General features: G+C 53.9%; 1 protein-coding gene and 1 long non-coding RNA gene across 5 annotated transcripts; one reads left to right on the top strand and one right to left on the bottom strand.

Moving 5' to 3' along the window:
• Nucleotides 1-1,123: 1,123 nt before the first annotated feature.
• LOC112912697 (adenylate cyclase type 1-like) lies at nt 1,124-28,550 on the bottom strand. The gene is made up of 4 exons (XM_072764929.1): nt 28,312-28,550; nt 17,776-17,897; nt 12,771-12,870; nt 1,124-1,258 (listed from the first exon to the last, which is right to left on the bottom strand). The coding sequence occupies exons 1-4, from the start codon at nt 28,423-28,425 to the stop codon at nt 1,124-1,126; spliced, it is 471 nt and encodes a 156-aa protein (XP_072621030.1). The 5' UTR covers nt 28,426-28,550.
• A 414-nt stretch (nt 28,551-28,964) lies between these two features.
• On the top strand, nt 28,965-44,240 carry LOC140599796 (uncharacterized). 4 transcript variants are annotated; one of them, XR_012002791.1, is made up of 6 exons: nt 28,965-29,947; nt 30,562-33,630; nt 34,068-35,708; nt 39,356-39,670; nt 40,334-40,462; nt 40,820-44,240. It is a non-coding gene; the product is annotated as an uncharacterized lncRNA (long non-coding RNA). The 4 variants fall into 4 exon arrangements; XR_012002792.1 differs by having other exon boundaries at nt 39,378-39,670; XR_012002790.1 differs by having other exon boundaries at nt 30,562-30,910; nt 32,849-33,630; nt 34,068-39,670.
• The last annotated feature ends 26,654 nt before the right edge of the window (nt 44,241-70,894 follow it).

A 70,894-nucleotide genomic window follows, 5' to 3' on the forward strand; every position in this document is an offset into this window, starting at 1 on the left:
AGGCCTCGGTTCAGGCGGGAGGTGCTGCAGCCGGGCCGGTGGCAGGTGCTACTGACTGGCCTGCCCTGGGGGCACGTGGATGGGTCTTGGGCCCTCCGTACTGAAGAGGTTTACCTCCTCACCCCCCCCCCAACCTCCCCCAGGGGCAACGCAGTGTCCGGGCTCAGCTTCGAGCCCATCATGGTTATCCTGCTGTTCTCGTGCACGCTGGCCCTGCACGCCCGGCAGGTGGACGTCCTGCGGCTGGACTAGCTCTGGACGGCACAGGCAAGAGGCGCTCTGTATGCTCCACGGAGGCTGGGGTGCGGCAAAGGAGCCCCTGGGGAGGGGCCATGCGGGTGGAGGGGCTAGTGCTGGGGCAGGACGGGGACCAGGGGAAGCTGAGCACAGCCGCATGAGCCCCACCTGACAGGCACAGGAGTTTGGTGGCATCCTGAGCAGTGAGCTCCCCATCCCCAGAGGCGTCTGGCAGTAGGGCTGCCACGCAGAGTGGCTCAGCCTTTGCTGTGCTGCACGGGACAGTGGGTCTCCCCAGGGTCATGGGAGTGTACAGAAAACGCTACTCTTGCACAGCCCACCCATGTTAGTAGGTGTGCGGGTGCAGGTATGCGAGCTGTCGGCCCCGAGCCCGGGGAGGGAGGGGATGACTACCGGAGGCGTGGGCTGTGCACCTGCCAGGTGACCAGCACACCGGTGCACGTCTGGGACAGCCGGGCATGCGCGAGGGGCCCCCCTCGTCCCCTGCTGTGTCCCTCGTCTCTGGATGGGGAGGCCTTCCGGCCTGCTGGACAAGTCCACCTGTGCCACTTGCAGACGTCTGGACCCTGGGTGGAGAGCCTCCCTTGGCTTCCCCGGCTAGAAGTGGGCAGGGGGCGCGCCCTAGAACAGAGTCGGTGGATGCGAGCTCTCAGGAGCTTTCTAATCCTGATGTATTACAAAGCCGCTCTCTATCATCCGAGGCATTTAATTGTGTCTGGTCTTCATGGCAGCCCTGCCCAGGGCATGAGCCTGCAGGTGGGGAGCAGGGCAGCGATGTGAGGTGCTCGGGCCCGGGCGGCTGGTACATGGCCCAGCGGGGAGGAGCCGGGGTCTGAGTGGTGTCCGGAGCAGGGGGGCAGTCGCCTCATCCTGGGAGCCCCGTGTCCAGCCTGGGGGCCCACTGGAGGCCAGGATGCAGGGAGAGCCAGTGTTCGATGCCAGACAGGTGGAGCCCAGAGGATTGGGCGGTGAGGTCGCCCTCGCCGAAGAAGACCATGGGCTGCAGAGACCAGCACGGACACCTGGAAGTGATGTTTGGTGGCCGTGTGGGCGCCCTGTGGCCCGGTCCGGGTGACACATAAAACCTTCCAGCCTGGGTGAGGATACAGTGACTAGTTCCCCACCAGGACAGGCTTGGCGGCGGGCCTGGCGCGCAGTAAGCCCTCGGTGCGGCTGGCTGGCCTCCGGACGCCGCCTTGTTCACCTCTTGGGACGCTCCACCCGCAGGAGGCCAGTCTGATACTTCTTCTCTGGTTTTGTTAACCTGGGAAAGACAGGTCCCGGCTAAGGATGTCCGGGCAGGACGCGTGTTCGGGACCATGAAGGGTGATCCTGTTCCTCCGGGTAGACAGAGGAGGGAAGACCCGTGTGCGTGCGCATGTGCGTACCCCAGTACATAGGGGGTCTGCACACACGTCCGTATGCCGGGGAACAACATAGCCTAATTATTCTTTTCTGCGAACCGCACTGAGGTTAAAACCGCTCTCTTCACGCTTCATTCCCAAAAAGTATGCGGCTTGTTCTCCAGGCACCTGCCGTGCGGCCAGCGCCACAGGCAGAGGCTGCGGTGCCCCGTCTGGGTTGGCAGGCGCTCTTCTCGGTGCCCCTTTAGATGTTGTAAGCCCAGTGTTTGGGCCTGCCCTGGGGTTCCCCACTGACAACACCCCGGGCCCCCACCTCTCGGTGAGTTTTCCGGGGAGCTCAGTGGCAGGGAGACCCTCCACGTGTCACTGGGAAGGGGTCCTACATGCGACGCACTGACATATTTTCCCAAGGACGTGTACCGGGAAAGGCCACCTCACCTTCCTGTAAACCCAGCAAAACAAGGACATTTCTCGACTTTGCCCGCTTGCCCTGTGGGTCCCTAAGCCTGTCACGCGGACATCACGGTGTCTCACGCCATTGTGGAACAGTCAGGCCAGGCCTGGGGGCTAATTATTTACGGACCCCGGGTGGTCACAGGAGCCTGCATGCTTGAGCTTCCTCCTCGTCTGTGGCCACCGCAATGCCTGTGTGCCAGAGCCGTGTTTCCTTTGGATTCCGCAGACAATCGGGACGCCGACCTCAGTTTGGATGATAGTAGGGCAACTTGTTCCTGCACAGGGAATGCCTGTCTCGGGAGGGTGATTCCCATCGGTGGTGGCGCCGTAGTGGCGGCGCTCGGAGGGAAGGTGGCCCGGCGTGGGCCTGCCTGTCATGCGGGTACGGTTCTGTGCGTTGTTGGATTCGTTTGGCCAAAACGTGGTAAGGGGATTTGCGTCGGCGCTCATGAATAATGTAGTTCTCTCATTGTCTTTTATTCATTCATTCATTCATTCATTCATTCATTTCTGTAAATTTATTTTTTATTGGTGTTCAGTTTGCCAACATATAGGTTGTTCTCTCATTTTCTAGGCCAGACAAGGCTTTGAGGTCAGAGCGAAGCAGGCCTCACCAGTGGGGACCTGTTCCTTCCTTTGCGGGTTTCTGGAAGAGTTCGTAGAATTGGTACCATTTCTTCCTCAGACGTTTCGGGAAGTGAAGCCCTTCGGCTTGGATTTGTATGTCTGTCTTTAGAGTAGGAAGGTTTTAACTAAAATGAGCTTCTCTAAAGATAAAGGGCCATAAGGCTTTCCTTCTTTTTTTTTTTTTTTTTTTTTTGAGGTAGCTTTGGGAATTTATGTCATTGCCTGAACGTTGATTTTACTATTCCCTTCTTACCCACTTTACCATTTGTAGGATTTGTGGTGACATCTCCTCTCTCCTGATGTAGGATTGTGTAGACTCTTTTTTTTTTTTTAATCAATGTGACTAGAAGTTGATACATTTTATTGATCTCAAGAAATAGCTTTTGGTCTTTTTGCCTTTCTCTGTTATTTTGAGTTTCCAATTTCATTGAATTCTACTCTGATTTTTATTTTCTTCTGATAACTTTGGGGTTAATTTCCTCATGTTCTCTAGTTTCTCAGGATGATTTGTGCTTTCTCTAACTCAGGGGTTTTAGTGTACATTTTCCTCCAAGTCCTGCTTAATTCACAAATTTTGACATTAAATGTCATTTCATTATCCTTTGGCTCAGAGATCTTTGTTGCTGTTGTTATTGTTCTTCTTCTTTCTTCTTTCTTCTTTCTTCTTTCTTCTTCCCAAGAGTTATGAAGACATACATTCTTTTGTTGAAGATTTCCCAGGGATCTTTCTGTTACTCACTTCTCCTTAGTTATACTGTGGTCAGAGATTATGCCTTGAATTCTTTTAGATTTCTTGAGAAAGAGGGGCACGTGGGTGGCTCGGTTAAGCTGCTGAACTGATTCTTGAGAATTCTATCATCCCTGTCCAATTTTGTGGCTGTTGGATGCTGTGGGTTTTTAAAATTTATTTTAATTTTTTAATTTGTTATTTTTTTCGATGGTGTGTTTCATGAATGCCAATGAGGCCACCCTGGCCGAGGATGCTCATAGGTCTTCTATGCCCTAATGGACTTTATGCCCAAATATTCTACCAATTTTTGAGAGAATGAGGTTGAAATCTCCCGTTGTACCCATAGACAGAATTTTGTGCGGTTCTACCAATTTTTCCTTCATGTATTTTGGCAATTCATTATTAGGTGCATAATAAATGTTTAGGATGAGGATGTCCTCTTGGTAAGTTGAAACCTTTGTCCCCTTTATTACTATGGAAAGAGCTGCTTTTCCCAGGTAATGTCCTTGGCTCTGCAGTATACTTTACATGATATTATATAGGTAATCCTGCTCCCTTTATATATTTTTCATCATTTTACTTTTAACTTATTTATATATTTTTACCTAAGGTGGGTTTCTCATAAGCAAAACGCAATTGGACCAATATACAATTGGGCCTTGCCTTCTTATCCAACTTATAAATCTCTGCTTTTTAAATTGAGCTGTTCAGACCATTTATAAGTAATATGATTATTGATGCATTGGATTTTAATCTTTTATCTTGCTCTCTCCTATTTGTCATGTCTGCCCATCTGTTCTTTGTGGTTTTTTCCCTCTTTTTCTGCCTGCTTTGGATTAATTTTTTTGTTATTCTATTAAAATATATAACAGCATTTAATGTTCCATGTATAATGAGTATTGATTACTTTATTAATAGTAGTAATTCATTTGTCTCTCTTTCTCTCCCTCTTTTTTTCCCTTCCTCTTTTTGTTAGCTGCATTCTTTGTTGTATTATTACTTTAGGTTTCAAGTTTTTATATAAATTCGATGGCTAACATATAGCTATTATTACTTTCAAGGGTAGTATTTAGTGATCCATCACTTACACATAATGCTCAGTGCTCATCACAGGTGCCCTCCTTAATACCCACTCCCTCTCTCCCCTCGCCTCAGCAACTGTCAGCGTGTTCTCTGTAGCTAAGAATCTGTTTCCTGGTTTGTGTCTCTCTCTTTTCTCTCCCTGTGTTCATCTCTTTCATTTCTTAAATTCCATACATGAGTGAAATTATATGGTGTTTGTCTTTCTCTGACTGACTTATTTCACTTAGCATAATACGCTCTAGCTCCAACCAGGATGTTGCAAATGGCAAGATTTCATTCTTTTTTGATGGCCAAGTGGTATTCCATTGTATATATAGACCACATCTTTTTTGTTTTTGTTTTTACGTTTGTTTTTATTAAAATTCGATTTTCCACCATATAGTATAACATCCAGTGGTTGTCCAACCAAGTGCCCTCCTCAGTCACCCAGTTACCCCATCCCCCCACCCACCTCCCCTTCTGCAACTCTTTGTTTGTTTCCCAGAGTTAGGAATCTCTCACGGTTTGTCTCCCTCTCTAATTTTTCTCCCTCAGTTCCCCTCCTTTTCCTTATAATCCCTTTCACTATTTCTTATATTCCACATATGAGTGAAACCATATGATGATTGTCTTTCTGCAGTTGACTTTTTCACTCATCATAATACCTTCCAGTTCCTGGAGGGTATTATGCTGAGTGCAGTAAGTCAATCGGAGAAGGACAAACCGTGTATGTCCTCATTCATTTGGGGAATATAAATAATAGTGAAAGGGAATATAAAGAAAGGGAGAAGAAATGTGTGGGAAATATCAGGAAGGGAGACAGAACATAAAGACTCCTAACTCGGGGAACGAACTAGGGGTGGTGGAAGGGGAGGAGTGCGTGGGGTGGGGTGAATGTGTGACGGGCACTGAGGGGGACACTTGACGGGATGAGCACTGGGTGTTATTCTGTATATTGGTAAACTGAACACCAATAAAAATTTATTTAATAAATAATAAAAAAATAAAGGAAAAACATACCTTCCAGTTCCATCCACATCGAAGAAAATGGTGGGTATTTGTCCTTTTTTTCTTTGTATTTGTCCTTTCTGATGGCAGAGTAATATTCCATTGTATACATATACATTCTTTATCCATTCATCTGTTGAAGAACATCTCGGCTCCTTCCACAGTGTGGCTATTGTGGACATTGCTGCTGTAAACATTGGGGTGCAGGTGTCCCAGCGTTTCACCACATCTGTATATTTGGGGTAAATCCCCAGCAGTGCACTTGCTGGGCCGTAGGGTAGCTGTATTTTTAACTTCTTGTGGAGCCTCCACACAGTTTTCCAGAGTGGCTGCACCAGTTCACGTTCCCACCAACAGTGCAGGAGGGTCCCCCTTTCTCCACATCCTCTCCAACGTGTGTTGTTTCCTGTCTTGTTAATTTTCACCATTCTCACTGGGGTGAGAACACATCTTTATCCTTGCACATTGATAAATTTTTAGGCTCTCTTGGTAGTTTGGCTATTGTTGATGATGCTGCTATAAACATCAGGGGGCATATACCCCTTCGAATCAGTATTTTTGTATCTTTTGGGTAAATACCTAGTAGTGCATTTGCTGGATCTTAGGGTAGTTCTATTTTAACTCTTTGTGGAAACTCCATACTGTTTTCCAGAGTGGCTGTACCAGTTTTCATTCGCACCAGCAATGAAAGAGGGTTCTCCTTTCTTTACCTACTCACCGACACTTGGTGCTTCTTGTGTTGTTAATTTTGGCCATTTTGACAGGTGTGAGATGATGTCTCATCATGGTTTGATTTGTATTTCCCTGATGATGAGTGATGTTGAATATCTTGTCATGTGTCTGTTGGCCATCTGTGTGGCTTATTTGGAAAAATGTCTATTCGTGTCTTCTGCCTATTTCCTAGCTGGATTATTTGTGGTTTTGGGTGTTGAGTTTGATAAGTTCTCTATAGATTTTGGATCCTAACCCTTTATCAGATATGTCATTTGTAATCCTCTTGTCCCATTCTGTAGGCTGCCTTTTCGTTTCATTGATTGTTTCCTTCATTGTGCGGAAGATTTTTATCTTGATGAAATCCCAATAGTTCACTTTCAGCTTTGTTTCCCTTTCCTCTGGAGACATGTCTAGGAAGAAATTACTATGGCCAATATCAGGGAGGTTACTCTGTGTGTCTTCTGGGATTTTTATGGTTTCGAATTTCTTTTGAATAAATTAATTGGTCTGTAGTATGTAAGAAAGTGGTCCAGTTTCATTCTTCTGCATGTGGCTGTCCAGTTTTCCTTACACCATTTGTTGAAGAGGCAGTCTTTTTTTTTCCATCGGATATTGTCTCTTGCTTTGTTAAGATTAGTTGACCGTAGAGTTGAGGATCCATTTCTGGGCTCTCAATTCTGTTCCGCTGATCTGTGTGTCTGTTTTTGTGCCAGTACCATAGTGTGTGGATCACAGCTTTGTAATACAGCTTGAAGTCCAGAATCGTGATGCCTCCCACTTTGCTTTCTTTTTCAAGATTGCTTTAGCTATTTGGGCTTTTTTGTGGTTCCATACAAATTTGGGGATTGTTTGTTCTAGCTCTGTGAAAAGGGCTGGAGGCATTTTGATCCGAATTACATGACATGTGTGGATTGCTTTGGGTAGTATAGATATTTTAACCGTATGTGTTCTTCAAATCCATGAGCATGGAATCTTTTCCATTCTTTGGTGTTCGCTTCAATTTCTTACCTGAGCGTTCTATAGCTTTAGGAGTATAGACCTTCTACCTCTTTGGTTAGGTTTATTGCTGGGGGCGGGCCTTCTGTGGCAGGTCTGCGGGGGGCATGGCCGGAGCTTGCCCGGCCCCTGACCCAGAGCGTGACCCGAAGCCCTCAGGGCATGGCGGCAGGAGGAGCTGGGCCTGGATGCTGGACCCGACCCGACCCGACCCAGCTGCCGCCGCAGCCAGCACAGGCAGAGTTTGGGCCTCCCCACGGAGCCCGCATGCGTGTGGAACATGGTCTGCTTCTCCCAGCGGGGCTGCTCTCCCCACATCCAGACAAGAGACCTGTGGTCAGAGCAGATGTAAACATAACATGGCTCAAGCAATAAATACTGTGTCCATCTCGGTCTGCCGGGCACAAGGGTCAATAAACCTCCAGAGACCGTGGAGACCAAGCCAACACGCTCACCCTCGGGTCTCACTGCCACAGGGACCCTGCTAAGGCGGGGTGTGTCTGGGTGACCATGTGCAGGCGCACTCACGGGGCTCCCGCGTCCTGCACACAGACGCGTCTCCTCGGAGCTGGGCTCAAGCGGATGGGACGTAGGTTTTAAACACACCCAACACCCTCGGAGCACTAAAGAACAGAGGGTCGTCATCCTCAGCTGCCTGGCGATGACCTTGACAGGGCGGCTGGCAGTGTGTGGGGGTTCATGCTGAAGTTCCAGAGATGGAAACATAATCTCTGAGACGACGCGGTGCTGGACAGATGGGCGGACAGATGGACAGCAGGTCACACCTCGCCAGTCACCTGGACAGCTCAGCAGCACAAACCATCCGGAATGAAAAAAACGGAAAAAGAGGCCAAAATGAAAAAGGATCATCAGTGAGCTGTGGGACATCAAGATCCACACACGGGTAAACCGGGGTCCCTGAAAGAAGGGGGGATGTGTGAGGAGCATTCGAGGGCTTTCTCCCCCAGATGATCAAACCATAAACCCACCGATGCAGGAAGCCCAAAATCCATGAGGAAAACCTCATGGAGGCACATCAGAGTCGAACTGCTTGAAGCCGGCGATGAAGAGAAAATCTTAAAAGCAGTCAGAGGAAACAGACATCTTCCCCGTTGCGTACGGAGGACCAGAGCGGCGTCCTTGGACAGCACGACCCAGTGACTCACAGGCCTGTAAGGAATGGGTGAAAAGAATTTCCAAAGATAAAGGCAAAATGAAGACCCTTCTCAGAAACTCAGAGACGGAGCGGGTTCCTCGCCGGCTGGCTGCCCTCCTCCCTGCAGAGCACCCACCGCAGACCCGCTGGCGACCCGCACAGGCTGCATCCCACCTTCTCTCTTCTAAAGGGAACAGCTCGTTTGCCCAAACATAAATGGCAACAATGCAGAATAGAGTTTATAACAACAAGTGGAACACACACAGCAGCAACCTCACACAGGCCAGGAAGGGAGGTGCGTGAGGAGCCGCGTCCGCGAGATCCTCGGATGACATCCAGGAACCTGCCGCAGACCCCGGAGCAGCCAGCCCAGTGCCAGAGCCAACGGTGCACACTCATGAGCCAGCAGAGGTGTGAGGACAGAGTCACAGAACGCACCCCCTACACCCACAGAATGGCAGGAAAAGTAAAACCACGACACAGAACAGATGGGACAAACCAAACCTGGGCCGACGGCAAAGCACAGCAAACGCAGACGGTCGGATTCAAGGGAGAAAAGACAAACCCAGCCCGTTAGAGAAAAAGACATGAACCCCTTGGGGGAAAAGAAAGGGGGATGGAAAAGACATGCTTCCCAGCAATAATCAAAGGAAAGCTGGAACGGCTATGCTCACGCAGGACGTTAGGTCTCCAGGGAACGAGGGGCATTTCTTCATGAAAATAGAGCTAATTAGGGGAGCATGGGTGGCTCAGTAGGTTGAGCATCTGACTCTTGGTTTTAGCTCTCCCTCTGCTCCTCTCCGGGCTCACACGCACACACAGGCTCTGTCTCTAAAAAAACAGAATGGGACTGCTGGGTGGCTCAGTGGTTGAGTGCCTGCCTTTGGCCCAGGGCATGATCCTGGAGGCCCAGGATCAAATCCCGCGTTGGGCTCCCTGCAGGGAGCCTGCTTCTCCCTCTGCCTGTGTCTCTGCCTCTCTCTCTCTCTCTGTGTGTCTCTCATGAATGAATATAATCTTTTTTTTAAAAGCCCTGATTTTATAGACATATATATAATAGCCCTATTTTTAAAAACTGAACCTGTACATAAAAACTTCCAGGGGCGCCTGGGCAGCTCAGTCTGTTAAGCGTCTGCCTTCCACTCAGGTCGTGATCTCAGGGTGCTGGGAGGGAGCCCCCAGTTGGGTTCCCCACTCAGTGGGGAGCATGCTTCTCCTTTTCCAGCCTACTTGTGCTCTCTCACGCTCTGTCTCTCTCTTTCTCTCTCTCTCTCTCTCTCTCAAATACATAAATTTTCTTAAGAATTGTTTAAAAGTTTCAGAAAGAAAATCTCCAGAAAGTGGAACAGGAGGAAACATGCCCAAACTCTTCCAGGAGACCAGCCTGACCAAGATTCCACATGAAGACGACATAAGGAAAGAAAGCCATAGAACAGCATCCTTCAGAAACATAACAGGAAGACATCTAAAACAAATTTTAGCCCACATGCACACACTCACACAAGGACGCCTGCACACATATACGTGAACAAGCGTGTCCATATGCACATGTGTATGTGCACAACTGCATACGCACACGGTCTCATGCATGTGTGCAATGCACTCGCAGATATCCATACACACGTGCATGCCCCCCCCCACACACACAGCTACATGGACATGTCCCACCATGTCCCACTGCAGCCGACACAATCACGTGTCCTCATGAAAGAGCCAAGTAGTGAATAAAAAGGGACACATCTTATACACCAGCAAACCTGAGAACCTAGAAGAAATGAATAAATCCCTATGAACACTCAACCTACCAAGACCGAATCATAAAGAAACAGAAAATCTGCAGACATTTCTAGTACAGAGACTGAAGCAGTGATCAAAAGCCCCCGACACAGAAAAGCCCAGGACCGGATGGCTTCACTAGTGACCTCTGCCAAACGTTTGAAGATCACCAATACTTCTTAAGCTCTAAGAAAGCTCCCAAATTCACTCTATGGGGCTAGCATTACCCTGAACCTAAAACCACTGGACCTGACCAGAAAAGACGAGGATCTTTTACTAATACCAATACCCCCAATGATCACAGATGCAGAAATCCCCCCAAACAAACATGAGCAAGCCACTTCCAACAGTACATTAAAGGGATTGGACACCACAACCAAGTGGGATTTGTTCCCAGGATGCTAGGGTGGTTCGATATCCACAAATCGATTGATGTGATGCATCGCTTTAACCGAAGAAAGGGTAGAAATACATGAGCGTCTCAGCAGATGCACAACAAGCATTTGACAGGACGCAACATCCCTTCGGGATAAAAACTCCCCACACGGCAGGTGCAGAGGGCACGTTTCTCGACACAGTGAGGGCCAGGGATGCCAAGCCCACGGCACACATTGGCCCCGACAGTGAGAACAGGAAAGCTTCCCCTGCAGGGTCAGGAGTGGACAGGGAGGCCACTCCCATCCAACAGCATAAGTGCCAGCCTCAGCAACCAGGCACGGAAAGAAAATCACACACTATCTCTCTCTGCAAATGGCTTAATATCTACAGAAAACCCTAAAGATGCCACCAAGAACCTGTCAGAACTAATAACTGAATTCAGCAAATTCAGGATGTGAAATTAACACGCAGAAATCTGTGGTGTTTCTGCACACAAACAATGAATGCTCAGAAAAGCGGAGAAAATAACTGTATTTACAACTGCATCAAAGGGAATAAAATACCCAGGAATAAATTCAATGAACAAAAACAGGAAGGCAAATCTGATGACTTGAGAGGTGTTTGGAACATGTCCTGTCCCCAGAGCAGGCCCAGCAGATGTCCACCACGTGAGCCCCGAGTGGGGTGCCGATGGAAAGGGATGGTGACATCGCAGCTGGGGTGCAAGCCCGGGAGGCCCCGCCTGGGCCCAGGTGAGCCCGATGTATCCTGAGCTGATGAAGAAAGAAGGGGACAGGACAGCGAGCCCCCGCACCACACATTTCATGCCGAGAACAAGACCCAGACCATGCATCCCGGGGACAGCCTCTCTGCCCTCCACCCTGCGGTCAGGGGAGGCCCACATCTGTCGCCCCCACCCCGAGCAGAAGTGGGCCAGCCAGCACACCCCGCCCTCACTCTGAGGTTGCCACGGTCCACACGAGAGGACACTGAGAAGTGGGCTGCACGCAGAGTCACACGCCACGTAAGTAAACTGGCTGAAGCCAGGGAGAAGACATCTGCCAACCGTGTACCCGCGGAAGGACAAGCTAAGACTCTACAGACTCCTGTCACCCGGGGGGCGGGGGCTGTTGTAAGCGACCCAAGCAGGGGCGGGGGTTGGCGGTAGGCTGGTGGCACTGCTGACCACTGAGTCACTGAGGGAACACGTCCCCTCCGGGACCAGGAAAGACAGATCCGGACAGTGGGGGGAGGGCACACCCCTCACATCAGCAGCCTGTCCTCAGAGAGCCCCGGGGGCCAGTGAATCCTCATCCAGAAGCTTCCTCGTAGAGGGGCAGGGGAAAGGCGCAGGCCCCGGAAAGCTCAGAGCAGCACCCAGAAAGCCCCGGGCCACCAGGCACCCCGGCTTCGGACAAAACACACGTTCTGACCCTTATATGGGAGGCCGTGTCCGTGAGCCCCACACGCCACACGGAACTCGTCAGCCTGACTCCTCCATCATGCTTCCCCAAAACCACAGGTGTCAGGTAGGGAGGAGGCCCCGGAGGCCGGCCTCAGCTGCTCCCCAGGGCACAAGGCCAGCACCCCCGCATCCAGGCTGCCAGGGCACCTATGGCCCGGCAGCACCCACAACGGACAGAGAGCCGATCCCCCCTACTTCATCCTCAGGAAAGACCCAGCAGCCTTCCCCACACGGGTCCCGCAGAGCCCCGGCCCGGGACACCAGCGGGTGCCCCAGGAGAAAGGCCTCCAGCACCAGCCCAGTCGGACCAAGCGGTGAACTCCCAACTGGGCATCTCAAGATCCCAACCAGCCTCCAGGACACTCTGGGTGGAGGGCGGGGGGCAGTGTCCAAGGGCCGCATGCCGCCGCCCCCGCGGCCCAGTGCTCTCCTCCTGACTCGGTCCCAAAACTACAGCCAGGCACAGCCCGTGTGACAGCCACCCACTCCAACTGCGGGTCAAGGGCGAATGCTGGCGCCCAGCGCTCTGCAGCCCACAGGATACCCTCCCCCAGCCCTGCACGCACGTGGGACATCCTCAGGACTCCACTGTACAAGGCACGCTGGCCCGGGGACCGCTCCTCCCCCTCCTTCATCACAGGGACATCCGTCCACTCTTTCTACCAAGTTCTTTCCCTGGGTGAAGAGTTCTCAGTCTGCGAACTCCCTCCCCCCAGCCATCTGCCCAGGACCCCTCTGCGTCCAGAGGCAGGCTGGCTGGGCCGGGCGACGGGGCTGTACGTCAAACTTGCTGAAGAGCTCGTTGAGGAGCTTGACCAACTCCTGCGCGGTGCACTGTGACGCCAAGCCCGTGAAGCCCACGATGTCCGCGAAGAGGATGCTGCAAGAGAAACGCACCAGGCTGCCTCCTCCACAGGTATGCGGTTCCCAGAGCGGCCTTGTGAGCACCCCAAAATAAACCTCCCTGGTTATTCCGCGGGCCAGCCAGGGAGGGAAGGGTCTATCCTGTTTGACAGGTGGCAGCAGCAGCGGCTGGGGAAGCAGGGGTGGCCCTCGCCACCACGGGGGGCGTCAGAGCTCCTGCTGACCCCCCAGGACACGGGCAGGGCACAGCTCCACAGCCACCAGACCTGCCCCCAGCCCCAGATGGCCCTCCTCAGCTCTTGCGGCCCCAGCAGGCTGACAGGTGACAGAGGGACAGCCCTGGAGCCCCGCTGCGGACCCCCGCGCCTCGTGGACGGGCCACCTCGGTCCTGCAGCGGGACAGGGCCTCACCTCGCGGGACGGAAGTCTGCCACATGAGCGTCCGCTTACTACGGAACGGGGCGGGTCTAAACAACGGCGCCCGCCACCTGCACAGCCTCCTCCCCGGACGCCACAGTGTGAGGCACACGGCCGCACCGAGCTGCTGTCACCGCCATTTATGCTGGATACCGAATTCCTGCCTGTTTCGTTCCTCCCTGAACACATCACACCAGCCCCCACCTCCACCATCCCCGGTGAAAAATCCCACGCTGGTCTTGCTGGCCATCACTTCTGTCCCACTCCTCTCCTAATCTCTGGCCCTTACGGTTCAACGACCACGTGGGGGGCTTCGTGCGGGTCCTGACACGGCTTCTGCAATGTGTACGTTACTGTTTTCCATGAAATTTCAGACCTTTTGAGTCCTACTTTTTCAAAGACTCTCTCCCTCTCCTCCTTTCCTCTCCTCTGAGACTCATCCTGGGGGTGCTGTCGCAGCAGCCGGCGTCCCTCGAGACCCCCAGCCTCTGTTCTCTCTCCATCCATCAGGCTCCATGATCTCACGTGGCTGTCTTCAAGTTCCCCGAGTCTTTCCACAACCTGCTCAGATCTGCTCAATGTGGAACCCCCACCCCAACCCTCTAGTGAACTTTTTATTTTGGTCACTGTATTTTTCAAAGCTGGAATTTCTGTTTGGTTGGTTTTTTATAATCTCGACCTTTTTATTGGTATGGTCTACTTGACGAGAAGTCTTTCTCATGCTCTCCTTTATTTAGACACAATTTGTTCTTTGAGAGTATTTCAAATAGGTGATTTAGGGGCGCCTGGGGGACTCAGGGGGTCAAGCATCTACCTTCGACTCAGATCATGATCCCGAGATCGTGGGATGGAGCCCTGTGCCCTGGGTCGGGCTCCCTGCTCAGCAGGGGAGTCTGCTTCTCTCTCTCCTTCTGCCCCTCCCGCTGCTCATGTTCTCTCTGTTTCTCTTTCTCAAATAAATAAATAAAATCTTTAAAAATGTATGTATGTGACTTAAAGTTTTGTCTAGAAGTCCAACGTGTGGGCTCCCTCTGGGACTGCATTTTCATTCCCATGTGAGCTATACATTCATGCTTTCTTGCACGCTGCATATATTTTCACAGGAAATCAGATAATACACTGTGGCAACTCTGAAAATCAGAACCCCACCCCCACCCCAGGATTGAAGTTGTTCTTGTTGCTGTTTGTGTTGTTATTTGTTCAGTGACTTTTCTGACAAACTCTGTAAAGTCTGTTTCCCCTCTCATATGGGGCCATTAAAGTCTGTGGTTGGTTAAGCTAGTGGTCAGCTAATGACCAGACAGAAATTTCCTCCCATTCCTCAAGCCAGTAAGTCTCTCAGTCTTTGATGATGGACACTCAGCCAGGCAGATTCCAACTGTCTCAGTCTGCTCTTCCTGCTTGCACACATCCTCAAGGTCAGCCTCAAGACCTAAGGACAGCCCAGGGTCATCATGGTCTTTTCTGAACATGCACGTCACCCGACCTGTGTGCAGGATCTTCTGATTCCCAGAAACATTCCCAGAGCCTTTCAAAGCACCTGACAGACATCTCACTCCCTAGTTTTAAGTTTTTAGTGCCCTACTGCTTGCCTCAGCTGTTACCATTGCCTCTGACAGCTATGATGTTAAACACTTGCCACTGATTGTTCTTAACAAATGTCCCAGGGCAAAAGCTGTTCCAACTGAGTGTTGAGTCAGGTCAAATAAAGACAAGCCTGTGAGCAAGGTTTCCCAGGGAATTCCCAGGCAGTCAAATGATGACAGTTCTCTGAGAGTTTTTCAAAGTCCTGACCCCATTCTGTCCCCTCAGGTGGCTGTCAGTGGACAGGTTTTCACTGTAATAGCAGCTGCTGGTTTTCAACGCTATCATGGAGCTAAAGACAGTGAAACAGGGTAAGTTAGAACTCTACAAAGCTTGCTGTTTTTTACCAAGATCCAGCTGTTTTTCATAAATAAACACTCTTGGATTCTTGCAAGGCTTTGCTTAATTTCCAGTGTTCTGACAATGTTGACTCAGTTTTTGTCAGTATTGTCATTGTTTCTATGGAGTTGAGGATTTTCAGATGTCTTTACTCCACCGTTCCTGATGACATCAGCCTATTAGTTCTGAATGGTGTACTGACTCAGGATTCTAATCCTGGATGATGGGGAACCAGAGAGTGACTCTAATGAGGATGGTGAGGAAGACAGTGAGCTGATCACATCTGGGCTCTACAAAGCCACCTTTGACGCTGTTGAAGCGTGGCCAGGGAGCCATGGTGGAGCTGGTGCCATCAGGGACAGGGAGCCGGCCTCAGCTCCCTCTCCTATCTCAGCATCGTCACACGTGCACCTGCTAGGAATGAGGCATCCGCCGGGGGATGTGGGCGGAGATTTTTCACATCAGAGGGAAATGGTGACTTTCCACACCTGTGTCTGTTGTCTCAAGTCAGAAAAGAGGGGGGAGGCACATGGGCACCACACACCATGCTCACCTCCACCCGCTGCCCCAGGAAGTTCTTGACATCTGATGCCTGCCCTGTCATGTGCAGACACTCCACACCCCTCCCCCTGGGCACTCCCTGGATTGTTCTGGTGATCTGGTCTCATCAGGGGGCTGGGTCACTGTGCCACCTCCTTACCCACTGAGGAGAGGCAGTGGGTGAATGGGAAGTCTAGGTGGATATCAGCATCAGCCAATCCCAGGCTGCCCCAGCCCCACCACTCACTGGCTCCACCTCCAAGTGGAGGTGACAGTGCCTGGGCTGCCTGGGCTGGAATGCTGGCCCCACACACTGGGGCCTTAACCCCACTGGGCTCAGTATCCTCCACAGGAGGACAGCACTAGTCCTCAGCAAGAGGCACAGCAGTGGGAGTGAGCATGCTCACCAGACAGCGGCTAGCCACACTGGCTCGCACACAGGGATGGCTGGGGCCCTGATGAGGAGGGGCCGGCGGCAACAGCAGTCCTTCGCTCAGCCTAGACAGACAACCACCAGCTTGCAGAGACTCAGTCCACAGCACTCAACACAAACAGAGGGAGTTTTTATCCTGTTGTGTCTGCAAAGGCCCAGTGGCAGGTAGGCATGACACCAACCAGAAGGACCAGCAAAGAATATCAGGGGTGGAGGGTGCTTCCGGGCCTCAACCACCATCACCAGCCTGAGTGACGCTTACATAAAGGGCAATATTCAGCTAGTCTAAGTACTTTATTTTTTTTAAGATTTTATTTACTTATTCATGAGAGACACAGAGAGAGAGAGAGGCAGAGACACAGGCAGAGGGAGAAGCAGGCTCCATGTGGGGACCCCGATGTAGGACTCGATCCCGGGACTCTGGGATCACGCCCTGAGCCATAGGCAGACGCTCAACCTCTGAGCCACCCAGGCGTCCCTAGTCTAAGTACTTTAAAAGGGAATGTATGATGTAGTAGAATAAAATTCTTTGTGATAGGATTTGTAAAAACAAGCAAACCTCAGAGCATGTCTGGGGCAAGCTGCTTCGTCACCTGTAAAACGGGAACAATCCCTACCTCCTGGGGCTGCCATGAGAGGAACGGGGGAGGAAGAGGATGCCTACCCCAGGCCCTGGCACCAAGTGGAATATTGCTCAGCTGTTATCCTGACATGGGCCAAGATCCAGCTCAAATGCCACCACCCAAACCAGTTCAGAGACAGAGTGCCAACCCTCTCCGGCCCACACAGGACATGGGAGATGAGGAACAGCGGGAAAGAGCAGCTGTGACACCTATCACCCAAGAGTTCGCCACCCCCCCTCCATGGGACCTGCTTCCAAGCCTGCAGGTGCTCACCTGGGCCTCCTGACGCACACCCGCTCCCTCCTCCCCTCACATTGAGGCCTTCCACCCCCACCTGCCCAAGGCCTCCCACCTCTGCCACTACCTGCGCTGCACACTTACTCCTCACCTCCTGCATCACCTCCACCTCCACCAGCGCCTCCCATTTCCATCACGGTCACTTCCATTATCTCTCACCCTTACGCTCACCACCTCCTCTGCAACCTCCCACATCACCTCCCATCTCAATCCCCTCCTCACCAACCCTCACAGCCCCCATATCCATCACCTCCACTTCCATCACTTCCCACAATCACCCTCACTGTCTCCATTATGCCCACCCCGGCAATCACCTCCACCACTTCAACATCCACCTCCTCCACCTTCCTCCTCCTCCTCCTCCACCTTCCTCCTCCTCCTCCTCCTCCACCTCTTCCCCCTCCTCTTTCTCCATCCCTTCTCCCCCTTCTCCACCTCCACTCCTCCTCCTCCTCCTCCTCCATCTGTACTGCCTCCCCTCCACTCCTCCACTTCTTCCACCTCCTTCTCTACTCCTCCTCCTTCTCTTCCACCTCTTCGCCTCCTCCTCCACCACTTCCACCACTTCGCCCTCCCCCCCTCCCCCCCTCCTCTGCCGTCTCCACCTCCACTGCCTCCATCTCCACCTCCATCATCTTCATCTGAGCTCCCCAAGGCCCAGCACCCGGGCCGGGTGCATCAGCCCTACCTCACATTGTCATGCCACTGGATGTAAATCTTGTGGAAAATCCTTTGGGGGGGGGGCTTCAGGAAGTCCTCCTTCATCTCCATGGCAACATTCCGGGGCAGAAGGCTCATAAGCAGCCGCTCCTGGACAGGAGAGACAGGTCTGTGTGATGCAGCAGGACTCCCCTGCGAGTCCTCGATCACCCCACCGAGGTGGTGCTGAGGAGCTGCCCTGCACAAGGGGCTGCAGACCCTCCTCACGGGCAGCAGGTGGCCTGGTGCTACAGACCGTGCCTGGCCCCTCGGCCCCTGCAGCCTGTGCCCAGGCCTGGAGTGGCATTACACAGGAAACTCGCTCCCAGAGCACTGGCAAGGGGCCTGCATCACCTCCACGACACCCGGGCCACCACAACAACCTTCACCCACCGTCCACCCACCCGTGTGCCCCCGCTTCACCGAGCAGAGGTCACAGGGAGGAAACGCCACCGGCCCCAACCAGGATGGCCAGGCCTCCGCATCCCACTGCCTAACACGGCCCCGAGAGGAACCTCCAGATGGGCCGTAAAACCCGCCCCCCCTGGACAGACGGGAGTCCCGTGACCTCACAGAGATCGGTACACAACGTCGCATTTCCCCCCAGTCCTATCTTCCGATTTCTTCCTTCTCTCTGGGGATCAGATGTTTTCTTCCCTCTCAGAGAATAGAATAAACATCTAGGCTTTTCCAGAGGTGCCCTGCTGCACAGGAGACTCCATCCCTCTTCCGGGGACTCAGTTTCCCCACCTGCCTCATTCTGCCTCTCCTCTTCCCAGGGATCCTCACCCGCCGCCAAGCCCCCTGGCCCGTGACCACAGCTGGCCACACCTGCATCTGAGGCCCTCCCCTCAGGGCCTCTCACTCCCCTTCCCAGCCTGCTTCGGGAAGCAAAGAGATTACATTGAAATCCGAGTAGACTGAGGAAGGAAGCCTGCTCAGAAGAGCAAACACGGCAGAGACTGGGCAAGGGAAGCCGCTCCCTCACTCCATCCCTCCAGTGCCAGGCTCTGCTCTGGGCCCCCTGCCCTCAGCTGCAGCCTGTCCCATCAACGCAGCAGCTCTAGTGAAGCCCTCGACCCCTGGCATCCCCCAGCCCACAGCAGGCATCGGGTGGCCTCCTGGACCACAGCCCCATTCCGTGAGGCCACGTCCCACGTGATGACCTCAGGAAGATGATGAGAGCGGCACAGTGACAAGAGTCTCCCGGAACCCAGGGGGCCTCTGGGAGATGGCCTCGGAGGCCTGGGGCAGGGGTGTGAGGGCTTCAGCAGTCTGCTCTGGATTCCACAGAGCACGTCACAGGCCTAACTCATGGAGCCCACACCCCTCAGGAGCCTCCCCAGGTCATGCGTCTCCACGTAAACCGCAGAGGGGAAGGCCAGCCAAGCGCCGCTAGATGCTGCGTGGAGCCAAGCAGACAGACGAGGCCAACCTGAGTCCCAGGCCTGGAGCCTGTGCCCGGAGCCATGTGGCCCGAGTGAGGCCTGGCTCTGCCCTGAGACCCACCCCCACGGCAGCCAAATGGACAGACTGCAGTGCCACGGCGGGACCTCACGCTACTGCCATGGCCTGTGACCACTCTCAGCACTGGGACCCCTGGGAGAGAGGCTCTGAGTGCTGGGGAGCACACGGACGCCATGCATGGACACGTCCAGGCTGACATGTGAGGGGCAGCCCCAGCGCACGGGTGTGGGAGCTGCTGTGTGACTGGTGCCTGGCCAGTAGACCCCGACCCCTGCCTTGGCCGGGGGGCCTCTGGGGTGAGGCTGAGACACAGGCAGAGGGTACCAGACTGTGCGGGCGGTGGAGGGAGCTTGGGCAGGGCCTCACCCAGGCCACCTCGCGGACAGGCCAAGGGCAGCATGAACAACACGAACACACCTGGAAGCTGCTGGAAATGCCTTGAGGCACGAGGCCGGGACATGACAGAATGCTGCCCCAGAACACACATGGGGCTTCACGCTCTCCTAGGAAGACCCAGCTCACAGGGCCCATGACCCTGGGCTGCCTGGGCTGCCGAGCTGCGGTTAGGGGCTCGGGGGTGGCTCCTGCACCAGTGTGCCCCGCACGGAGGGTCCCTGGAGAAGTGCACGGTGGCCTGGCCTTGCATCGCACCTCTGCCCTGTCTGAATTCCATCACACCAGACAGGGAGACAGGCGCACAGCGTCCTCAGCAGGTGCTCTGTGAGGAGGTCATTGCCCCCCAGACCCTGCTCCCCCTTTGCCTGCCACACCTCCAATTCCCACTGCTCAGGGCTCAGGTCTTAAATCCCTCACCTGCACCTACAAATACGCTACATCAGATCAAACAAGGGAGGCTGCCCCCCACCACCCGCCGTGCCCAGCACACCCTCCTCCCCGTTCAGTATTCTCCTAATGCCCTGGAACCCCTCCCTCTCCAAGGACCCCAGCTAAGGGCACACCTCCAGGACCTGGTCTCTCCATCCCGTCAGCTGCCCTGCACCGTGGAGTTAGGACAGGGAAACTGAGTCAGCCATAGACCACAGGAGAGCACCATGCTGGGAATGCTGGGGAGTGGCATCTGGTGCTGGAAGTGAGGCCAGGGCAGAGCTGGCCGCTGTTCCCACATCCCTTCGTCACCACTAGCACAACCGTTTAGCCCCTTACTTTCATCTGGGGCTCAGAGACCTAAGATAAACACCCCGTTATCCAGCCTGCTCTTGCAGCTAGATGTGGCCCAGGAGACAGGGGGTGAAAGGTCATGTGAGAGCTTCTGGAATGGCTCTTAAAGACAGCCTATTCTTCCCTTTGTCCCTCTGTTGCTGGGGACATGGTCTTGATGTCCAGCCCTCTACCTACCATCTTGATTCACGAGGACGAGGGCCACACACCAGCAGTGGCAGACCAGTGAAGAGATGGAGACTGGGCTGGAAGGGCTGCATGGATCAGCCCTGCCACCTCAGCCATAAAGAGGCTCCCTGGAACCCGCACACGAAGGGGAAAGAGTGCTCACACTTGCAAAAGCCACTGTCATATGAAATTCCTAAGGACAGGCTGTGGCTGTACTTCTGACCAGGGGCTCAGCATCAGCTGCGCCCACGATATTAGGGATGGTACCTAAAGCCGACACACAGAACCAAGAGTAAAAGCACACAACTTTCCCATAGGGAGCAAAGCGCCATCTGGCAAGATCAAGCACCCATCCCCTATTAAAAACAGCAAAACCTGGAACAAAGTAGTTTTCTGACATCATAAAGATATTACCTGCAATCCACGTCCAATCTCAGACCCAGCCCGAAAGCCCCAAGCAGCAGTAAACACTGCATCAGGAGCCGACAAGCCTGATGTGTTCTGACCAGCAAAATAAAACACAAAGCCAGAAATCCAAAGGACAAACTCATGAACGTGGATCCTACAAAGTCTCCCAGCATCCTACAAACACCAAAACGTGACTTAAGGTAAATGTATTAGGGACGCCTGGGTGGCTCAGTGGTTGAGCGTCTGCCTTCCACCCGGGGTGTGACCCTGGGGTCCTGGGATCAAGTCCTGCATCGGGCGGGCTCCCTGCAAGGAGCCTGCTTCTCCCTCTGCCTCTGTCTCTGCCTCTCTCTGTGTCTCTCATGAATAAATACACAAATAAAATCTTAAAAAAAGAAAAATCACGCAGCACAAGAGAACCAGAACAATCTCAACAAATGAATAAAGACAATCAATAGACAGCAACAGCACGATTAACAGAATAATCACCATATGTAACGAGATTCTAAAGCAGCTATTGTAAGAATCATTTGATAAACAGCCACAAACACACCTGAAAAAAATGAAAGAAGAAAAAGGAACTCCAGCAAAGAGATAAAAGATACAAAAGAGACTCAAATACAAATGTTGGAGCTGAAAAAAAAATGAAATAAAAAGCTCGACAGGTGGCAGAGAACAGAGGAGAGCCTAGTGACCTTGCAGGCGGAATGACAGAGATTGCCCACACGGATAAAACAGAGCAGAGACTGGGGAGGAAATCCCAAAAATACAGTGACCCGTGGGACCGTAACAAAAGATCCCACATTCATGTCCACGGAGTCACCAAAGAAGGGTAAGAAAATGGCTAGAAAATTTCAGAGAATTAGTGGATAAAAAGACCCCAAATTTGACAAAAGACCTAAATCTCCACACTCAGGAAACTGGAAAGACCCCAGTGTAGACAAACCGAAGAAATCCACACCAGGACACAACACAGTCAAACCTCAGAAACGTCACGACAGCGGACGAGGCCAGAGAGCAACGGGGGAGTAACGGTGCCTCTCCCATGAGAAACACGGTTTGAATCACCACAGATTTCTCATCGGGGATCGTGGAGGCCATGAGACGGTGGCTGGCTTTTCGAGTGCAAGAGAAAAGAACTGTCTACCCAGAGCCCTTCGGGAATGAAAGAAATCAAGAGGGAAAAGTAGCAGGCCTTGTCACCAACAGACCTGCCCCAAGAGAAAGACCTGTAACCAGAAAGAAAAGGAGAAAAGGAAGCATCTGGGCATAGGGGAGGAAGAAGTGACATAACATAAACAAAAATATCCATGAATAAAGTTGACTTCCCTTCTCTGCTATGTGCTGGTTGACGCAAGCCATACAGCACTGCCTGGTGTGGCTCAAATGTATGCAGAAGAAATATTTAAGACTGTGTTGTCGCAGGTGAGGCTGAAGGCCACGGAGGTGGGGTTTCTGCACTTCGCCCTATCCGGTAACATGTCGACAACAGTAGAATGTGACATTACGTGTCTTTAGTATAAAACCTCAAGCAGCACTGAGAAAGATACGCACTCATGGGCACAATGATATATCAAAGCTGAATTCTAAAAACGCGTTCGACTAACACAGAGGAAAGCAGGAAAAAGAAACAAAACATAAAATGACAGGTTGATGCTCTGACAATAATTACATGAAAGACAAGCGTTCTAAACATACAAAAGAGAGACATCGGCAGAGTGATTTTTAACAAGTATGACCCAGGGACGCCCAGGTGGCTCAGCGGTTGAGCATCTGCCTTTGGCTCAGGGCGTGATCCCAGGGTCCTGGGATCGAGTCTTGCATCAGGCTCCCCAGGGGGAGCCTGCTTCTCCCTCTGCCTGTGTCTCTGCATCTGTGTGTGTGTCTCTCTCATGAATAAGTAAACTCTTTTTTAAAAAAATTTTTGAGAAGAAAAATAAATGATAGAAAATCTGGACAAAGATTAGCAATGATACAGAGCACTCGAGAAGACCATCAGCCAACAGTATGTCAACAACAGGTATAAAACACCTCGCCCAAGAAGTGCAGAAAACACGTTGTCTTCAAGCACCCATAGAACTCACACCAAGACAGGCCATATCCTGGGCCATGACACAAACTTCAGCGTATTTACAAGAATTCAAATTCTAGAGCATGGTCTTTGAAAATCACGGACTCAAACTAAAAATCGGTAGCAGAAAACAGCAGAAAAATCTCCAAGTATTGAGAAACTAAGCAAAACGATTCTAAGCAATCCAGGAGTTGAAAGGAGATGTCAAAGGAAAGTTTTAAAAATACACAGAACCGAATGAAAGTGAGAATACCACACACCAATATCGGTGGCGCGCAGCTCTGAAAGGGAAATCTATGAGACTATTTGCTCATACTAAAAAAGAGAAAGTTGTCAAATAATCTAAGTTTCCATTTAAATAATCTGCAAAAAGAAGAACAAAGTAAAGCAAATTTAGAGGAGGGAAGAGCATAATAAATACAAGTAAAAAATCAAAGAAACTGAAAACAGGAAAAAAAAAAAAACCAAAATCAATGAAACAAAAATGTGATCCTTTAAATATAGCAAATAAAATATGCAATCCTCTAGCAAAACGAGTGAGAGAGACTGATATGACATAATTAACAAAATCAGGAAGGAAACGTTATCATTACAGACCCTGCAGAAACCGAAAAGATAAAGGGAACAGTAGTAACACTTCACACATGAATTTGACCATTTCAAAGATACGGACAAGCTTCTCAAAAAAGCACAAGCCACTACAACTCACGCAGTAAGATATAAATACTGTGAATAAGACATCTGAATAGCTCTGTAACCTATTAAGTAAACTGAATTCTTAATTGTAAAATTCATATACCAATAAAAAATAAAGAAATTAAGAAATAAAAAAAAAATAAAATTCATATAGAAGAAATCTCCAGATCCTGATGGTTTTACTAGATATGCCTGCCAAGCACTGAAGAAAATTTAACACCAATTCTACCTAAAATTTTCCAGAAAATATCAGCCTTAGCAAGACTTTTCTAGATATGTCTCCTCATGTGAGTGAAGCAAAAGCAAAAATAAATTATTGGGGCTGTACGAAATAAAAAGCTTTTAAACAGCAAAGGAAATAATTAACAAAATGAAAAAGAAATGAAACCTACTGAATGGGAGAAGGTATCTGCAAATGGTAGATTCAATAAGCGGTTAGTATCCAAGATATATAAAGAACCTAGACAACTCCACATCAGAAACCCAAATTATGCAATTAAAAAACGGGCAGAAAATCTGAATATGCTTTTCTCAAAAAAAGACATCCAGATGGCCAACAGGTGCATGAAAAGATGCTCAACATCATTAATCCTCTGGGGAATGCAAGTCAAAACCACAAAGAGATACCACCTTACCCCAGGGAACACACCCCAACTCCTTATATAAAGTCAATATTATCTGATACCAAAACTGGATCAAGACAAAAAGTAAACTTTGTCAGGGAGATCCCTGGGTGGCCCAGCGGTTTAGCGCCTGCCTTCGGCCCAGGGCGTGACCCTGGAGACCCGGGATCGAGTCCCCCGTTGGGCTCCCTGCATGGAGCCTGCTTCTCCCTCTGCCTGGGTCTCTGCCTCTTTCTCTCTCTCATGACTAAATAAATAAGATTAAAAAAAAAAAAAAAAGAAAACTTTGTCAGCTCTGCTTCCACAGTGTCCAGGCAATCATGGGGATGACAACACATGGGGTAGCAGCAGCCCCTGCAGAGCCCCACACGTGGCACATGGATGCGCCAAGGCGTCCAGACAAAACCCGCTCCCCGCTCAGCGCCAGGAAGGGCCTGGGGGTGACCGCCCAGGAGCACAGCGCCAGGAGCAGGGGCCACTCCCCACCTGTGTGTGCAACTTGCACGTCGGCGACTCTGGAGAGTCACCCTGCGCCCACATCCCCGGGACAAGCGGGAGCGGGAATGGCGCCTTCCCTGGACGCCCACATGGCTCATGGGTGACACCAGGCCCGGAGACGACGGTCACTGCTAAGTCAACATTTAGGTGGCCACAGGCTTTCCGAGCCCTCTATTTGCTTCTCGAATCAGTTTCGATCCTGGAAACTGTGCGGGAACTGGTGCATCTCAAGAGTTTTCAAATCTCCTGCTAGTGACGAATCCTGAGTGTTTCCCTTGTGTCTGCTTTTAGCACGGCTCTATCTGCCACCGAGCCTTCCGTCCCTAACACCCGCCTTATGCCCATTCTTTCTTCTTGATCAGCTGCTCTAAGGCTTTCCCGTTTCGAAGACCTAAGGTTGGGCGTCTTTGTTCTGGAAGTGAAAGACCCTCCAAGTCCCTTTGGAGTATCTGACCCCCGGGGCCCGCAAGCCCTCGCCGTGTGCCAGGCCTACTCCCGTGTGACAGACCCGACCCCCAGGCCCCAACAGAGAAGACATGGCAGGTCAAAGTCCAGACTCGCCCGCTCTTGGGCCAGCCAGAGATGCATGGACATGACCCTCACCCTCCTGTTCCAAAAGCACCGTGTGAACCACCAAGAGAAATGACTGAAAGGTCTGAAATATGGAACTATTGAATTTTTACACCAAGAGAAGGCGAGAGAAACAACGTGGGGACACGGGGACCACCCCGGAGGCGACACCGGCCTCTCCACGGTGAGCGGCCCGTTCGCACCCACGGGGGCAGAGCGTGGGCCAGGAGGGGTCAAACACATATGCCACAAAGAAATACGAAGGGCAGCCGTGTGGAGAGAGGCCCTCCCACGTCAGTGAGGGCCAGGAGGCACAGCAAGGCCCGCCGGGAAGTGGAGGATGGACAAAGAAGACCAGACTCCTCTCCGGGACGCACGCCGGGCCCCCGACCACCAGGCCCGCCTCAGCCGGCCCCCATGACTGGCGGGCCCCGGGCCCCCGCTCAGAGGCCACCGCTACCGGAGCCACACCCGATCGCGGATAACTTCGAAGGAGAACATGGAACACGGCGTAACCCGGAGGCCCCCCGGAGCCAGGGCGAGGCGCGAAGTCGCATCTGCTCTCCCGACGACACCGCTGAGGCCTGCTCCCAGGTGATGAACAAGGATGCCCGGGAGGAGTCACGTTTTCAAAACACGGAGTCTAAACCTCGGGGCCGAGAACACAAAGTCCCACGCGCACGCCGGGGAGGAAGGCACAGCGGCCTCAAGTTACATTCAAAGCACCGGTGGATCCGTCCGTGGGAAAATGAAGAAAATCTAACTATCCAGACCCAGAGTGACAACACGGTAACAGCAGTCACCGGGCTGACGGGTCGGGGTGACATCTGCCATCTTACAGAGTTGCTGCGCCCACACGCTGGCCCTGAGCCTCCCGGTGTCTGGGCTCCCCCCTCTGTGGGATGAACCCTTGCTGGCGGAGCTGCCAGGAGCACACAGAGTGGCCCCGTGATGGTAGGAGTGCATGTGACCGCTGGCCCCTGGGGCCGGGGCCGGGGGTGCGGTGAGAGAGCAGGCCTGGGAGTCTGCATGCACGTGCGGTCCACGCCGCGGCCACCACTGCAGCATCGCACGCGGCCGACCCCAAGCTCGGGGACCCAACAGGCCCAGAGCCTCACGTGGTCGTCGGGAAAGGCAGCCACGGGAAGAGGAGATGAAGACAGACACACACCGAGCACGGAAAGAAAGACATCCGAAAGGAAACGCAGAGGAGATGGAAGTCAGGAGGAAGAGCAAAGGAAAATTCAGAAGAGAAAGACACAGCGGCGGCCCCCAGACGTCGCTTCTTCAAGGATGTCGGGGGAAGCATGCAAGGGGGGTTCCACGTGCAAGCGTCTCAAAAACGGCCAAGAGACCCTCAGTTGGCAGGGCTGATGTCGGAGGAGGCGCTCAGGGACCAGCCCCGGGGACTCCGGATCGTACGCACGTGTGTGCATGCACACGCACGCTCAGCCACACACTCGTCTGCACACATGCGCACACACACTCACATCTGCACACGCATCCACACATGTGCAGTTATGCACACATCCACACATATATGCACACACCTGACGTTTGCATGCATATGTTCACGTATCCCCACATACATGTACACACATGCACACACTCACGTACACACTGGCATGCACAGAGTCCACACGAATGCAAATCCACACGCGTAGACATACACAGACATGGACACTTGCACACATGCTCCACATATACACATACACGTGTGTACAGACACAAATGCACACGTTTCCGCACATGTGGCCCACACACATGCATACCACGCATGTGCACGTACGTATGCACACAGACGTGGATCTCCCACAGACAAATCCATCCAGATTCGCACACACAATCTAAGCATACGTACGTCATCTGCTTCTAAACCACAACCTACCTTCACTGTAAACACTAGGTATCGTTAGAGTATCTATAAATAAACACACGCGTGTGCACGTTTTAGAAGGACAGCCCATACCCCACACCCTGCGTCTGCCATAGAGTGGGTTCTCACGTACGGAGCAATCCCACCCGCCACCCCACAGAAACAAGGCTCAGCACCGACACTGCGGGGAATCCTCGCCTGGGGCTCCCAGCCCACCCGGCACCCCTGACGGGGATGAGCCCGGGGACTCCGGGCAGTGCGCACCGGTCCGGCTCGCCGTCTAGGTGGGGGTAGGTGGTCCCGCGGCCCCAGCAGGCTGTGGCAGGGGCTAGGAAGAGGGCCCCCCAGGTTCACAGCCGAGCTGCTGGCCAGGGTTACCGTGACGACCACTGTCATGGGGACACCCTTGGGTCTGCGGAGCTTTACCCTCTGGCAAGTGGGTCAGGGCCCACCACACCTGTGCCAGGGGCCGGTCAGGACCTGCCTCACCACCCCACCACCACCCCGGCTCCAAGGGAGTGGATGCCAGCTGGATCCCACCCAACCTCCCCCCCACAGGTGAAACCCCCGCCCCCCGTGCAGGCCTTGGAGCAGCTCAGCCCCTGCAGGGCAACAAACCCACGAGGTGAGCTCTGCAGCTCTCCCTGCCCCCTCCCAGCCATACAGTGTCACCTGGGCACACCGTCTGACCAATGGGGAGACTGAGGCTGGGGCCACAGGAGGTGGCAGGTCCTCCCCCTCCACGTCTACGGAGTCCCCACTGCCGCTGCCCTGTCTCCTCTTGCCTGAGGCCCCTGAGCATCTCCACCCGGAGCTCCGTGCTCCCTGCTGGGTGCTCTCGGCCCTGCACCCCGGGCCCACACTCCACTGTCCGCACCCCCCACCCTGCCCCATGCCCCCAGCTGTGCTCCCCACCCCGTCTCCCCCGCTGGCCCCGTGCCCCTGCAGGTGAGAGCCCCCCGCACCCACCTGCTTCTCGTTCTTGTCCTCCAGCCTCAGCCGGTCTTCAACGTAGCTGCGGGCCTGCAGGAAGGCTTTCCTTTGGGAGCGCTCGGCCGGGACCCTCACGAAGACCCCGTACATGTTCACGCTGAGGAAAAGCAGGGCGTTGGCTCCGAGCTGGAAGGGAGAGAGCACAGGGCACCCTACGCGGGGGCGCGAGCTCGGCGGGGCTCCTCAGCCTCCACACCCAGCCCGTGTCCCCACGGCACTGCCCAGGTGGCCGCGGGTGCTGGCGATGTTGCTTCCCGGACCAGGAGCCGGGGCGGCAGGTGCACCCCTCGTCCCGAGTGGGCTGCCTCATGCGGTCGCAGCACAGCACAAAGGGAGCTCTCTGTCCCCAGAGCCAGGCTCACCTGCCGCGCTCTCCACCCGGCACCGGGACGGCGCCTCCTACACACCACGCAGCCAGAAAACCGCTGTCCCGCGAGGGTCCCCGGAAGCCACCTGAGTCCCCGTGTGACCCGCTCCCTGCCCTGTGACCGGCCCGGCCGAGCTGATGCGACCCTGGTCATCTCCAGTCCTGGGAGCCCACCACTGAGCCCTCGCTGGAGCGCTCCTAGCCTGAAGCAGGCTCACGGCACCGGGGAGGTGCTTTTGTGGTGCCTGCAGCAGCCTCCCACCAGGCCCGGGGCAGCAGGGGGACACGGGGTGGGGAGAAGCACCTCCCACAGAAGCACCTCCCAGGTGCCGTGAGCCTGCAGCAGCCTCCCACCGGGCCCGGGGCAGCAGGGGCGGCGCGGCCCTCGGGGGCCCGTGCCGCGTCCTGGGGCGTCTGCTCAGGCCACCTGCTCAGACGGGGCTCAGCTCGTGCCAGTTGTTCCTGAAGCCACGAGTCGGGGGCGGCAGGTAGCACGGGTGCGAGAGGGCACGGATGGGGTTCTGCAAGGTTAAGGTGCTCCTTCACGTGCCCCGGGTGCCGTCGTGGGCGCCTTCCCACCCCCCCCACACGCTGACAGGTCCCCGCGCGGAGCACACGTCTTTTCCGGGCTGACACACGACCCGTCTGGCCTCCCCATGCCCCCGCCCAGCCACAACCATGTGTTTGGCAGCAAGGGGACCGGCGAGCCACGTGCCCCCCCAGCCCGGCGCCCCACAGCCCCCATGTGGGCACCCCGCTCAGAGGCACAGAGTGGGAGGTCGGGACCCCACGGGCTGCCCTGCCCTGGGCCAGAGGTGGAACACGGGCCAGCAGGAGTCCGTCGGGCCAGGGGAGAAGTGGACAGCAGAGCGGCGGGGCCCAGGTTACCGCCCTACACGCACCTAATCACTCCTTCCCTTCCCCCCCGCCACTATGATCCACCCTGGGAAACTGAGGCCCCCTGGCTGGTCAGCCCCGTGAGCGCTGGTGAAGCTGCCCGCGTGCAGGAGGAGTCCGTGTCCAGCGGGCCGGCGGGGGTGCTCCTCTGCCTGGCGCTCTGCATACACCCGGCCCGGGGCCTCCCCGCACCCCCACCTGCCGGCCGGCGCTCCCCTCCCTCCTGGCATCGCCCACACCCCGTGGTCAGGCACAGCCCTCCCCAGCGGGCCGCAGGGCACCCTCAGCGTCGGCCACCTAACCAGCCACCAGTGATGGGGGTGATGCCCGGAGGTCACATGCCGACAGGTATGACCGGGGATGGGGGGAGTTCGCATGGGGAACTGCGGGGGGTGGGAGACACCCCACCTGGGCTGGGGCAGGGCGTATCAGGGTCCAGATGAGCACTCCAAGGCCCACAGGTTGGCAGGGCCACAGGGCAGGGGGCAGGAGCCACAGGGCCGGCCAGGGAAGGCCCGGCATAATCTGCTGCCTCTCTCATCGGGCCTCTGGGTCCCCGCCAGGAGGCCGGCCTGTGGAGGAGGGCGCCCCGAAACCCTGCTCGCCCGTGCCATCGCCCTCCCCCCGTGAGGAAACCCAGCCCTCGCAGCCGCCCCATCCCGCTGCCCACTCGGGCCCCCGGCGCTGCCCTCCTCGTTGCTCCACAGCCACGTCAGAGCAGCCATGCCCACTGCTGCCCCACCTGGCACCTGGCGCAGGCTGGGCCAAGCCACAGGAGCAGGGCGTCCACACCCCTCACGCACCATGCTCTGGCCTCCCTTGCTGCAGCGATCCCCCAGGGGGGCTCCAGGCAGGGGTCCCAGGGAGCAAGGCCCCTGCCCTGGCCGCTTTCGGCCCACTGCCCCAGTCACCACCTGCAGAGCGGTGGCACCTGGCTGCACAATCACAGGGGTTCCCGGCAGGTTACTGGTCCTCGCTGCCCCCATGGTCATTGCCACCAACGGACACAGCAGCGCTCAGGACGTGCGGCCCCGGGCTGAAGGGACTGCTGCACACTCTGCAGCCCTGAGCTTCTGGCCTCCGAACACCTGCCCCACGCCCGCGGCCTCAGCACACAGGCTCCTCAGGACTGCCCTGCCCTCCGCTTTCCAAACCCACACTGCTCTGGACACAGGGCCCTCCAGCTCCGGTGCAACAGAGAAGAGCCTGGTCCTTCCAAGCAGAACCTCCACGTGGTGGGAAGGGGAGATGCCAGAGGACTGCAAGGAATCCCAGCTCTTGGAAGGCCAGAGGAGAGCAGGATGTGCAAGGGTCTGTGTGCACACATGTGTATAAGTGGGGTGTGAGTGCAGGTGTCTGTGTGTGGGGGTGTAGGTTGTGTGTGCATGTGTTGGGGGAGTGGAGGGTGTGGGTATATGCATGTGGGTCTAGTGAGCCATGGGTGTGTAGGCATGCATGTGTGAGCATACATGGTTGTGGGTGTGCACATGGGTGTGCATACGTGTATGTGGGTGTGGGTGTGCGCATGCATGCATGTGGTTGTGTGTGTGCATGTGTGTGTGGTTGGGGGTGTGCGCATGCGTGTGTGCACGCATGTGGGTGGGTGTGCACATGCATGTATGTGGTTGTGGGTGTGCATTGTGTATGTGGGGGATGCCTTCCCTGTTGCTTTTATAGTTTTCATTTCACTGATTTCTGTTCTTGTCGTTTCTACCTCCTTCTGCTTGCTCTCGGGTCATTTTGCTCTTTGGTTGTAGGTTCTTGAGCTTGAGTCCTGTGGCTCAGATTATTGATTTAAGACTTTTCTCCTATATGAAAAATCTCCCAGTAAGCACTGTTCTCACTGCTTCCAACAAATTTTGATAATTTTCATTTTCATTTGGTTTGAAATATTTTGCAGTTTCTCTGGAGTTTTCTTTGATTTATGGATTATTGAAAGCACGTTCCTTACTCTCCATATATTTGGGGATTTTTCCATCCATTTCCCTGTTATTCACTTCAAGTTTAATTCCTCTGTTGTCTGAGCACCTACTTGGTTTGGTTTCTAGTCTTTTAAATCAGCTAAGGTGTGTTGTATGGCCCAGAATGTGGTTTGTTGCGCTGAGCGCTCCGCATGTTCCGCTGTTGGGTGGAGAACTCCGTAGGTGTCAGTCAGACCCAGGTGGTCACTGCTCTGCAGGCCTCTGCACTGGACGCACCCTGGCCCGACTGCTGCATCAGTCAGAGGGCATTGGGTCTCCAACCGCAGGTGTGGGTCTGCACACCTCTCCACACGGTTCTGTTTGCCTTATGTGTTCTGATGTACTTTTCACAGATTGTTGGGTGCATATGTGTTTAGTGCTACTGTGGCTTCTGGGAGGATCAGCTCCTTTATCCTTATGTTGCTCTTCATCCTTGATCCTGTTTCTTGTTCTAAAGTCAATATCGTCTGAAATTAATACAGTTCCCCCAGCTTTCTTTCGATCAGTGTCTGATGAGCAGGATGGCAGTTCTTTCTCCGTGTCTTTCTTTAAATCAACCTAAATATCTACTTTAATAAGGATCTCCCGCAGACAATATACAGTTGGGTTCCGGCAGTTCACTCTGTGAATCTCTGTCTCCAAATTGTCTCAATCAAGCGACCTAAGGTGGTTTTTTTTCTTTTTTTTTTATCATCCATTAGACTTTTCATGTTTTTTTTATCAAAAAAACAAAAAAAAATGATTATCAACATGGTTGGATCGATATCTACTATCTTCATGACAGTTTTTATTCATATTATTGCTTACGTCCTCTTTTCCCCCCTTCATATTGTGCCTTTTGTGGTTTTGCGAGCATTTTATAGGGTTGGGTATTATATTTTCTTAGCATTGCATTTATACTTCTTTTTATAATTTGAGTTGTTGCCTTAGAGATTACACTGTGCAGTTTTAACTAATCCTAGCTCACCTTCAAAGTGATACCCTACAGCTCCACGCGCACAGAGGCGCTGCCTGTCCCCAAATTGTCCCTTTGCCTTGATATCATTTCTTTCACTTAGTCACCCTACACATTGTTGCTATTGGTTTGAAAAACAATTAGTCTTCAGATCACCTAAGAACAACGCCTTGAGCCACAGCCTGTCCAGCAGCCTTCCCGACACCACGAGGAGGCGAGGATCTGATGATCTGCTACCTGGAGGATCCCTTCTAACATTCTCCTGCCGTGGCTGGTGGCAATGGGTTCCCTCCACTTTGTCTTAGAAATTACCTACTTGTCCTTCCATTTTAGAGGATTACTTCTCCAGATACGGAATTCTGCGTTTGGTGGTCCAGGCACACACGTTTCACACATTGACACTGTCCAGCGCTTCTGCCTCTTTCTTCCTCCATCGTTTCCCTGTACAGCTCAGTGAGCTTTCCTTGATGTATTCATCACGGTTCTCCAGAAAAGCAGAACTAACAGGATGTCGGCAGCCAGAGAGAGATTTTCAGGAATTGGCTCCTGTGAGTGTGGCTCTACCCAGGTCTGCACAGTGGGTCAGTGAGCAGGAACCTCAGGCAGGGCTTCTTCTGCTGCAGGAGACCTAGGTCTGTGCTCTGAGGGCCTTCACCTCACTGGACCAGGCCCTCCCACATTGAGGACGGCTCGTTGCTCTACTCAGGAGCAGAGTGCATGATGTACCTGTTAACCACATCTAAAAAATATCTTCACAGCAATATATATATATTTTTTTTAACCAAAACAGCATCATATCCTAGCCAAGCTACATAAAATTAACCCTCACCACTGGGCACCCGTACACGTCTCCTTAATCCTCAACTTAAGATAGTAGCAGCTGTACTACAGCAATTAGCCCTTGAGTGGGGGCAGGGCTAGAAGTTATCATCCATTAGACTTTCATGGGACTGGAATGAACATATATGCGGAGAAGAAAACATTTACGGATGGTAGCAGAGGGCAAGGAGCTGGGGCCATTGTACAGGGGTTCCCGGATGATCCACCAAGATTGACTGCTCCCCTCGTAGCAGAGAAAGGCCGATGACAATTCCCAAGCAAGAAAGCGACCTAAGGTGGGTTTTTTTCTTTTTTTTTTCAATGACCTACGGTGTTTTAAGAGTAGAATCAGCTGTGCACTTGTAAAAGCTTCACAATCACCTCTCAGAAAGAATAACAGGGATAAAAGAACGTACATAGCGCCTTTGTAGAGCATGTTCGCCCTATGGATGCAATTGCTGCAGAAATACCCTCAAGAAAATAGTAAGAAGTGATAACATAATTAGAAAGTGATGAAGTTTGAGTGTCTGTTGACGTTGCTGTTTTTTTCCAGCTTTATTGAGGTATAATTGACAAAATTGTAATCTATTTAAAGTGTACGCTGTGATGATTTGATAGACTTACACGCTGAAATAATCACAAGCAGGTTAATTAACACATCACTTCACAGCGTCACCTTCTTTTTTTCTCTTGGTGGTAACATCCCCGATCCACTTCCTCTACCCATTTCCAGGGTGTAGCACACGCTGCTGGCCGTGGTCACCGTGCTGCACCGTCTCCCCCACGTGCTGACTTTGTGACTGGAAGTTGGTTTCCTTTGGCCGACACCCCCCTTCCACCACCCCCAGCCCGAGGCACCACGGTTATACTGCCTCTGTGAGTTCAACCTTTTTATCTAGATTCTACGTGTAAGTGACCCGAGGCAGGGTTTACCCTTCTCTGGCTTCCTACGCTGAGGATAATACCCCTGGGTTCATCCACGTTGTTGCAAACGGTAGGATTTCCTTCTTTATATGGGTGACTACATCCCATCACATATGTGTTTTCTATCATACTTAGTAGTACATGGACCAGTTTCCTTATCCATTTGCCCGTCAATGGATGCTCAGGCTGTTTCCATATCTTGGCGATTGTGGACAAACCTACAGCAAACGTGGGGTGTATCACACATAAAAATCTATTCGAAATGGATTAAAGACTTGAACGTGAAACCTGAAACCATAAAGCTCATAGAAGAACATATCGGGAAAAACTCCTCGACATCGGTCTTGGCAGTGATTTCTTGGATCTGACACCAAAAGCAAAGGCAACGAAAGCAAAAATAAACAAGTGGGACTATATCACACGAGAAAGCTTCTGCACAGCGCAGGCAACAGAACGAAAAGGCAGCCGGTGGAAGGGGAGAAAATATTTGCAAACCATACATTTAATAAGTGGATGATATCTGGAATATGTAAGGAAATTATATAATTTAATAGCAAACAAACAAAAAGCATTTACAAATGGGCAAAGTGCCTAGAAAGAAGACAGCCAATCCAGATGGCCCATGGGCCCGTGAAAAGACTCTCAACATCACTCACCACCAGGGAAACGCAAATCAAACGCACAGATGTCCCTTCACACCTGTCAGGATGACCGGCCTCTAGAAAGTCGCCAGGTTGGTGCTGGCGGAAATGCAGAGACAGGGGCGGCCCCGTGCTTGCTGGGAGTGCTCACTGCTGCGGCCACCCTGGGACACAGTGTGGAGGGGCCCCAGAGACCAGGGGTAGGACAATCACGTGGCTCGCCACCCTGAGCTCAGCCGGCCCGGCCGCCCCCTGCGAGGCACCACATGCCGCTTTTACAGGAGAAACGAGGAGCCCTCATCTGCAGGCCCCAGAGACAGACCCCCCTGAAGCCAAGTTCTCCTCACACGGACAACATTCCCTTACCGCTGAACAAAATTGGAGAGGAAGGCAACTCATTCACTCAGAAGGAGTTTCCTCAAGGATTTCAAGGCTTTGTCCCCTGAGACAATTGCCGAGCTCCCAGTACGAAGGGGACCCAAGTAAACTCCCATCGAGACCCAGCATCACCCCAGAACCCGCTTCTGCCCACCGGGGAGGGGCAGGGCTGGCGCCAACGCCACCCTCCTGGGCAGCAACCCCACAAGCCCTCAGAGGCCAGCTTCCCTGTTTCCCTGGCGGGGACCCCAAGGCTCCTGCTGGCAGGGACCCCCCCTCTGGTCACACAGCAAGACAGCGAGGGGTCGGGGCCAGAATCCTCCCTGGGCCCTGGTGTGTTCCGACGCTCGCTGAGGCCAGTGCAGCACGGGGCCGCCACGACGAAGGCAGAGCAGGCGTGCGAGGCTCCGGGAGCCAGAGCCACGGGCTGGGTAAGCCGAGGCCCTGCTCCCTCTAAGCGTGTGGGCCAGCAGCAGCCCCTCCCACCCCAGCTTGGCCCTCAGTTACAAAACCTGACAGGCCCTCAGTTACAAAACTTCATGAGTCGCCAGCCTGCTGCTGTTTTAGGGAAGATTGGGGAAATCTGCTCCAAGGGGCACCACAGCCCCGTGATGATTCAGCAGCAGCAAATATTGATGCCGAGCGCTCCGGGGGAAGGGGGACCATGTTGCCAGGTGCTACAGGCCTGGCTCCTGGGCCACGAGCACACCGACCGCAGCCCTTGCTCTGATGGTCACCAGCTCTGGGGACGGGGACCTGGATACCCTGTTTCCCTTACATCACCCCTTTAGGGACTCTTTCCAGATACCTGCAGACAGGTAGAAGGCACATATTGCACACTAAATCCTAGGAGGTACCTACACAGGCGTGGGGGGCTGGATCGTGTCTCCTCTCTACCTCTCAGGACCTCAGAATGGGTCTGTATGTGGAGAGGGGTCTTTAAGGAGGTGATGAGGTAAACGAGGTCACTAGGGTGGGCCCTGCTCCAGTGTGACCACGTCCTCATCAGAAGAGGATGTCAGGACGCAGACCTGCACTGAGGGACGACCCCGAGAGGACCTGGGGAGGACACGACTATCTGCTCGCCCAGGGGAGGCCTTGGGAGGGACCCCCTCCCCCCCTGGATCTCGGATGTCCAGCACCAGGGGACGACGGATGCTGTTCCAGCTGCTGGCCCCCAGTGCCCGGTGAAGGGGCCCGAGCTGCCAGATGCAGGGGTCGCCTCGTTGGATCCGCCTGGTAACTGGGAGGGAGGTGGTGCAGACCCACTTGACACACAGGATGACAACGCTCACAGGTGGGCTCTAAGGGCAGAAAGCTGACCATCGTGCTGTGGTGACATCGGGAGTACTTTAGGCTGGTGGGCTTTCTGGGCATAGTTCTGTTTGCTTGTAGAGAACAACTGAAGGAGTCGGAGCCGCTTTCAAAGCTCCGCTGGGCAGACACGTAGCTGGTTCATGTAGGCGGCCCACATGCAGTCACACGGAAGGCCGTCAAGTGGCTTTCCCGAGAAGCAGGTTGGCTCCACCTGATTCTTACAGATACAAAAACATCAAGTTTCAAGTCACGGTAATTCCAGGGAGCACAGACCATTGTCCCCCGGGCATCTGGATGCCCCCAGGGCCGACCTGGCTTCTGTTCTACTCTGCAGAGGTGGGAGGAGGCCAGGTGGGGCTCCCAAAATGGTTTGCAGGAGACATTCGGGTTAAGTTCAAGGGGATCCGTGAACGGCTTTGGGGTCCTGGCTGAGGCACAAATAAGGCAGGGACTGGTCAGGGCGCAGTTGTCACCACGGGTTTTCTCTCCTTCATATTCCTAAGTCACACTGTGAACAGCATTGGCGGCAAATAAGGGGAGAGGGGTGAACGGCTTTCTACATGTAAAGAGCTCATACGAGTCAAGAAAATCATGAAGCCAGGGTGCAAAGCGTCCTATCCCAAGGGGATACAGGTGACCGGCACAGATGGGAAGCAAAGTGAGCCGAGACATGTAAACTGGAGCCCCGAGGAGATGCTGTTTTGTCATCCATACTCGAGGCAGCAAAGGCCCACATGCCTACGCCTTCATTCCTCTGGGGTCAGTGCCACCTCGCCCCCTGGCTGCACAGCAAAGAGAACACACCCAGCAAAGAGGGAAGGAAAGGTGTGCCCAGGCGAGTGGGTGGCCTGAGGCAAGCTGACGGGTGCGTGTGCGCAGGGACAGAGCGAGGTGAGTCACAGCAGAAGCTGGAGGTCTGCCCGGGACACGGAGGTCAAGGTGGGCACGCGGAGGTCAAGGTGGGCACATGGAGGTCAACAAATACTGAAGCCAGGCATGGGGTGGCACAAACACCCAGCAGCGGCGCCAGCAACCATGCCGTCAGGTCCCTCAGTGTCTCCCCATGCTGTCACCCTGTCACCCTGGTGCCCTGACAGGTTGGGCCTACCCGACCCCCTCACCAAAAGGCAGAACCAGAAGGCCCCCCCCCCCCCCCCCGCCGCCAAAGAATGGAGCTTGTGGGGAACTCCAGGGCCTCTGGAAGCTGGGCCTGTGCTCTCATGGCCCGAAGGAGGCCATTCATGGCTCGGGAGGGACCCGGGGGAGAGCCCACAGCAGAGGGTGAGGCCAGGAGGGACCCCCCTCCACTGCTCGGCGACAGAAGAGCTCTTCCCAAAGCATCTTGAGTTTGTGCTTTCAGAGCTATTTGGGAAGAGGAAGAGACATAAAAACCAGATACCACACAAAGGGACACTTGGAGAATGAGAGCGACCTTTTGGAAAAGAAACCAAGTGTTCGGGTAAAAACGGGTCTGAGAGCTGCCCGAGAAAGTACGAGAGGGGAGGCTAAAACCAGACAGAACGTCGGGGCAGGACGGCCTCAGCTGGACAGAGGGGTTCTGCTCAGTCCCTGGGGTAACACGGAGAAGCTGAAGTCCTGGAGGCCACCCGGAGGTGACGGCACTGATGGGAAGAGACCCACAGAGTCCACCTCTTGTGTAACTGCCTGGGAGATGCCAAGGATAAAGGCAGGATTCTAGGAGCTTCCACGAAAACACGCAGGTCGCTGGCAGAGGGCCTAGACCTGAGCAGACAGCCGAAGGGTCCCTGGAAATTCTGGACTCCTAGGGAGGCCCAGGCGGAGCTCTGCACCCGGGCAGGAGCCACACTGAGGGCCCGCCGTGGGACCGCCAGACGCACAGAAGCTTCCAGAAGCATCTGGGTTTGCACCTTTCTTGGAAGTTACTTGAAAATGGTCTGCAGCAACAGAAGAAAAAGCCAAAGAGAGAAAGCAAGAACCCGAGGCCCTCGGCTGCCCTTGGCTGGGTCCCCAGGTGTCCCGCTGGCTCCAGCTGGTCTCTCGGGCCTCTCATGGGCCCGTGTCTTCCCTGTGTCCCCACGTGGCTGTCCTCTCTGCTGGTCTGTGTCCTGATGTCCCCTTCCCACGAGGACGCCAGTCCTATGGGATTAGAGCCCACCCCAGTGGCCTCATTGTACCTCCATCACTGACCCCATCTGCAAACCGTCATACCTGAGGTCCGGGGGTTCGGGCTTCCCGAGGTGGGTCCTGGGGGACACGGTTCAGCCCCTCGCATGTACTACCATGTTACCCCTGGAAAGAACAGAATGCACAACGCAAATTGCAACACGCCCGATTTTGCACACCCGATGGAGTGTGAGGAAAGAGAGCCCATCTGGCCGCGCACCCCCCAGGCCTGTGATTTACAGCACCTGCTGCCGCATTTGTGAGGGTTGGTCCCTTCACACGGCCCGGAGCTTGGGTTTTCGGGCACAGCTGGTGAGGGCGGGTATTTTTCTCTCTCTCCTCCTGTGATCACGTGCCCTCAGCCACCTCCGCCAGCCCACGTGGGGATCTCGGGGTTCTGGCCGTCAGCCGGTCCCCTCGGCCCACGCAACCTGGTGACGACGTGGCTCCCCCGCGGGCCGGCGGTGCTGAGCCCCCCCCCCAGGCCCTGGGTGCGCGGTGCAGCCCCTCTTGCCCGGAGCACGAGCAGGGGGAGGCCGAGGCCCAGCCCGCACGGGCTGCCCCCACTGGTGCCCAGCGACCCCTGGGCCCAGCAGTCACTAGAAATGCCCCCCAGCGGGCTCTCTTCTTGTCCACAGAGACACACGCCTGTCGTGTGGAGGCTTGTTCCGTCTTGCTCTCCCTCTTACACGTCCTAGTTCTTCTGTTGCGAGAACAGAGGATTTTAAAGCACAAATTTGCTTTGCCATGTTGACCTACAGGTACTCGCTTACTGGTTTTTAACTGTCATGACCTATTAGAAAGAAGGCAGCCTGCAACTCAGTTACAGAAACGACTGTGACGTGACCGACCGAGACCCTGTACAGGTGACGCCAGAGCGGCATTAAGTCCAGAGACGCAGGGGGAGGCAGGCACAGGAGGCACCGGGCAGGTTAGCAGCCAGGATCGGATCTGCAGTGTTCTCCCGAACTTCAGGAGCAGCCGGGGTGTAGGGTGCGCGAGGAGAGTGACCCAAGCCCCAGTACGTCAGCGTCACTGGAGTCATGTCACTGTCTACACGTGATGACCTCGCGGACAGAGGGGAGGTGGATTTTGGCATTGGGAAAGGACCACAGAACAGCTCAGTCCCCCGCGGTCTCTGCAGAGCGGGGTCATGTGCATCCTGTTCTGCGATTCCTTTTGGCTCACTCATACACTCCTGCACGCACTCGCATGCACATGCTCACATGCACCCACTCACCACTCATGCATATGCTCACGTGCGTGCACATAACTGTGCATACACACAATGCTCTCACACATGTGTACACACTCACGTGCTTCCATGTGCACATGCTTGCATGCACTCACATGCTTGCACACACATGCTTACCTGCATGTGCTCACATGCATATGCTCACACACCCAAATGCACACATGTGCATGCAGACTCGTGCACATGCTCATATGTATGCACTTGTGCACATGTTCACACATGCACACACAGATGCACACATGCGCAAGCTCTCACACGTGCATGTGCACACACATTCATGAACACAAACTCGCACTCAGGAACTCAAACTCACACACACATGCTTTCACACACACGCAGGTGCCGATGTTCAACGCTGGTGATTCAAACCAGAAGAGACCTCCACACCTGTTTGGAGGAGACACCTGGTATTTCCTTCATGGGAAGCAAGCGCCAAAGGGAAAAGAGTTTTGCCCTCAGCTTTGACAGGTAATCCCACTTCTGGGAGTTTATTCGAGGAGAAAGTGAAAGTGAGAGGAAATGTTTCTGTAGGAGGAAGTTCTCACAAGTGTGAATTGTCGGAATAGAATTCAATGATGTAAATGCCCATCAACAGATGGGTGTGCAAAGGCACTGTGGCACACTGGCCACGCATGCTGTGCAGTCAGTGACGTTATCCTTTAGAGCAGTCTTTAATATGTGAAAATTCTACATGCTACATAAAATTTTTGAAAAGCAGGAAAAAGACAAAACTGATAACTATGGTTATCTCTGGGTGGAAATATTATTGACAAGTTAAACGTTCCTTAGATTTTTTTTTGCTTTATTTTCTATTCTTATACTCAGAAGGATAGGTGCATTTTCCAGACGTGCATCCTGCCCCGTGGCTCGTCCAGCCCCAGCCCCAAGACATTCTGGGAGCCCCGAGAACTGCACGGGGCCCGTTGGTGCAGAAACAGCACGCCTCATCTCCCCACGCCGTCCCTCCTGCATGTGGACAGGCTCCCGTCACCCTGGTCCAGGTACCACCTGTCGCCGTTGCCCTGGGCATAGGACTGACGCTAACTAGTCATGGAGTAACAAGCTGGCAGTGTGGCTGCCGCTCCCCTGAGACCAGTAACCACGTCTCATTGATCTTCGCAGTTCCCATCAGGCCTGGCAAGTCACCTGGATGCTAATGAAGTTCCACACACATTCACAGTTTGATTTGATTTAAATTAGTTCAGTATTTATCATCCACCAAGAAAAAGCTGATCAAACTGAGCTCTGCAGGCGTGAGTCTGAGCTGTGTCTCACTTGCCGGTAGAGGCCCGGCCGCAGAAAGCAAATAACTCAGCGTGTCTTGCCAGGCGGCCACCGTCGACCACACACCCTGGGGTCTGCCCAGGTGTCCACTGGCACATCGAAGACCCGGATGGAGCTGGGAGCCTAGGCAGGGCCTGCCTGGGTGGGGGTGGGGGGTGCTTGGCGGTTGGCTGTGCTTGGCCTGGTTCATTACACTGGGATTTGACAGGGAAGGACGCGGGCAGGGAGCAAAGACATGGGCCAGCATGGGGGACGGGGGAGGGCCATGGAGTGACGGGCCACGGGACACCCTCAGGGACCCTGCAAGGAGACCCGAACTGTGTCCCGGGTGGGGAGGGTGACGCTGGAGCCCCGCTGCAGCTGGGTGGGTGGGCAAGGGATTTAATGAGCACCAGCATAGGTCCTCGGTGCCTTGAGAAGCCAGGTTTTCCTGCCACAGTGTGGAGGAAGATTCTAGAACACAAACGCTGTGGGGTAGAGATGTTTGTGTGCTTCACCAATCTGTGCCCCTAGGGTGGGCAATGGGAGGCACCCAATAAAGGTCTGTTGAATGCGTAACAGAGCAAGCACTGGAATGAGACGGCTGGTGGCCCCTTCTCGTGCCGGGGACAGGGGACAGGGGTCATCTGCTCCCGAGGCCCAGTCACTGGCTGCCGCAGCTGTGAGCATCACTGCGGGAGGAGGGGCACTGCCTGCCACCCAGGGGCCTGGGGTCTCCTGGGGAGCATGCCCAGAAGCACCCGATGGGACAGGGGTCCTGCCCGGAGGACCCTACCAGCTGGCTGGGGAGCGTCGCCCTTCTGTCCTGCGTCACAGCTTTCGAAGATCCTGATGAGAATGTGGAAGCCTGTGTCATCGAAGACTGCTGGCTGGAGGGATAGCCAGGCCTCTGAAGAGAGGTCAGGAGCCAGGTCACACCAAGCCCCGCAGGAGACGAGGTGGCCCCGGTGTCACTGAGCCCCCAGATCCCCTGCTTTGCTCCGCAGGCTGCATAGCTGCGGCAGGCGCAGCCCAGTGGGGTGTGAACAGGCTCCTGGGGATGGGGCTGGGCCCCCCTCTGACCTCCCACGAGGTGGGCAGGGGCGGGGGTCATCACAGGACAGGCTCAGCCGAGCTCACCACCACCTTGCCACGCAGCCCGGGGATGAAGAGTGTCTCTACGGCTTTAGAAGGTTGAAGAAAATCCACAGAGAAGACTGCTTCCTGGAGCGTGAGCACCGCATGGGATGCGGATCCCGTGAACCTGAACCAAGTTTTATTGGCCCAGAGACACAGGGGCCTTGGTGCTCACTGCTGACTTCCGGCTGTGGCGCAGTGGGAAGTGGTGACAGGAGCCTGCGGCTCTTGGAGCAGGAGCCACTTGCCCCCAGCCCTTCGGGGTCTGCAGGCGCTGCCCGCAGTTGGGAGCGAGGGCTGCACACCAGCACCCGCACTCAGGGCCGAGGCTGGCTGTCCACGCACTGGGGACGTCCTCTGACGCCCCAGAAGTCCTGTCGCGGTGGGAGAGCAGCAGGTCGTGGGCCACACGCTCATTACCCCGCTGCCCAGGGAGCCTCATGCCCCCGGGCCCCCCGCACCGGCACCCCGCACGCAGTAAACGCACGTGTTCCTGGACAAGTGGACGGTCCCCGCAGGCCCCGTGCTGGGGGGGGTCATAGGGAGCCAAGCCGGGGTGACCGGAGCGGGGGAGCAGGCTGTGGAAGCCAGAAGGAGCTCCCCGAGGTGCCCCAGGGCCCAGGACGGGGTGGGGGCGGGCAGGCTGGCGGGTGGCCCTGGGCAGGTGGGGACAGGGTCAGCTCTGAGCTGGGAAAAAACTAGCACATCTGGCCTGGGTTGGCTGCGTGGGGGCAAGGGGCACGGCCCAGCGTCCACGGGCCAGCAATGGACCGGAGGCCAAGTAGGCAGCATCTCCCAGTGGCCAGGTGGGAGGAAGCACGTCCAAGCTGGGGCCTGGGCGGCGGCAGGGAGCTCGCAGGGCATCTTGAGTCTGAAGCAGAGCTGGGGGGGGGGCGGCCCCAGCCTGGGGCCCAAGGCCCTGGAGAGATGAGGAGGGGCTGCTGGGCCCTGCAGCTGCCGCCACCCGCCCCCCCCCCGCCCCCCCCCCCGCCTGCCTCCGGGTTGCATGTCTGCCCCGGGAAGTGCCTGAGGTCAGGGTGAGCTCCTGCCCCACCGCCCACGCAGTCCTGGAGCCTCTGGTGTCCCCGAGACACGAGAACCTGGCCCGTGAGCCCTCCGTCTGCAAGGGGGCCCCAGCCGCCCCACCTTCACCCCCGTGAGTCACTCGGGTCGCGTCCGACTTTGGGGAACCCCAGGTCCCACCTGCCGGGCCTGTGGCCAGTCTGTGGGCGGATCTCAGGGAGGGGCGTGAAAGCCAGGTGTCTGGAGCCCTGAGGATGTGATCTCTGCAGCCCTGGGTCCCCACCCCAGCCGCTCTTGCGGCAGTGGAGATGGATCTAATGAGCCTGAGGGGTCACCACCCGATCTTCATATTAGCACCCATCTTTCCTGCGTCTTCAAGGACTCGGGACAGAACGTTTGTCCAGGGCCGTATTATAGTAAAACCCCAGCCACGTCGATTCTGCTGTTTATCGTGATGCTTATCATCACTTGTATTTTATCGGCCAGACGTCTGGGGCAATTTTCTTTTCATTAGCATGAGACTCTATTATTCTGAATCACAGCACAGAAAGGGGGATGTTTATTTGAATGAGATGCAGTTTCTCTTTACAGAATTTATGTAGAATGTCTCCTAATGCATTTTTAAAGTGAAATCCGAGAAGCAATTTTCATGCCAGCTACTATCCTGCAGAGACACCAGAACTTGGCGATTGGCACAAAAAGAAAAACCACATGTAACTTTATCAGTTAGGGAAAAAAAAAATGTGAATGATAAAATTGTCCTTCTTTTCCAGAAAGCAGCACATGTAAATTTTTTTTTAATAAAATCTTTAAAAAGTAAAAAGTCTGACTTAGGTGGTGAATCCTGAAATACATGGGAAAGAGAAAGGAAGGCAAGTCACCTGGAACCCGACCAGCTGGAGAGAAGTGGTCCTGACAGTGCAAACTTGCTCCCCGGCTTTATTCTGTGCAGCAAACACACTTATTAGCTGGGCAACGTCGCTCTCATGGCTTCCCCCGCAGGGGGACCAACCCAGGGAGATATATGAACAATAATTTCCCTTTTGTCATTGACCCCTGCAGGGGCCATTATTTAATTTATTTATTCCTGAGAGACACGGAGAGAGGCAGAGACCCAGGCAGAGGGAGAAGCAGGCTCCATGCAGGGAGCCCGACACGGGACTCGATTCCGGGACCCCGGGGTCATGACCTGAGCCCAAGGCAGACGCTCCACCGCTGAGCCCCTCCCCCCCCCCGTGCCCAGTTGAGTTTTGTTATCCTGGGCATCCGTGTGTCCACGCCCCTACCCCGGTTCGCTCCGTGTTCAGTGCTGTGGGCCTGTTACTCCAAACCCCCACTTTGCTTTCTTGAAAGCGTCTTGGTCCTTAGCAACCCTTTGAATTTCTGTGGGAAGTTCAGAACCAGCTTGTTTTCCATAAAAAGTAACCATAGGTGGTCTCCCTGGGACTGCACTGAACCACCAGGTTCACCTGGTGGGCACCCACACTCCCGGACACCCCAGCCCATCGGGGCCTTCCCCTCGATCACCGCCCCGTCCTGTGTCACCACAAGGCGTATCATCTGCCCCAACCAAGTCCTTGCATGACATTTATGTGACCCGTCCCTCCCTGTCTCTAGCGCTGGTCTCTGCTCTGGGGTCTGGTCTCCATAGTGATCACGGCCAAGCCCCGTGGCCACCGTGGAGGGGCGCTGGAGCCTGGGGTGCTGCGGGCTCGGCCCCACCGGCCTGGGCCAGCGCGTCTGCGGGGAGTCCCGCTGGGCCGTGGGTGCAGCCGACCCGCCGTCCGCTCCACCCGAGACCCTGGTAGGGCTCCAGGCCGCCGTGGATCACTAACCCTGTGCTTCCCGCTTCCTGCCCCCCACGTGTCCACCTGCCTTCCTCCAGGCACGCGCACATTTCACAGGGTGCATCCTGAGGTCCTGAGCACGGTGGCGGCGGCGCTCCCCTGGTGGTTTCTCTGCGCAGCCCACAGGCACCCAGGACTCAGCACGACAGCCACCGGGGACCGCTCACCAATGTCACGGCCCCATTACCACCCTCATGCGAAAAACGCCACCGTGCCCAGCATCTCGCCGCCTACATGGAGAGCCACCACGACTCCTCTGGGGTTTGCCCCAGCCGAGCTCACCAGGCTCTGCCGCTCTTCCCACCCAGACACTCTTCCTTCTCTGAACTCTAAGCCTTCTTTTTAGAAAATTATGGTAAAAACACACCCCATAGGGACACCTGGGGGGCTCAGTTGGTCACGTGTCTGCCTGCAGCTCAGGTCATGATCGCAGGGTCCTGGGATCGAGTTCCGCATCAGGCTCCCTGCTCGGCGGGGTGTCTGCTTCTCCCTCTGCCTCTCCTCCCCACTCATGCGCTCTCTTTCCCTCTCTCTCTCTCTCTCAAATAAATAGATACAATCTTTTTAAAATACACATCCCACAGGGGCAGCCCGGGTGGCTCAGCAGTTTAGCACCTGCCATCAGCCCAGAACATGATCCCAGAGACCCAGGATGGAGTCCCGTGTAGGGCTCCCTGCAGGGCACCTGCTTCTCGCTCTGCCTGGGTCTCTGCGTCTCTCTGTGTGTGTCTCTCATGAATAAATACATAAAATCTTTAAAAAGAAATACACATCCCATAAATTTTGCCACATAATCCACGTTTAAGGGTACAAGACAGTCGAGCTAACTGAAGTCATGCCTCACGTCAGACTCCTACAACTTCCTCCTCGTGCAAAACAGAAACTCTGCTCCCACTGAAAACCCCTTCCCTCCCCCAGGGGCCTGATGGCTTTTTATATACTTAGGCTTTTTCCATCACTGTCATCACTCTCCGTCTGGTGGCCAAATCGCCACAATGTTGGCTTCACAACCCATGTAGGCTGGCTCTTGTGTCTCTTAATCCTTCATTATTTTTAAATCTTTAATCTCCCATTTCTCCTTGCTTTATGACACAAAGATGTATCCCAGGCACACGTCTCCCCTCCGCCGTGCATCGGAGGGAGGCGCCAGGGACCACTTCCCGTCGCATTGCCACAAGACCATTCCAGCTGGCGGAGTAGGACAGGGTCGCTTTTGTTGAAAGCACAGATTTAGACCAATATTTTCAATTCAGGTCTAACGTGGCGGTGTCTCTCCTGAACATGATTTAACTCTGGTTGTTACACTTTCTTTGTTATTATACATATATGTATCAATTATTTTTTTAAGGAGTCAATTTATATGAACTGTAAGGAGAAGTCAGTGGCAATGACCCCAATATTCTTTCCAACAGTCCGAGTGGAGAGCACGATCCTTTATCTTTGGAGGGAGACCTGCCAGGGGCCAGAGGGCAGGTCACACCACGGTCCTCAGGCTGCACGGCCGTCCGAGGGCTCCTCCGGGGGTGCTGGGAGCAGGACAGCGCTTGGCACATATTTGTTGAGTGACTGGGTGGGGGAATTAGTCCATAAACAGGCCAAGGGTTGCTTCTCCCCCGGGAAGCAGTGAACCTGCGGGTTGGGACCCCTTGACGCTCCGGCCGGTGAACCAGTCTGAAATACGAGAGCTGGGGTGCACACAGAGAGGCAGTGGTGATCCTGGGGAGGCAGAGGCCTCTGACCAGGCCCTGTCTGGGGCCCAGCAAGCACGCGTGCTGCTGAGGGGACTACGGAGGAGACGTGGGACGCCCCTGCCCTGGCCGCAGGGCCTCTTCCTGACGCCCACAGCTCCCTCTCAGGTCCGCTCATGCACTGCTTTTCACGCAAGACCCGGTCACATGCTAGGATCATCCTGCAGGAAGGAGGGCGGAAGTGCCGTGGAAGTCCCCGCATGGAGTAAAGTGACAGATCCGATAAAGGCTTAAATATCCAAAATATGTAAAGAACTTCATAAAGCTCAACAACAACAAAACTAAATAATACAATGTAAAGATGGGCAGGATGTGAAGAGGTATTTCCCCAAAGAAGAGATCCAGGTGGCCCCCAGGAAAGATGCTCAGCGAGCGCCTGGGGGCCTGGGTGGCTGAGCGTTGCCTTCGGCTCAGATCATGACCCCAGGGCCCTGGGATCGAGTATAGCACTGGGCTCCCCGCAGGGAGCCTGCCCCTCTGCCTGTGTCTCTGCCTCTCTCTGTGCATCTCTCATGAATAAATAAAATCTTTTAAAAAAGAAAAGATGCTCAACATCACTCATCATTAGGGAAACACAAACCAAAACTACAATGAGGGCGCCTGGGGTGCTCAGTGGGTTACACGTCTGCTTTCGGCTCAGGTCATGATCTCGGGGTCCTCGGAAGGAGCCCCATGTCAGGTCCCTGCTGGCGGGGACCCTGTCTCTCCCTCTGGCCCTGCTTCCAGCTCGTACATGTTTGTTCTCTCCTTCTCTCTCGCAAAAATAAATAAACAAATAAATAAAAATTTTAAAACTCATGCTGAGTTACTACCTCACACCTGTCGCAATGGCTAAAATTAACAATACAAGAAACACCAGGTTTGATGAGGGTGTGTAGAAAGGGGAGCCCTCGTGCATTGTTGGTGGGAGTGCAAACCGGTGCAGCCACACTGGGAAACAGTGTGGAGGTTCGTCAGAAAAATTAAACACAGAGCTGCCCTACGACCCAGTAACTGCCCAGCAAGGTGTTTACCTAAAGAATACAAAAATAGGGACACCTGGGTGGCTTGGGGGTTTAGTGCCACCTTCAGCCCAGAGCATGATGCTGGAGACCCGGGATCGAGTCCCAGGTCGGGCTCCCTGCGTGGAGCCTGCTTCTCCCACAGCCTGTGTCTCTGCCTCTCTCTGTGTCTCTCGTGAATAAATGAATGGGATCTTTAAAAAAAATACAAAAATATAGATCCAAAGAGGCACCTGCTCCCTGGGGTTCACAGCAGCCAGGTCCACAATAGCCAAAGTAGGGAAAGAGCCCAGATGTCCGTGGACGGATGAACGGGTGAAGAAGACAGGATATGTACACAGTGGACGATCGCTCAGCCCTCAGAAGGAAGTCCTGCCATTCGCCACAGCGTGGATGGACTTAGAGGGCATTACGCTCAGCGAGACAAGTCAGTCAGAGAAGGACAAACACCATATGATCCCACTCACATGGAATTTTTTAAAAAGATTTTATTTATTTATTCATGAGAGACAGAGAGAGAGACAGAGAGAGAGAGAGAGAGAGAGAGAGAGGCAGAAGCAGGCTCCATGCAGGGAGCCCGACGTGGGACTCGATCCCGGGACTCCAGGGTCTCACCCTGGGTCGAAGGCAGGCGCTAAACCACTGAGCCACCTAGGGATCCCCTGTACCAGAATTTAAATAAAAATTTTAAAAGGAAGGAAGGAAGGAAGGAAGGAAGGAAGGAAGGAAGGAAGGAGAAGAAGAAGAAGAAGAAGAAGAAGAAGAAGAAGAAGAAGAAGAAGAAGAAGAAGAAGAAAAAGAAAAAGAAAGAAGAAAGAAAGAAAGAAAAAAAGAAAGAAAGAAAGAAAGAAAGAAAGAAAGAAAGAAAGAAAGAAAGAAAGGTGATGGCGAGCCTAGTTTAGGTACAGGAACCCCACAGAGAGCTGCAGGTGTTGCCCCAACTCTTCTGCCACCAGGAGGACGTGGAACCTGCAGTCGGAAGTCGGCAAAGTTCAGAAAATCCTGGGAAGGAGCCGCCAGGAGACGTATTTGAAAGAAGTAGACGGTTTCTCCATGAAGATAGAACATGGAGCGTCTGTCATTCTGCTGGGACCTAAATTTTCTTTACCATCATCCCTTACGGGGAGGCTGATTTCACCACCGTGGCGTCTCTTGTGCGCCCGAACATCACGCACCCAGGTGTGACACGGAGGCCTGCAGTGCTGTCCCCGCGGAAACCAGAAACGGGAGGACAGGAGCAGACCATGCCTTGGGGACACCCCGACGGCACGGCTGGGCCCTGCCACCGGGCAGGAGGTGGCTGCGCACAAGCGTCTGTCCCAGGAGCAGGTGGGCTGGGCATGGGCGTTGGTGGCCCTATGGCTGGTGCCCTGGACGTGCGGGCACACGGCCTGCCTCCCCCAGTGGCCTGCATCAGCGGACGAGCCCTGACCCTCAGTCTACCCCTTGCGCTTGGTTAAATCACAGATTTGCTTAGGAACTTCCCGTTTGAAACTTGATCATATTTTTAAAACTGTTCATTTAGCATTTGGCCAAAAATAAATAAATAAAGGAAAATTCGTACACGTCCACATTCTTCAGTGTGGTGCTTCCCTGGGACCCAACCCGGGGAATGTGTCAGACAGGTGAGCGAAGCCACACGCGAAAAGGCTGCTGTTCCTCGCCCCGTGCAGCATGGAGCGCTCTCACTGAAATGCCGCTCCAAGGAACCCTTAAGGACGAAGGAAAGGTGCAGAGCTCATTGGATTACATAATTTCTTGAGATATGTTTTTTTTGACTGACAGGTCGGCTTCAACATGATGGGCTTGTAAAAGATTCCTGGCCACAGAGTCCCGTAAAACACAAGATCGTTAGCCCTCCAGCCACACGTGTCTGTGTTACGTGTTAGGGGCCACCCTGCAGCGTGCAATGCACAGCCGTCCCTACTTCCCGCAGCACGCCTTGCCTTAACAGCATCCGCCCCGGAAAACCCTCCGTCCTCCTGGCTTCTGTGGGTGCGTATTCCACTTTAAAATACCATCATCCCCTTAAAAAAAAATAAAAAATAAAAAATAAAATAAAATAAAATACCATCATCCCCAAACACGGTGTTGACAGTTTTGCCTTTTATATTACGTTGACTTTATTTTTAAAGAGTTTTATTTATTTATTCATGAGACACACAGAAAGAGGCAGAGACACAGGCGGAGGGAGAAGCAGGCTCCCTGCAGGGAGCCCAACGTGGGACTCGATCCCAGCACCCCGGCGTCACGCACCCACACCCTCTGCAAGTCTGTGCTCAGAGACTCGGTTTCCTGGACTGTGGGTCACGGGCTCCCGCATCTTCACATTTCCAGTAAGAACATTCCAGGCTGTGGTCTCTTCAGTCCATACAAGCACTACTCCTCCATGGCCTGCGCTTGGCGAGAGCGTGCTTATATTAGCACCACAGACAACTCATTTCATCTTCAACATCCACTTTGAGACTAAACTTACGGTAGCATCCAGAATTACGTCAGATATGTCACTGTCCATGAGACAAACCTCTGAAAGTTTTCTGCTGACCCCAAGCATTGAATGAAGACCTTGACACAATTTTACTTGACTTATTTTCTACTTTAAAGGATCTAATGACTCCCACAAAAACTGATGTTATTCAACTGATCTTCAAGTTCTATTTTTGGGCGTGGAGGCCACATATTAACAGATACAGCTTTCCTTTTTGACACATGCAGAAAATCCAGAAATAAAAGTGAAAAAAACTAATGAACAATGACAGTCATTTGATCCAAAAAGTCATGCCTCTCAAAGCAATTGCTAAATGCAGCCTCTGACGTTGTACATCTTAATTCCTCACCTTTACAAATTATTTTCTTAAAATAACTGCTAACTTTTGAAGCACAAGCTGACGGCTTCTCAGCAGACTTTTGCCCCTGAAGATTGGCGGTCTGTGCTGTGTGCGAGGCCAAGCGCCCATCCATGGACTTTATCCTGTGTCCACGGACATGGACTATATCCTGTGTCCTGCAGAGCACGCAGCCAAGTCTGGCAGGCGCCCCAGCAGTCCCCCAGCCCCCAGCAGGGTGCCCCAGGCCTTTTGCAGGCCATGCGGTTCTGGGACAGGCTGCCCACATTCACCAGTACTGGCCTGGCAACTCTGTGTTTTCGGACCCTCTTGAAAGTCTTACAAAGTGAAGATGCCCCCAGAGGACACAAGAACAAGGAGACATGGCCCCATTATAAACCCAAGCCATGGATCCCAAGTCAAAAGTAAATTGAGAAAACATATTTGTATTTGGAATTTTTTAAAAGATTTTTTATTTCGAGGTATTCTCTCCACCCAACATGGGGTTCAAGCTTACAGCCCTGAGATCAAGAGTCACTGGCTCCACAGGCTGAGCTCACCAGGCTCCGGGCTTTGTGTTTAGGGGTGCTCAAGTGTTTGCAAGTAGCAGGCGGTCTTCAGGGCTGAAACCCCAGGCGGGCCCAGCCCTGTCCATGGCTACCTTGGCGGAAAGCTCTGGTCCTTGCACAGGTGGCTTCACCCAGGCCCTGCCACTGCCTGCGGCACCCTATGAGGCAGGGTCCCATCCCTGCAGGTGCGGCCCACGATGCCAGTGGATGCTCCTTCTAGAACAGCTCACCCAACACGTGACTTTGCCTTTTCCATGTTTTTTCAATGTATCTCTGCCTCTTCCCTGCAAGATTTCTCCTGTTCCAGAGATGGGATTGTACACCGAGTGGAAAGGGGTGGATCTGGTGGGACCTGAGGGCACCCCACCCCCCGTGTGCCTCACCCTGCCTTCTGCACACCCCTCTGTGAGCAGGACCAGAGCTGCGGGCGCTGGGGTTCCCAAGTCTGTGCATCCATCCCGAGACGTATTCTGCAAAAGGGGGATTGTGATTGCCTCCCCCAGCTTCAGGCTGCTGTCCCCTGGCCAGCTAGTGAGGGTGGAGAGCTGAGCGGTCATTCTGAACCAGGGCGGTGGCAGCAGGCAGGTCCCCGTGTGTGACATGTGGGCCGGGGCCTTGTCACCTTCCAGCCAAGTCCCCGGCCGCCACGGCCTCCAGACGGCTCAGAGGCAGCTGGCCCTGCAGGACGGCCCACCGTCTCCCAGGCTCCCTGAGCCCTCGGTCCCTGTGGGGTCCTCCCCACCCACCCTCCCTGCAGGGCATCCCCCCACTGCCCTGCAGGGCCCCGGCACAGAGCCAGCCTCACACAACCCCACCAGCCGGGTACAGACCCCTGCCCCAGCCCCATGGGTGGGTGAGGGTGACCCTGGAGTGTGGAGGGGCTAAGTCCTCCACTAGCATTTCCTCAGGACACAGAGCCACCTGGTGACATGTGTGCCTCAGTGCGTTGTCCCGATGAGGCCACGTAGCAGACAGACCCACGCGGTGACAGTGTTTGAAGCATAAGTGATCATGATTCAAATAACCCGTTTCTGGACCCGTGAGTCATCATGCTGGGAACACGCGGTGGCTGGCCGTGACCACGGGTGGGGACCTGGTTTAAAACCGGTGACCTCGTTTACCTTTCCCAGCCTCTGTTAGTGAAAACAGGTCAGCTGAACCCACTTGTGCCCGGAGCCGAGGCAGAGCTGGCTGCCAGGTGCTGGGTCCTCCCGGGGCGGGGGGGGGGGGGGAGCCTGAGCCCCCTGGACTTCGTCGCCTGAGGGACTCTGAGCTCGGCTACAGCCACGGACCCCTTCCATAGTGGGCCCGGGAGGGGCTGGGTGGAGGAGGCCGTTCCTCCGTCTACACTGTCCTATGGGAGCCACACGACTCGCTGCCCCCAGGGCAGGCTGAGGACTGGGGGTCAGGCAGACATGTAGGGATCTCAGGGAGCCCCCTGAGGGTGCAATCCTGGGGTGTGAGCGGGGCTGGGTGGCCCCCACACTTGTCTTCCCAGAGCCCATAATCGTTAGATCACCTGCCACCGGCGCGGCTTGTGAGCAGAAGGCAATGGACGGCCACTGCACCATGTGTCCCCAGTGAGGGCCGAGCTGGCCACACCCAGACTGGCCCCAGGGCTCTGTCCTTTCTCCTGTCACCTTTAACACAAACCCCCCCGAGTCCTCGGAGCCCTGGTGTGGCCTGTCCATCCTCTACACACACGGCCATCCGCTCCTGCCCCCGACCCCGAGGCAGAGGTGGCGTGAGGGGGCTGCTGAGGCCTGCCCAGCCCTGGAGCCCAGGGGGCCGTCTTGCTTCGGGAACATAGGCTACAGGGACATTCTCCAGCTACACAGCAGACATGTGGGGTCTTCCCTATTTCTAGGTTCTCAAATGAAGGTGGAAACTGATTTCTGGGATCCGGGAGGGCCCGAGGGACCACTCGGGGCGTGCTTGCTGCCTGTAAGTAATTGAAACATTTGTGAATTAGGCCAGAATGTCTGAAATAGTTCGTGCTTTTAGTAACACGTTCACCGCAGACCCCATGCTGGGACCGGCCTCTCTGCAGACCCACTCTCGGCTGCGCCACCCACCCCCCCCCCCCGCAGCTCTGGGCTGGGCCCCTCTGCACCGCCCGCGGGGGGATCCCTCAGAGCGTCTTTCAAAACAAGTACAGTAATGGGCAATGACAGAGCCGCTGGTCGCAAGCATCACGTGGCCACTTGAGGCCTGCGGGCTCCTTGCCTCCCCTGAGCAGGGCCCCAGGGAGGCCGCCTGCCACCCCCGCCCCACCTGCTTCCTCCCTCCACCTCCCCCAGGCCCCCAGGGAGGGAGAGGAAGCCCAGACGCAGCCTCTGTTGGCCCATCTGCAAAATGGAAACCATGCTCCTGCCCTGCCCCCAAGAGGCAGCCCGAGCATCGGGGCGGGACGGGGGTCCTAGGGGTCCTACAGCGCAGGGGGTGGCAGGACGGCCCAGGGCAGAGCACCGCTGGGCTGGGCCCCCTCACAGGTGGGAGGTGCTGGGGGTCCTGACTTGGCCTGCTCTCAGCCGGTCCAGAGGGTCCTTCTGGTGTCAGGAGGGGACTTGTAACGCCCCCTCCCTCGGGCCCAGAAGAGTGACACATGGGTGCTGTCCATCGCCCTGACTAGTGCAGCCTCTGCTCCCTGCCCCCGGGGTCTCAGGGACAAGGAGCAACAGGAGGAGGAAGGTGGCCTCACTGTGTGTGTGCTGACCCCCGGGGGCCACCAGTGACCGCCCGCCCTGACAGCTTCACCCCGCTTGGCTCCCCTGAGGGTGTCCGAGGACCCCCATCCTGAAGCCAGTCGGGCCAGCAGCCAAGGACCCGCCGGGCTGCATCTCCCCACACAGAGATGAGGACACTCCCCTCTCCCCCATCGTGACCCTGGACACAGGGGTGGGCTTCCCACGGATCCGCCGCTGGCCTTGGTGGCCCTGGCTGGCTGCCAGACTCGGCCGTCTCAGCGGGGCGACCAGCCGCAGGAGCCTGGGGTGGGGGGAGCCCTTCCAGGCTCAGGTCAGCCCGAGCGCACTTGTTCTCACTGACATTAAAGCTCCGAGGAATAACCTAATAAAAAGTTAAGGCACCAACTGGCTGGAGCCGCCCGCTGCCACTGCGGGGAGGCAACGGTGCTTCCCGGGGCCTCCGGTCCCACCCCGGGTGCGTGGCCCCCGCCTCCTCCCAGCCCAGCCGCCATCGGGCGCCAGCTCAGAGCTGCTAGTCCTGAGTCCTGCGCACCGAGCGCCTGAGACACGCAGGGGCGCCCCGGGCCTCCTCCTCCCTCCTGGGGCAGGTGCACGTCGCACTGGCCAGGCCTGGAAGACCTCGGCCCCGTCCCCTCCCAGGGTGCGCCCAGGCCGCAGCTCAGTTCCTGCCTCCAAGAGCCGCTGTCTCCCTGTCTTCATCAAACACAAATTCCAGGAAGAGCATTTCCCAGGGATGCTCAGCGGGAGGAGGGAGGTGGCCGCGGGGCACAGCCCCCAGGCCTGGAGCGCCAAGGCGGGTCGCCCGCAACCACCGTGGAGGAAGGCGGGTCCCTTCCCTTAGCAGCCCTTCCCTGAGCGGGGCTCCGGGGTGTCTGGAGCCAAGCGGGGCCGTGGAGCCAGCCGCCCCGGAGGCAGCGGACACTGACCCTCGGCTCCCACGCCCCGCGGGCTGAGTCTTCCCTGAGTCCTCAAGGAAAGTCGCAGGAGGCGAGAGGAAAGACACGTGTGCGCGGGGACGGGGCGGCTTGCAGAGTCCGCGTGTCCAGGGCCCCCTGTCTCCTCGGCGACTCACAAGATACCTGAGTCGCCTGCCCCCGAGCGGCCCTCCTGTCATCCCTGGGCGAGTCGCTGAGGACCGCTCGGAGTCCCGCGTGGATCCGGCCGTTCTCTCTGAGGCTGGAGTAGCAAGGACCGGGTGATGCGCAGACATCGCTGCTTGACCCCATGGCGCCAGCGAAGCCAGGGCCGTTGCGCCCTTTGGACACGGGGGAGCTGGGGTCAGTGTCTTCCCCTGCCGTCACGGCGTCAGCTCCCCTGGACAAGACGTGCCTTGGCAAGAACCGTCCACTCATTCTTCACTCATTTGCGCGTTCAACGCACAGACGGAGCTCCGAGCCTCGTGCTGGAAGCAGGGAGCTGGACCCCACGTGGCCCCCACCGTCCAGCCCTTCAGTACCCCAAAGAAGGTGGGTCTGGGGAGGGCTGAGGCATGACCCTGCAGGCCCAGGCTCTGCAGAAGGGACGGGGGTACGAGGAGCTATGAGAGCCGGGGAGGCCGGGCCTGGAAGGCTCAGTGGACAGAGGCCAACCGCCTGAGTGGTCCGTGGACGGGGCTGGCGCAGAGGCTCGTGGAAACACCTCCCCCTGGACCACAGCCACGCAGGAGGCGGTCGCTGCTCGGCCCAACAGCGTGGGGTCCGTGCGGCGCTGCCCTCCAGAGCGGCCGGTCCCCAGACGGATGACAAGGCCGCCACTGCCGGGCGCAGACCACGCTGGGCCGTATGTCTTTCCAGCCGTGACTCCTCGTCACCCTGAGCAGCTGTGAGCGACCCACATCCGCCTCCACACGTCATTGCAGAAGGAGCAGCGCGGGTGGTGGACAGCATGTCCACCCTCCCCGTGGGCGCCAGCGGACTCGGCTCCGCCAGTGGCTGGGAGCAAGCCTGGCAGCTAATTGTGTGAACCATGAGGCTCACCCACGTGTGCGCAACCCGGGAGCACGACCTGTGGGTCGTCAGCCCCCCCTCCCTGCAGGCCCCCCACAGGCCCGGAACGCCGGGAGTCCGTTCCCGCCTCCATCCTCCTCCGGGAACAGCGGGTTTCAGAGCATTGACCAGGGACGAGGCTCCACCTCTCGGTTAGGTGAGCCGCCCCTGCCCCCCATTCCTCTGACCCACCCCCTGAAGTCAGCGCCCAGCCGTCCCCAGATCCTGACTCTCCCAGCTTCAGCCGCAGCAGCCTGTGTGCCACCTACACTGCAAGTGTGAAACACACCGCGGATGTGGATGCTCATCCGTGTGGATCTCAGCCCTCCACGCCCACCTCCTGCAGACATGCTCACCCCCTAAGGGCAGCTCAGCAGGGGCCTTGGGGTCAGGGCTGCAGAGACGAACGTGGCACCCTGTTTATTCACACCCGACGTGTGATGTGCCAGCAAGCCACGTGTGCCTGCAGTGCACCCGCCGCAGCACTCAAGTGCTCCTGCAGCCCAGCCACCCACTTGCCAGCTCCCCGGGACCCCGTCGTTCCTGCGCCCCAAACCCTGCAGCGGCTCCAGCTCAGTCTGCAGATCAGCCCCGCCCAACCTGAGCTCCCCATGCCTGCCCTGCGGCCAGCCCCCCATCCTCTCTGCAGGCCGAGCGATGGGGATGTGGCCTTCTGGGGGTCTGCTGGCCCCAGACCGCCCTCTCTCTCCATCCCTTCTCCCTCTCCGGCTCCTGCCTGCCGTCACCTTATCCTGCTCTGCCTACTGCCATGTCGGGCACCTGACACCACGTGCCTCTGGCGTCTCCCTCTGCCCTTTAGAATGTGCAATCCGTGGAGCAGGGGTCGGCCTGCCCCCATCCAGCGCCGTGCCTGCCACACGGCCCTGTGCAATGCAGGCTCACTGAGTGGATGGAGGAATGATGGACGGTGACGCCCCCTGTGTCCTGGAGCCGCAGAGTCCGTGCCGGGGACTGTCTGCCACCAGGTGTGTTTGGAAGTGTGCACTTGAAGATTTCCATCAGATAATGAAATATCCCAAGTGAAGAATTTCTCATCAATTCTAAGCAATACGGTATTGATTAAATGAACTATATGCAATGTCCATTCGACGGGATGATGGTGCAGAAATTGGAAATAATGTGTTTGGAGCCACTCAGAGTGCAGTCCCCACGTTGGGCTGTCCTCTGGCCTGAGACCGATGTGTCCTGGTGGCCTGTCACCCAGGGAGCCCTCATCTTCTGGGGAGCTCCTTTCAGAGGGAGCCTCGGACCCTGTGCCTTAAAATAAGAGGTAGACCAGATGTTGGAGGAGCTGTCTGTGAAAATAAAAACTGATAAATCTTTTACAGAGTTTGACAAAAATGGTTGAATTTATGAAGGAAGCTTTTAACACAAGCAGGCAGAGGAATAAATCTCTCAGAGAGTGTCCAAGCTAAAAGATTTGCTCTCAATATGTGAAGAAGGAAATCAAAGACTGAAAAATCTGCTGTGTCAGCTGCTGTCACAGAAAGACTCATTTAAAGTAGACCTTTCTGGAAAGCCGGGCCTCCCCCGATGCCACACGAGACGGAGGGGGCGATACGTCAGGCAGAGGTGCTCCCACCTGGATGGGCAGGGGAGGCTTTTTGACAACAGGCCAAGCAGTGGGGTCAGAGGCAGGCCCAGATCCGCGAGCTAGGGAGCTTCTCAAGCACCAAGCTTGCTGGAAGCTTCTGCCTTCCAGGCAATGTCTTCAAAGGGGTGATGTCCCCATAAACACCCACCCAGGAGGGCATGGAAGGGAGCTGAGGTGGAGTGGGGGTCACCCCACGGAATGAGTTTTGGGATTTACATGAGTTTTATTTTTTTTTTATTTATTTTTTTTTATTTATGATAGTCACAGAGGGAGAGAGAGAGAGGCAGAGACACAGGCGGAGGGAGAAGCAGGCTCCATGCACCGGGAGCCCGACGTGGGATTCGATCCTGGGTCTCCAGGATCGCGCCCTGGGCCAAAGGCAGGCGCCAAACCGCTGCGCCACCCAGGGATCCCCATGAGTTTTAAATAAATAATTTAAAATTAAAAAAAAAATCTGGCATGGGGTCACCACAGACCCTGCCCCAAGGGCCAGCCCAGGGGATGACAGGACCCAGGGGACAAACCTCTGGAGGCAAGGCGCTGGGCAGAGACAGTATCCTCTGGACCCCATGCAAGTGCAGGAACTTCGGGCATGGCTTCCCACCCTACCCCCCGTTATGTCCACCGCTGACCACAGAGGTGCTGGGGACGGAGGCAGAAGCTCGGGGCGGGGGGGGGGGGTAGAAGCTCCAGTTGGGGAGGGCAGGAAAATCAACCAGAGGCTGCACATGCATTAGGACCAGGCAGTTCCATCACCAACTTGAGACCCAGTGCGTGGCTGGCACAGACACCGGGGAGGGCCAGCCCTGCCAGCCCTGCCGAGTGGTGCAGGAAAGGGACACCTGAGTGTGGCTGCTGGAACCAGGCAGGCCCCGTGAGGCCCCCAGCATGAGGACACACTGAGTCTGGGCATTCATAGCCCAGGGGGTGTGAGCCACTGAACTAAGGCACAGAAGCAGATAGAATGCTTTTCGTCTGGGCCTTCTTTTTCACTTGAGGAAAATTAAAATAGGGCTTGTTGACTGAAGCTATTCCACAAAAAGCTTGAATTTAAATGAGTTTGTACAAGAGCAGAGCAGAGAAGAGCCCAGTGGGGGAGGGAGCTTAAGGCAGAGGCTGCAGAGCCCCGCACTGGGGCCTGTGGCGCCTGGCCATGCGTTTCCAGCCCCAGGGGTGGCATTCATCCCCTGCTGACAAGGACACTCCCGTGAGGCTCTGGCTTCCTAGGTCCTTAGCTCCGCTGTCTGTGGAGGAGAGAGGAGCCCACGGCCCGGTGCTCCCAGCAGCATCCCGGGGGCGGCTGTGATGGCCCTGCCTGGGTCATGGTTCGTCCCTCCGCCGGTCGCTGTGGCCAAGAAGCCTGGTACTCTCACTGGCCAGCCCCAAGGCATGTGCCCAACTCCAGGCTGACATCGGCAAACGGAGCACATGTTGGGAAGGACGGTGACCCCAAAGAAATGATGGCCAGGCAATAAAAGAAGTGACTAATGAAGTCGCTTAGGCCCCCCGGGCCACAGGCCTGCTGTCTCCCTCTGGAGTCCGGGGTGAAGGAGGACACGATGCAGAGCGATGGGGACAGAGTCCATAAACGCACACCAGTTTCTGTGATTTGACAAGAATCAACCATGGCCTAATCAGGAGCCCAGTTTCGGCCGGTCGGATGGGGTGGGCACCGGGACGGCCCAGCCTGCAGCTCGAGAGGGCCCCTCCCGACCAGGTCCACCTTCCCGGCTTCTGAGCGCCCAGGGATGTGGGTGAGACGTTGGGTGCAGTAGACTTCGGGGAGCCCCGCAAAGCTGCCTCCGCGTGGGCCACACCCCCACAGCCGGGAAAGGCCCGGAGTGGGAACAGCCCGAGCGTCTTGAAGCATGAAGGGTGTCACTCCTCGATGGACACGCAGAGAGGGGCCGCCAACTCCAGCAGGTAGCAGGCAGTGGGGGCGGAGACCCCGATAGGCCCACCGAGGGGGCAGCGCCTGGGTAGGCCCCCCGCCGGGTGGGGCTAGGCAGGAGGATCAATTCACAGCCAAAGTGGAAGGGAGGGTGGAGGACCAGGGAGGGATGAGGAGCCGGTGGGGGCCCCAGACCCGGGGGAAGCCCCCGGGCACAGCCCCCATCTAGTTCTCTGTTCCGAGCCCCTCCTCTTGGGAAATCTTGAAAATCTTCCAGGACTTTGTCCTCTCCTCTTGGAACCGAGCAAGCCCAGGGAGTGTGGGGCCCGCCTCCCCATCTGCCTGAATGCCCGGTGAAGACCCCCTCGGCCTCCCGCGGCATTCTCAGTCCCTGTGAAAGGTCTGTTTTGCCTGAGCCATTAGGACTCTGCGGGCGGAGAGCACCCCATCTGCGCGCCCCCCAGGAGCAGCCCCCGCCGCGGCCGGTGAGTCCGCACCAGATACAGGATGGAACACGGGGAAGGGGGGGCTGCAAGCCCTGGGGCTCCGGCACCGTCAGGGGGTGCTGGCTGTAGGCGGGTGTTCTGTGGCGCAGCTTCTGCACCTGGGGACCACACGGCACACGTTCATTTACTTGGAGACTTGGACGCGGTGGCTTGTCCTGCCCACTCCCGGTGCCACCGCCCGTCTTTTCCTCCTCAAGCGCCATTCGTGTCCCGATGCGAACCAGAGGCCTTCTTGTTTCCCTGCCCGGCCCGATGCCACCTCCGACCCCACAGGCCCTCTCTCCTCGCCCGTCAAGCTCTGCCTTCCACCAGCACAGTCCTGTGGTGACTGTGTTCCCAGAAGCCCTTCTGTGCCCACCGAACCTGTTCATTTTACAAAAGCAAACTGTGTTCCCTGGAGAACCTCAGAAGGCCGCCGCCCCCACCCACCGGGGATCAGTCCCGTCTCTGGGGCAGCCCCCCTTGTGGACTCAAACACACGCAGGAAACACAGATTCCCGTCCCATCAGAGGGCTGTCGCCTTGTGTTCTCACCGTGATTGTGCCGGTAAACACGGCCCCCCATCCTCACCCCTAAGGACCACAGGACTTTGGCTTGTTTGGCATTTTCATGATTTAATCAGCCTTCTCTTGAGAGCTCATGCTTTCCGAACTGCAGACAATGCTGCAGTGAACATCCTCACGCGATCGAGTTCCTCCAGTGTCACAGGGAATCCCCAGGACAATTTCCTAGTGGTGAGATTGCTGCATCCAGGAGAATGCAGTCCTAAGGGCTCTGTAGGAACAGCCAAGCAGAGGAGAAGGAGAGTGGGGAGGGGGAGAGGTGGAGAGTGGGAGAGACCAGAGGAGGGGAGGAGGAGAGGGGAGGAGGGAAGGGGAAGGGGAGGAGCAAGGAGGAGGAGGAAGAGGAGAAGGGGAGGGAGGAAGGAGGAGGGGAGGAAGGAGTGGGGAGGAGATGGCAGAAAACAAGAGAAGGGATGGGGAGGAAAGTCTGGGCAGGTGGTTCATCCAGGCCTGGGGAGGGCTGTGGAGCCTGCCCAGTGGGAGGGTGAAACTGGGCCACTCACAAAAATTAACTTGAAACGGATTAAAGACTTAAACATAACAATTAAACCTGTAAAATTCCAAAAAGAAAAATATAGGGGGAAAGTTCCTTGGCATTGGTCTTGGCAATGATTGTTTGCATATGACACTAAAAACACAAGCAATGAGAGCAAAATTCACTAAGTGGAAGGACATCGAATTAAAGGGCTCCGCCCAGCAGAGAAACCATGGGCACAGTGAAAAGGCAAATACAGCAAAGGAAAAACATTTGCGAACCACAAACATGGTAAGGGGTTGGTATTCAAAATATATAAGGAACTCACAGAGCTCAAGAGCAAAAAACTAATAATAATCCAATTAAAAAGTGGATTTTTTTAAAAAATGACATTTTCCCAAAGAAGACCTACAAATAATGAACAGGTACATGAAAAGATGCTCCACATCACTAGTCATCAGGGAAATGCAAATCAAAGTCACGATAAGATGTCACCTCACCTGTGTTAGAAAGGCTGTTATCAGAAGGACAGCAGAGAACAAATGTCAGTGAGGACTGGGAGAGAAGGGAGCCCTCGTGCACAGTTGGTGGGACTGTAAGTTGGTGCAACCACTGTATGAAACACTACAGAGGGTTCTCAAAAAATCGGAAGTAGAAATACCATTTGAGCAGCAATCCCACTTCTGGGTGTATATCCAATTTAAGCAGGCTCCCTGCCCAGCATGCAGCCTAATGCAGGGCTCAAACTCATGACCCTGAGATCCAGACCTGAGCTGAGATCAAGAGTCAGGTGCTCAACCAACTGAGCCATCCAGACACCCCTGAAATCACTATCTTGAAGAGATACTGACACCTCCATGTTTATTGCAGCATTATTTACAGCAGCCAAGATATGGAAACAACCCAAGTGTCTTTCGGTGGATGAATGGATTGAAAGTGTAATACATACACACTCGGACTAAAATATTGTTCTGCCATTAAAAAGAAGAGAATCCTACCTTTCTGACAGCATGGATGGTCCTTAAGGACATGATGCTCAGTGAGAGTTTACTTCTTCCTTTCCAATTTGAATGCTGTTTATTTCCTTTTCTTGCCTGATTGCTGTGGCCACGACTTCCAGTACTCTGCTGAACAGAAGCAGCAAGAGTGGGCATCCTTGTCCTGTTCCTGATCTTAGAGGAAAAGCTTTCAGCTTCTCACCATTGAGTATAATATTGACTGTGAGCTTGTCCTTATGTCTTTACTAGGTTGAGGAATGTTCCCTCTAAACCCCGTTCACTGAGTTTTTATCATGACTGGAATTGCATTTTGTCAAACGCCTTTTCTACATCTACTGAGATCACATTGACTGATTTGCAGAAGTTGAACCATCCTCGCATCCCTGGAATAGATCTCATTTGATCATGGTGTATGATTCCTATAATGTGCCATAAAAATATGTTTGTTTTGATACATGACAGCTGGAAGCATGTTGAACCCGCTGGCATCTTATGTGTGGAGGAAGCAGATACACTATGATTAGTGCTTCTACAGTGCTGGGCATATGTAAGTGTCCAGACCCCACGGGGGCACACCTGGGTGCCCTTTCCACGTCTGCAAGAGCCATGCCGAGTCTAAGGCTGTGTGCGGATCCAGTGACCTTGCTTAGGCCAAGCCCCTAGAACAGCAAGCACATATCGGGGGCGCGGTTCACATTACCTTGGAGCTCTCAAATATGTGGGACAGTCCAGGTCAACCATTTACAATTTTGAAAACTGGGTAACCTGCCCCTGAGGACAGATGGACTTCCGAACACAACAGGACAAAGCAAGGAGAAGCTTGATCACACAAGTGATCTTCCAGGAGTCACCAGACAAGCAGAGAGCCTGTCTTTCACAATCAATTTGGTGAAAACCCTCCCACTGAGGGTGAAAGAGAAGAAAGTGTGAGGAAACCGAGGTAGGACAGAGGCAGAGGGTTAAAGATCACAGAGTGCAGCCACCTTGCTGTCCATGAGTTGGAGAGTCCCTGGGTGCTCCCAGGAAACCAAGCAGAGTGAGAAGTGGCTGGCAGAGGGAGACAGCCGTGCGCAGAGACACGGGCACAGTGTTGTCGCAGCTCCGTGCTGCACACACTCGTTTTCAGAGCGCTGAGCTTTCAGGTTTTAATTTTCTAATTAAGAAGGAAAACAATTGCCAGAATGCTTGGTATTCAAATGGGAAATAAAATGTGTGTAAAATCAATATTTTAAAGGATCAGTTTGCTTTTTAGCTCCGGCTCTTCCTTCTTTCCTATTTACGTTTATTGTAAAAAAACCACTCATAAGACAAACCCAAGTCACTTGCACTGATTTATCAGATAGGATGGGGTGAATCTGGAATTACTCAGTAACCTAACAGAAATAGAAGGAATTAAAAACCATCTAGGCGATCAACCACTTTGTGTGTTTTACTAAATTCAAACACAAAATACTTTAGAAAGAGGGGACCCAGAGGTATTAAGCAATGCGATATTTACATTCCCCAAGAGATCATAATAAATATACTTTTATCCAGATGTGAAATTGTGCCAAAATGCCCTGAGTGTTTAGTGGAGACAATGTTTCCTCACATACGCAATATAAATAAGAGGTTGTAACTATTCACAAATAGAAAGCCCCTATTGATTTGGGTCCCCTTTAAACCTTTTTAAACTGCTGAAACCTTAATTCCCACCAATCAAAATAATCCTTAGGGATTCATCTGTTCATTTATAAAACAAGAGCCTAAAATCTCCTCCTCATCAGGTAATCACTGAGTCCTTTGGAGGTTACAAAAAGCGATTTGATTTCAATTTATTAACTAAAAATAGGAAGTTAAAGGAGCAATCTATAACTGTATTGTGGTTTTGTAAACAAACATTCATTTCTCTCCATTCAGTGAAACATGGATTACTAATATTGAATAATAAGCAAGAATGATTTGATTAATTCAATTATCTGAGTGGTTTCTATTTTTGGAGACATTTATTACAAAAGGAGATCATTTTTAAACAAACTTTTTATTCTAGAATAGTATTAGATTTACAGAAAAGTGGGAACATGGCACAATTCTCATATACCCTACACCACATGCAATAACGATTATATTATTTATTGACCTATATGTGGTGTGTATTATTAAATTAGAGCCCACACCTTTTTTTATTTTATTTTTTTATAATAAATTTATTTTTTATTGGTGTTCAATTTACCAACATACAGAATAACACCCAGTGCTCATCCCGTCACGTGCCCCCCTCAGTGCCCGTCACCCATTCACCCCCCCCCCGCCCTCCTCCCCTTCCACCACCCCTAATTCGTTTCCCAGAGTTAGGAGTCTTTATGTTCTGTCTCCCTTTCTGATATTTCCCACACATTTCTTCTCCCTTCCCTTCTATTCCCTTTCACTATTATTTATATTCCCCAAATGAATGAGACCATATAATGTTTGTCCTTCTCGGATTGACTTACTTCACTCAGCATCATACCCTCCAGGTCCATCCATGTTGAAGCAAATGGTGGGTATTTGTCATTTCTAATGGCTGAGGAATATTCCATTGTATACATAAACCACATCTTCTTTATCCATTCATCTTTCGATGGACACCGAGGCTCCTTCCACAGTTTGGCTATTGTGGACATTGCTGCTAGAAACATCGGGTGCAGGTGTCCCGGCGTTTCATTGCATCTGTATATTTGGGGTAAATCGCCAACAGTGCAATTGCTGGGTCGTAGGGCGGATCTATTGTTAACTCTTTGGAGACCTCCACACAGTTTTCCAGAGTTAGAGCCCACACCTTATCTTAGTATGGTTCCGCTGATAAATCAATATCGACAGATCATTATCAACTAACGTTGATAAAGTTTTGTATTCCTGTCCTTTCTGCTCCAGGTCCCCTCTTCCCCCCCACCCCGACACTATATGACATTCAGTTGCCACGTGTCCCTAGACTCTTCTTGGCTGTAACCATTTCTCAAACTTTTTCTTGTTTTGGATGATTTTTACAGTTCTGAGAAATCTTGGTCAGGTGTTTTGCATAATTTCTGCAAACTTGGGAGTGTTTGATGTTCTCCAGCGATTACACTGGGCTTATGGGCTCTCAGGAGGAAGACCACAGAGGAAGAGCGCCCCTGGCCATCAGAGCCAGGGCACGTGCCACCAGCAGGACTCATTTCCTGGTGTGGTCACTGGGATCACGGGGCTGAGGTCATGTCTGCGAGGTTTCTCCCCTTTGCATGCTGGGCGCTTCGGAGAGAAGGCGCTGTGCACAGCCCACATTTGAAGGATGGGAAGCCGTGTTCCACCTCCTTGAATTCTTCTGTGTGAGAGATTTGTCTAGTCTTCCATTTATTTATAGCACATTCATGCATATTTATTCTATTCTATGGGTTGTCAACCAATTACTACCTTATTTCATGTGTTGCCATACCTGCCCCAGCTCTGGCCACGGGCACGTCTTTCGTGCGGCTCCTCTGTCTCCGCGGCATCGTCCTGTTTCTTCAGACACCCCCTGTCCTAGTGCCACCAGGTGCTCCACACTCACCTCCTATGTTCTCTGATGGGCCCAGAACCAGCCGGTCCTCCCAGCAGCCGTGGGGCCCTTTCCCAGAGGAGGGGAGAATCAAGTGCTGAGCACAGGTCGTGATGAGGCCTCACAGCCTCCAGGCCCCTGGCTCCCAGGGAAACAGAACATGTGTGTGCTAACCCACGTGAACACACACATCGGTAGCCACTGCTACATGCGCCATCTGAGTCTACACTAGCTGAACACGAGTGTGAACTCGAACTGGTCCCAGACTTTCACCCAATACTCTCAGTCCACTGCTCCCTCCTCCCTTGCTTGTCTGTGGGCTCCCTCTGTCACAGTGGGTAGTCCGCTCCCACCGCCCACATCCATTCTCCTGGTTGCGCAGTGCCCAGTCCACGCGGCAGTTCCAGAGCTGTCCCCTCTTCCACCTCGAGAAGCAGCTCCTTGGCTGGAGGACGGTGCTGTGAACTGGTCCTCACACCGTTAGCCTATGGCCTCTGCTCATCTCCGAAGTTACGAGGGCCACCGCCTCACCCCCACCCTTTTCATGAAGCTCCTTCACACACTTGTGACGGCTCTTTCTCAGTCTGTTTTCCACCTGGGATCCCCAAACTCCCGTGTGAGTTTTTAAGTTGTGTGCATGAAGGTTCACTCTGTGCTGTGAGGTCCTGTGTTCCCAAACACCCAGGGTCATGTATCCACCATCCAAGCGTCACTGCCTAAAGCTCCCTGGTGCTTTGAGCATTCCAACCTCCCAGCTCATGAACATCCTTGAGCCACTGAGAGCAACCTGTCTACCAACACTGTTATATTTCTACACTTTGGCCTCTTCCAGAATGTCCTATCAATTGAATCAACACCACGTAGCCTCTCACTTCTCAATATCCAGCTCAGACCCATGCCGGTAGGGTCGCTGACTCCTTTTCATCACCGAGTGGCATCCCACCATACTCATGACCAGTTGGTGTACCCATTCACCTACCGAAGCCCAGCGTCATTGCTTCCCACTGGGGTGACTGTGAATAAGGGTGCTTCATATGCAGCTTTTTGTATGGATATCATTTTTTAAATCTGTTGAAAACTACCCAGAAGCACAATTACTGGATCATTCAGTAAGGCTGTTTAGTGTTATCCAAGACTTTGAACGGTCTTCCAAGGCGGCTGTGCCATTTCGCATTCCCACCCGCAGTGAATGAGAGCTCCTGCTGCTCCATATCCTTGCCAGAAATTGGTATAAAACCATTTTCACGTGTCAGTCATTCTTTTTTTTAAAAGGATTTTATTTATTTGAAACAGAGAGTATGTAAGAGCAAGAGAGAGTATGAGGGGCAGAGGGAGAGGGAGAAGCAGAGTCCCTCTGAGCTGGGAGCCCCATGAGGGACTTGATCCAGGACCCTGCGATCATGACCTGAGCCAAAGGCAGATGCTCAACCAACTGAGCCACCCAGGTGCCCCCATTCCAGTCGTTCTGACAAGCTCTGGTCACATCTCAATGCCGTGGCCCCGTATAGTGACAGGTGATGTCCGGAATCCGTGCATCCTCACTCAAGGTCTGTGTATTGCTTTTAGGGCAACGGCCAACCAGATCCATTGTCTATTTTTTAATCGAGCTGCTTGCTCTTTATTATTGAGTTGTGAGAGTTCTTTGTATATTCTGGATGCACGGCCTTTACCAGGAAAGTGATTTACAAATATTTTTTCCACATCTGTGGCTAGAGATTGCTCAATTTTACTAATTTTCCAAGGACCCAGTTTTTCATTTTGTTGATTTTATTTATTGTGTACCTGTTTTCAATGTTGTTGACTCTTGGCCTAATTGTTATGATGTACTCTGTCCCGCTTGCACGAGCCCTAAATTGTTCGTCTTACTCCATTTCCCACAGCGGAAGTTCAGATGACCAGCTTTAGATCCTCGTTTTCTCATATGTGCATTTCCATGCCGTACATTCCCCTTCACCAACTGCATTAGCTGCATTTCACAAATTTTGATAAGTTGAATTTTCCAGAGCTTTAGCCCCCATAAAGGAAGCAGACACACTTCCCAGCACTACACCAATACCCAATACCAAAACCAGGTAAGATATTATAAGAAATGTATTTTCTCTCAAGACTTCTTCTTTGGTCTATAGGGTTTTTTTTTTAATTTTTTTTTAATTTATTTATGATAGTCACAGAGAGAGAGAGAGAGAGAGGCAGAGACACAGGCAGAGGGAGAAGCAGGCTCCATGCACCGGGAGCCCGACGTGGGATTCGATCCCGGGTCTCCAGGATCGCACCCTGGGCGAAAGGCAGGCGCCAAACCGCTGCGCCACCCAGGGATCCCGGGTTTTTTTTTTTTTTTAAATGTGTTGTTTAAATTAGCAAATATGTGAAGATTTTTCAGCTATCTTTCTGCTCTTTATTTCTAGTTTAATTTCATTATGGCCTGAAAACATACTTTGTATGGATCTATTCCTTTAAAATATGTGAAAGCAGGGGCTCCTGGGTGGCTCAGGTGGCTTGAGCCTCAGATTCTTGATTTCCACTCAGATCTCTGGGTCATGAGAGCCAGGCCCAGGTCAGGCTCCACATTCAGTGGGGCGTCTGCTTGGGATTCTCTGTCTCCTGCTGCTTCTGCACACCGCCCAACTCTGTGCAAGCTCTGTCTCTCTTAAATGAATGAATGAATGAATGAATGAATGAATGAATGAATAATATTCTCAAAAAAAGTGAGAGGTTCTGGCCACACGGCCCGTCCTTTCAGACAGGATGTATAGTAGGGTCGCGGCCAGGGTCTGCGGGGCTGGAGGTTCAGGCTCAGATCTGAGCCCCACGCCCCGAGCTGTGCACACCTCCTGCCGCTCATCGGCGCTGGTGCAGCAATGTCCTTCCCCGCCCATGGCTCTGGGCCCCCGTCACATGGGCCACGCTGTTGCCATCAGGACAACAGGTGCTTAGGAAGGCGCCAGGGGCAGAGCACGTACCCCGTGCATTTTGGCTGCCGTGTGCTGTAAATAGCCAGATAATAGCTATAGATAATAGCTAGAGATAGATAATAGATAATAGCTAGAGATAGATAAATACCAAAAAAAGGAACTAGAAGAAGAAAGAAAAGGAAAGAAAGAAGAAAGAAGAAGAAAGAAATAGAAAGAAAGAAAGAAAGAAAGAAAGAAAGGAAGGAAGAAATAAGAAATTGATAAATTGCATCATATACAAAAATAAAGTTAACCACGGTCCTAAATGTACAGCCTGAAACATCACACTTCCACAAGAAAATATAAGAAAATGTCTATTTTATGTTGGACTAAGATTTCTCAGATACAACATAAATATGATCCATAAACACAAAAAAATGATAAATTAATCTTCATGAAAATGTACAACTTCTGTTCTTATAAAGAATAAAAAGACAAGCCACAGACGGAAAGACAATATTTTCAAAATACGTCTCAGCAAACCACCAAAACTAAGGAAGCAAACCAAGAAAGAAAGAAAAAGACAGGAGTTCCACCAGTCAGAGAGCAAACAGGAGAGGGGTGAAGAATTTCCCAAGACCGAGTCTTGGGAAAGGGGCTTGTCTGTCCACGGAGCAGGAGAGATGCCTGCGAGACCGACAGTATTCGCCACAACACCTGCTGTGATTTGAGTGTATTAGGAGGAGATTTTTCCACTCAAGGATGAATTTCTGATGGTGTGATGGTTAATCTGATGTGTCAGGTCGCCTGGAGTGTGGTCTCAGAGAGCCGGTCAAACACTTTTCTGGCTGCTCCTCTGAGGGTGGCTTTGGGTGAGATTAACATTTAAATCAGGCGGGATCCCTGGGTGGCGCAGCGGTTTAGTGCCTGCCTTTGGCCCAGGGCTCCATCCTGGAGACCCGGGATCGAATCCCACGTCGGGCTCCTGGTGCATGGAGCCTGCTTCTCCCTCTGCCTATGTCTCTGCCTCTCTCTCTCTCTCTGTAACTATCATAAATAAATAAAAATTAAAAAAAAATTAATCAGGCAATTTTGAGTAAAGCAAGTCACCCTCCATAATGTGGGTGGGCCTCGTCCAATCAGGTGAAGGCCTGCCTAGAACAAAGGCTGACTCCCCTGAGCAAGGGAGAAGTCTGCTCTTCCTGGGCCTCCAGCTGCCGGCCTCCCCCCGGCAGATTTTGGAGTCACCAAGTCTCCAGCATCGTGTGAGCCAACTCCTTAAAGTAGATCTATTTACACACTTACCTCCAGTTGGCTCTGTTTCTCCCTGACTCACACGGCTGGCTTTCCAGACCGCGAGGGGTCTGTTGGCCAGCGACACCCGCACTGTTAAGCCAGAGTCACACGCGGACCTGTTGATTAGGCCTCATCCTGCTTCACGAACCATAATTTCCAGAAATGAAAACTTGTGCGAGCCTGGAAATGGCAAGAGAGCCTCCCAGGTTCCCGAGCTGCACCTGGTGCTTACGTGTTAGGAAACACCCTCGCTGGCCATCGGTCTGATTCTGCGGCAGAGCCGTGTCTGCACCGCGGGTGGGAGGAGGCTTGAGTTTGTGCATGGGGAGGAATGCGAGGGGGCGCCAATCTGTCCCTTCCACGCAGGAACGCGGACAGAACCGGAGCTTGGAAACCAAGAAGTTGCAGCAGATACTCATTCTTCAGATACAAGGACGTGGAGAACAGACAAGCATCTCAAAGCGTCCAGAGTGGCTGCATCTGGGGCCTAAGAGTTTGGGGTGGGCAGGGACCGAGCAGTGATCATGGCTTCCCTTCAAAGTCCAGAGCTTTTGTCCTACAAATTATAAAGTTACAGCTTATAACCTCTTGGTGTCAGTTTATTAAAAAAAAAAAAAAAAATCAGTCGACCGGATATCTGAAACCACCACATGGAGACAGTGTGCTGGGCTCAGCGGTAGACAGGAGAAGTAAGAAGAGAATTAATGTCCTCAAAAAGCTTCAGAAGATTTAACCATTTTCAACCAGAGCAGTCAAATATCTGAACCATGTAATAAACAGTATCAAACAACTGAAAACGATACAAAAAATAAATAAAAAAAGAATGTGTAACTGGATTGTCTCTGGTCTTCCCAAGACACCACAAACTTAACAAATGCATTTAGGTTTTACTAAAAACCAAAGCAAAATCACCTAAGTCCAGAAAACACTTTTCGTTTCATTTCTTTTCTTTTCTATTGTCTTCACCAATTTCTATGAACCAAATCCATTGTGAAATGAGAGTAGCAAGTATCTCAGAGGAAATAGT

Source organism: Vulpes vulpes, chromosome 7 (assembly GCF_048418805.1).
Source record: "Vulpes vulpes isolate BD-2025 chromosome 7, VulVul3, whole genome shotgun sequence".
In the NCBI taxonomy this organism is placed as follows: domain Eukaryota; kingdom Metazoa; phylum Chordata; class Mammalia; order Carnivora; family Canidae; genus Vulpes; species Vulpes vulpes.

Coding starts and splice junctions, on each gene's coding strand:
- LOC112912697 (XM_072764929.1), bottom strand. CDS start 28,425: ATGTACGGGGTCTTCGTGAGGGTCCCGGCCGAGCGCTCCCAAAGGAAA. Junction 17,898..28,311: donor AGGACAAGAACGAGAAGCAG/GTGGGTGCGGGG, acceptor TCTCCTGTCCAG/GAGCGGCTGCTTATGAGCCT. Junction 1,259..12,770: donor AGCTCTTCAGCAAGTTTGAC/GTACAGCCCCGT, acceptor TGGTCTCTGCAG/CCCATGGTCTTCTTCGGCGA.